The sequence below is a fragment of the Mirounga leonina genome, unplaced genomic scaffold, assembly GCF_011800145.1.
Source record: "Mirounga leonina isolate KUSES-001 unplaced genomic scaffold, KU_Mleo_1.0 Mir_481, whole genome shotgun sequence".
Lineage (NCBI taxonomy): Eukaryota > Metazoa > Chordata > Mammalia > Carnivora > Phocidae > Mirounga > Mirounga leonina.
The window spans coordinates 2,586,401-2,654,658 of NW_023270773.1; the positions used below are offsets into that span (position 1 = coordinate 2,586,401).

At 49.7% G+C, this 68,258-nt stretch overlaps 5 protein-coding genes and 1 pseudogene across 8 annotated transcripts in view; all 6 read left to right on the forward strand.

The window, feature by feature from the left end:
- Positions 1-518: 518 nt before the first annotated feature.
- Positions 519-16,605, forward strand: LOC117999757 (glutathione S-transferase theta-2B-like). Its single transcript, XM_034989095.1, has 5 exons — positions 519-645; positions 14,654-14,741; positions 15,656-15,806; positions 15,894-16,067; positions 16,396-16,605. Exons 1-5 carry the CDS (start codon positions 537-539, stop codon positions 16,603-16,605), a joined length of 732 nt encoding a protein of 243 aa, XP_034844986.1. The 5' UTR covers positions 519-536.
- A 10,232-nt stretch (positions 16,606-26,837) lies between these two features.
- LOC117999839 (glutathione S-transferase theta-1-like) lies at positions 26,838-29,337 on the forward strand. The gene is made up of 5 exons (XM_034989228.1): positions 26,838-27,299; positions 27,388-27,475; positions 28,344-28,494; positions 28,788-28,964; positions 29,048-29,337. Exons 1-5 carry the CDS (start codon positions 27,188-27,190, stop codon positions 29,246-29,248), a joined length of 729 nt encoding a protein of 242 aa, XP_034845119.1. The 5' UTR covers positions 26,838-27,187; the 3' UTR covers positions 29,249-29,337.
- Positions 29,338-29,952: 615 nt separating this feature from the next.
- LOC117999840 (glutathione S-transferase theta-4) lies at positions 29,953-40,993 on the forward strand. Its single transcript, XM_034989229.1, has 5 exons — positions 29,953-30,250; positions 32,560-32,647; positions 38,503-38,653; positions 39,209-39,385; positions 40,599-40,993. Exons 1-5 carry the CDS (start codon positions 30,139-30,141, stop codon positions 40,794-40,796), a joined length of 726 nt encoding a protein of 241 aa, XP_034845120.1. The 5' UTR covers positions 29,953-30,138; the 3' UTR covers positions 40,797-40,993.
- An 8,716-nt stretch (positions 40,994-49,709) lies between these two features.
- LOC117999842 (glutathione S-transferase theta-1-like) lies at positions 49,710-60,564 on the forward strand. The gene is made up of 2 exons (XM_034989230.1): positions 49,710-49,818; positions 60,458-60,564. The coding sequence occupies exons 1-2, from the start codon at positions 49,710-49,712 to the stop codon at positions 60,562-60,564; spliced, it is 216 nt and encodes a 71-aa protein (XP_034845121.1).
- Positions 54,162-55,234, forward strand: LOC117999841 (annotated as a pseudogene).
- A 2,154-nt stretch (positions 60,565-62,718) lies between the features above and the next one.
- LOC117999843 (glutathione S-transferase theta-3-like) overlaps positions 62,719-68,258 on the forward strand; it is a 7,323-nt gene continuing 1,783 nt past the window's right edge. The window contains exons 1-3 of one of the 4 annotated variants that reach the window (XM_034989231.1): positions 62,719-62,966; positions 64,570-64,657; positions 66,477-66,627. In XM_034989231.1, the coding sequence (XP_034845122.1) occupies positions 62,855-62,966; positions 64,570-64,657; positions 66,477-66,627 (351 nt within the window). In that variant the 5' untranslated portion in view covers positions 62,719-62,854. The other 3 variants (XM_034989232.1, XM_034989234.1, XM_034989233.1) reach the window with 3 other exon arrangements.

Consider the following 68,258-nt stretch of genomic DNA (forward strand, 5'->3'; position numbering starts at 1 on the left):
GTGAGCCCTCCTCCCAGCCCAGCGCCCCTTCCTACCCGCGATCCCTCCCCTGCTTGCGCCTCCCATCTCTGCGGTGCGCTCTATCCTCCCCGCGCTCTCTTAGCAGTGCGGCCCCCTCCCACCCTGCGCCGCCTTCCTTGCGGTATGCCCCTTCCCACCAGCGCGCCCCTCCCCGCAATGCACCCGGGAGCTGCTGAGAAACGCGGGCGGGCGGGCAGGTCACCGCGCCCCGCAATATTAGCAGCTCGGTGTGCACGGAACTCTCGCACAACACCTGCGATCCGGCGCCGCGCGGGCTCGGCCCGGAAGGACCAAGTCTAGAGCCCGGGCAGGGTCGCGGCTGGAGCTGGGGGGGCGGGGGGGGGCGGGGCGGGGCAGGGTAGGCACTGGTTGGGGCAACTCCCTGGGCAGTGCTCTCTAGCCCACTGGTGGAAGCCCCAGGGGGGCGGGGCCCGAGACCCTATATCTCAGAGCGCCCTAATCCTGCCATGGTCGCTGTACTGGAGTGCTGTCGTCTCGTCCGCGCTGCCACCGCCATGGGCCTGGAGCTCTACCTGGACCTGCTGTCCCAGCCCTGCCGCGCCGTCTACATCTTCGCCAAGAACCGCATCCCCTTCAAGCTGTGCACAACGGAGGTGTTAAAAGGTGGGTCCAGGCCAGCTCTTCAGGTGTCCATAATCCCCGCGGGAACCACAGGCTCCTGGCCCTGCAGCTTCCTTCTCTTCCAGACAATTCCAGCTGCCCGTAGCCCTGGGAGCCCGCAGGATGAGGAGAACAAAGGCAAAGGAAATGTAGATAAAGATGAAATTTCCATACAACTTGTAGCCCATTGACAAGTGCTTGGGACCCGCAGAGTATGACAAGCCTCCAAGAACTCACACTGTCTTTTTTTTTTCCTTTTTAAAGATGCATTTATTTTAGAGAGAGTGTATGTAGGTGGGAGGGGTAGAGGGAGAGGGAGAGAGAGTCTCAGGCATAGAACCCACACGGAGCTCCATCCATGACCCTGAGATCACGACCTCAGCCAAGAGTCGGGTGCTCAACCAACTGTGCCCCCCAGGCACCCCTACAGATGATTTAAAAAAATTTTTTTTATTATGTTCAGTTAGCCACCATATAGTACATCATTAGTTTCAGATGTAGAGTTCAGTAATTCATCAGTTGCATATAACACCCAGTGCTTATCACATCAGGTGCCCTCCTTAATGTCCATCACCCTATACCTCCGCCCCCCCTCCCCTCCAGCAACCCTCAGTTTCTTTTCCATAGTTAAGAGTCTCTCACGGTTTGTCTCCCTCTGATTCTCCCCACCCTTCAGTTTTCCCTCCCTTCCCCTATGGTCATCCATGCTACTCCTTACATTCCACATACGAGGTGAAACCATATGAAAATTGTCTTTCTCTGCTTGACTTATTTCACTTAGTATAATACCCTCCAGTCCCATCCATGTCGATGCAAATGGTGGGTATTCATCCTTTCTGATGACTGAATTATCCATTGTGTATATGTACTACATCTTTATCCATTCATCTGTTGAAGGGCATCTCTGCTCTTTCCACAGTTTAGCTATTGTGGACATTGCTGCTATGAACGTTGGGGTGCTTGTGCCCCTTCTTTTCACTACATCTGTATCTTTGAGGTGAATACCTAGTAGTACAATTGCTGGGTCGTAGGGTAGCTCTATTTTTAACTTTTTGAGGAACCTCCATCCTGTTTTCCAAAGTGGCTGTACCAGCTTGCTTTGCTACCAACAGTGTAAGAGGATTCCCTGTTCTCCACATCCTCTCCAACATTTGTTGTTTCTTGCCTTGTTAATTTTTGCCATTCTAAGTGGTATAAGGTGGTATCTCATTGTGGTTTTGATTTGAATTTCCGTGATGGCTAGTGATGTTGAACATTTTTCATGTGTCTGTTAGCCATTTATATGTCTTCTTCGGAGAAGTGTCTGTTCATGTCTTCTGCCCATTTTTTGACTGGATTATTTGTTTTTTTGGGTGTTGAGTTTGAGAAATTCTTTATAGATCTTGGATACCAGTCCTTTATATGTAATGTCATTTGCAAATATCTTCTCCCATCCCGTGGGTTGTCTCAGTTTTGTTGACTGTTTGCTTTGCTGTGCAGAAGCTTTTTATCTTGATGAAGTCCCAAAAGTTCATTCTTGCTTTTGTTTCTCTTGCCTTTGGAGATGTATCTTGAAAGAAGTTGCTGTGGGGGCGCCTGGGTGGCTCAGTTGGTTAAGCGACTGCCTTCGGCTCAGGTCATGATCCTGGAGTCCCTGGATCGAGTCCAGCATCGGGCTCCCTGCTCGGCGGGGAGTCTGCTTCTCCCTCTCCCACTCCCCGTTTGTGTTCCCTCTCTCGCTGTGTCTTTCTCTGTCAAATAAATAAATAAAATCTTAAAAAAAAAGAAAGAAAGAAAGAAAGAAGTTGTTGTGGCCGATGTCAGAGGTTACTGCCTATGTTCTCTTCTAGGATTTTGATGGATTCCTGTCTCACATTGAGGTCTTCCATCCATTTTGAGTTTATCTTTGTGTAGGGTGTAAGAGAATGGTTGAGTTTCATTCTTCGTATGTAGCTGTCCAATTTTCCCAGCGCCATTTATTGAAGAGAGTGTCTTGTTTCCATTGGATGTTTTTTCCTAATTTGTCAAAGATTAGTTGACCATAACGAGTTGAGAGTCCATTTCTGGAGTCCACTAACGTAAGTGCTTTACTAGAGATAAAAAGCAATCTTAGCTCGACAATAGCCAGACCTTCAGAATCCTGTATGTCTACTTTAACATATGAAAATCCTTTTGGAGGGGCGCCTGGGTGGCTCAGTTGTTAAAGCGTCTGTCTTTGGCTCAGGTCATGGTCCCAGGGTCCTGGGATCGAGCCCCACATCGGGCTCCCTGCTCCGTGGGAGGCCTGATTCTTCCTCTCCCACTCCCACTGCTTGTGTTCCCTCTCTCGCTGGGTCTCTCTCTGTCAAATAAATAAAATCTTAAGAAAAAAAAAGAAAATCCTTTTGGAAACTTCCTTTGTCTTTACCCTCTCCCAACTCAAAAGTATATAACCAATCACTTCTTACAATCCCAGTGGAGCTCTGCCCACGGGTCCTGTCCCACACTTTAATAAAAACACCTTTTTGTACCAAAAACATCTCAAGAATTATTTCTTGACCATTCACTCCCAGCTCACATCAAATCTTTTTGAACCCTGATCAGGGGGCCTGAGTCTTCTCATCTGGACTCTGAGCCTCTGTGCAGACTTGGTGAGTGCTTACTTCCTCTTCTCTTCCTTTATGTTCATTTCAGGGGCTTTTCAAGGAGTACCTCTTATTGGAACACTTTCATGTTGATTGCTCAGGCTGCAGTCCTCTAGCCCGTGGCTATTCAATAGGGAAGAGAAAGCCTGCGTTTTGGATGGAAGTTAGTATTCTGGCTGGGATGGTCATAAGACCCAGAAACTTGATGCCCTCTCTTTATTCCCATCCTCATACAAAGTCGTCTGTCTTGGGCATGGGACAGTCACCTAAGTCACAAGCATGGCTGCCAGTCTTAAGACTCCCATGTGAGGTTTCCTCCTCATTGGTCCAAGGGGATCCCCTTCACATCTCTGGTCTAGCCACTTCTGGCCACGAAACCTCTGCCCAGCACCAGCTGAAACCAGTACCTGATTGAATTAAAACCCAGCTGGGGGTGGCATCTGATTTTGGCTGAGGTCATGATCTCAGGGTCCTCGGAATGAGTCCCCTGTCATCCCCCTGTCAAGCCCTGTGTTGGGCTTCACGCTCAGTGAGGAGTCTGCTTCTCCCTCTCCCTCTGCCCCTCTCCCCATTTGTGCTTGTGCACTCTCTCTCTCTCAAAATCTTATTTAAAAAAAAGATTTTATTTATTTATTTGACAGAGAAAGAGAAAGAGCACAAGTAGGGAGTGCAGCGGGCAGAGGGAGAAGCAGACACCCTGTCGATCAGAGAGCCCAATGTGGGGCTCGATCCCAGGACTGTGGGATCATGACCTGAGCCGAAGGCAGATGCTTAACGACTGAGCCACCCAGGTGCCCCTCAAATAAAATCTTAAAAACAAAAACAAAAACAAAAAACCAACTGGGGACTGTTTCCTAGGTAAGTTTGCTGTAAAGACTGAATGTGTTGGAATGTTGCTTAGACCATGGTTGATTTCCATCTTCACTGTTTCCTGTCAATGTCCCCTACTATTTAAATTACAAAATCAGGTAATTTCCCCTTGTAAAACTTTTCTAGTGTTTCCCATGGGTTAAAAAGGGCTGATTCTTTGTGGCTCAGTGTTTTGGTGGATGTTTTTGCCTGGGATGCAATGGGGAAGCGGGGGTGGGGGAATGGGAGGGGACATGCTGGCATCCCTCCTACAGGGCTGGGTGGTGGTCATAGCCATTTCTGTCCAGGGATGCCTCCAGTCTCTTTGACACCAGGAACCTCTGACATATCCTGCATGGAATAATCCCTGGGAGTTGTGTGTGTCGGGGGGGTTCCTCGGTAATAGACCTTCTCTCCTTTTTTAGGAGCATGGGATCTTCTTCATTTCCCAAGGACTCTCCCTTGGGATGCCTTTTTTTTTTTTTTAAAGATTTTATTTATTTGACCGTGAGAGATACAGCGAGAGAGGGAAACACAAGCAGGGGGAGTGGGAGAGGGAGAAGCAGGCTTCCCGCTGAGCAGGGAGCCCAATGCGGGGCTCGATCCCAGGACCCCGGGATCATGACCTGAGCCGAAGGCAGACACTTAACAATGAGCCACCCAGACGCCCCTGGGATGCCTTTTAACCCCCTGGAAACTATTCAGATCTCACGATTTAAGAAAAAGATGATTGATCTTCTGTAACACTGCATGGCCTCAGTACTCCTTAGAGACAAGGAAAAATGGCCCATTTAAAAAAAAAAAATGATTTTATTTATTTACTTGACAGAGACAGCACAAGCAGGCAGAGTGGCAGGCAGAGGGAGAGGGAGAAGCAGGCTTCCTGCTGAGCAGGGAGCCTGATGCGGGGCTCCATCCCAGGACCCGGGATCATGACCTGAGCCGAAGGCAGATGCTTAACCCACTGAGCCATCCAGGTGCCCTGGAAAAATGGCCCATTAACGAGACATTAAACTTCAATAAGATCTATCAGTTAGATCTCTTCTGCAGGAAACAGGGCAAATGGACAGAAGTATGCATGGCCCTAAATCAGGACCCTGACCTAAGGATCTCTTGTAGAATGTGTTTGGCTGCCAACCAGGCTAACAAGCCGCCTCCCTATATATAGGATAATGATAATGTAAAGAGGCCACTATTTAGAGGAGGCCACTATCCTCCTCTATTTAATAAATACAGATTGCTGGAGGAAACCCAGGCCATCCCGACGAAGGGGATGTTGACTCTCTCACTGGGCCTCCTAATAGACCCAGGTTATTCTTGTTGCATGTGGGGCTTCTCCCTCATTCATTTCCCAGGTTAATGGTTATGATGATTGGAGCGAACTGTCTCTGGTTAGTCTACCCCTGACGGGGACTTTAAGGAATATTCCCAAGCCACTGCCGAAACTCCTTTTGTTTCAGTGAAGTTCCCTGTCTTCTTTGGCCCAACATGAACTGCCAGTCTTCACTTGTTGGTGGAAGAAAAGCATGTATCTGCTCTTCTGTCTGAGCTGATGAGCTTTAGAACTGGGAGTCCTTTCTTTGCCCTCTGGGAGAAAAACATTGAGCTGATGAGCTTTAGAACTGGGAGTCCTTTCTCTGCCCTCTGGGAGAAAAACATGCATCGGCTCTTCTGTCTGAGCTGATGAGCTTTAGAACTGGGAGTCCTTTCTCTGCCCTCTGGGCATTTCTCCACCTCCAGCCTTGTTGGCCGCACCTCACCTCTTCTGCCATCCTCTTGCCTTCCTGTTTCTGCACCACCTTGGGTGCGGCCTGCATCACTGGCTCCTATGACCAGCCTGGTGCCTGCTCCTAGCCTCGCTGCCAAGGAATGAGGAGCACCCCCTTGGACTTACACCACCCACTTCAGATTTCCCCACTGGTGTCCAGGTAAAGATTGACAGTGGGGAACAACTTGATTGACTTCTAAGTAGATGCCAGTGGAACAATTTGGTATTTACACTAATTTAAGTTTGTTGATTTAATTATGATAGACACATTCTTTAGACTTAGCGTTAAATGTAAAACTTTTATCCTACCAAGGGTTACTGAAGGTCAAACAAGCGTCTATTATCTCTTTTGCAATTTGTCAGCAAAAAAGATGGCTTAAAATGATGATTGATTTTTGTCCGTCTCCAAGTTTTCATGGGTCATTGTTTAGATAGCTTTCAAAGTCTTTGGTAACCTGAAACTTTAAAGTTGTGCTTGGATGCTAAATTGGACTGAATTCATTGGACATCTAAGTCTTTTCCAAATGAGATAAAATACTAATGCATTGATTACTGAATGTAGGTTTGTGCTTTTGGCTTATTGTAGAGAAGCTGAGGATACTTGGGTTTGTTGGTAAACAGGCTGTGTGCTTCACTGAAAGATTGTAGTATGGAAACACAAGTTTTTGATTTTATTTATTTTTAAGATTTTATTTATTTATTTGACAGAGAGATAGCGAGCGAGCACAAACAGGGGGAGAGGCAGAGGGAGAAGCAGACTCCCTGCTGAGCAGGGAGCCTGACTTGGGGCTCTAACCCAGGACCTTGGAATCATGACCTGAGCTGAAAGCAGACACTTAACTGAGTCACCCAGGTGCCCCTGGAAAAACAGGGTTTAAAAATGATGAGGGGTGCCTGAGTGTGGCAGAGCTCCCAGGTAATGGAGTGGGGAAGCCGGCTGCAGAGACGGAGCCGAGGCGCGGGCTCTCAGTTCAGGGTTGCCATAGACCGTGATCTGGGGCACAGTCGGGCCACTGCTCCTCCAGCAGGGACCCAGCAAGCGGCGGATCTGGGGAGACTCCCTTTCCTCCCCCGGGAGGAGCAGCGCGGGAGCGCACTGCAGGGATCTGCTGGGTTTGGAGATTCCACACGGGGTCGGATGCCCGAGATAGAAACGCAGGGTCACAGGCTGGGTGAGCATGGAGTGCGGCCGGAGCCAGGGGAGACTGGAGTGACTGACTGCTTTTCTCTGGGGGCTCACTGAGGAGTGGGGCCCCAAGTTCTCGGCTCCTCCTGGGGCGGAGATTGGGAAGCCACCATTTTCACTCTTGGCCTCCAAAGCTGTACAGAAAGCTTGCAGGGAACAAAAGCTCCCAAGAGCAAACCCGAGCAGATTACTTAGTCGGGACCGGGCAAGGGCGGGGCAATTCCGCCTCTGGCAAAGACATTTGGGAACCACGGCAACAGGCCCCTCCCCCAGAAGATCGGCAAGAACAGCCAGCCAAGACCAAGTTTACTGATCAATGAGAACGGCAGAACTCCAGTGCTAGGGGAATACTGCACATAGAATCCATGGCGTTTTTCCCATGATTCTTTAGTCTTTCAAAGTTAATTTTTAAAATTTTCTTTATTTTTTTTTCTTTTTCTATTTTTTTTTCAATTTTTCTTCTTTCCTTTTTCTTTTTAAAGATTTTATTTATTTATTTGACAGAGAGAGACAGAGAGAGAGGGAACACAAGCAGGGGGAGTGGGAGAGGGAGAAGCGGGCTCCTGGCTAAGCAGGATATGGGGCTCGATCCCAGGACCCTGGGATCATGACCTGAGCCAAAGGCAGATGCCCAACAACTGAGCCACCCAGGTGCCCCCCCCCCTTTTTTTCCCCTTTCTCCCCTCCTCCCCCTGGTTTCAGGTCTCTTCTGATTTGTTTAGTATATATTTTTCTGGGGTCGTTGTTACCCTTCTAGCATTTTGTTCTCTATTCTTCTCTGGACAAAATGACAAGACAGAAAAACTCACCTCAAAAAAAAGAACAAGAGGCAGTACCGACTGCCAGGGACCTAATCAATATGGACATTAGTAAGATGTTGGAACTAGAGTTCAGAATGACGATTATAAAGATACTAACTGGGCTTTGAAAAAGCATAGAATATACTAAAGGATCCTTTTCTGGAGAAATAAAAGAACTAAAATCTAACCAAGTCAAAGTCAAAAGGGCTATTAATGAGGTGCAATAAAAAAATGGAGGCTCTGCTAAGATAAATGAAGCAGAAGAGAGAATTAGTGATATAGAAGACCAAATGATGGAAAATAAAGAAGCTGAGAAAAAGAGAGATAAACAACTACTGGATCATGAGGGGAGAATTCAAGAGATAAGTGATACCATAAGATGAAATAGTATTAGAATAATTGGGATCCCAGAAGAAGAAGAAAGAGAGAGGGGGCAGAAGGTATATTGGAGCAATTATAGCAGAGAACTTCCCTAATTTGGAGAAGGAAACAAGCATCAAAATCCAGGAGGCACAGAGAACCCCCCTCAAAATCAATAAAAATAGGTCAACACCCTGACATCTAATAGTAAAACTTACAAGTCTCAGAGACAAAGAGAAAATCCTAAAAACAGCTCGGGACAAGAGGTCTGTAACCTTCAATGGTAGAAACATTAGATTGGCAGCAGACCTATCCACAGAGACCTGGCAGGCCAGAAAGGACTGGCAGGATATCTTCAGAGCACTAAACGAGAAAAATATGCAACCAAGAATACTATATCCAGCTAGGCTGTCATTGAAAATAGGGGAGATAAAAAGCTCCCAGGACAAACAAAAACTAAAAGGATTTGCGAACACCAAACCAGCCCTACAAGAAATATTGAAAGGGGTCCTCTAAGCAAAAAGAGAGCCTAAAAGCAACATAGACCAGAAAGGAACACAGACAATATACAGTAACAGTCACCTTACAGGCAATACAATAGCACTAAATTCATATCTTTCAATGGTCACCCTGAATGTAAATGGGCTAAATGCCCCAATCAAAAGACACAGGGTATCAGTTTGGATTAAAAAAAAAAAAAGACCCATCGATATGGTCTCTGCAAGAGACAAATTTTAGACCCAAAGACACCTCCAGATTTAAAGTGAGGGGGTGAAAAACCATTTACCATGCTAATGGGCATCAAAAGAAAGCTGGGGTGGCAATCTTTATATCAGACAAATTAGATTTTAAACCAAAGACTGTAATAAGAGATGAAGAAGGACACTATATCCTACTTAAAGGGTCTATCCAACAAGAAGATCTAACAATTTTAAATATCTATGCCCCTAACATGGGAGCTGCCAATTACATAAGCCAATGTTTTTTTTTAAAGATTTTATTTATTTATTTGAGAGAGTGAGAATGAGAGAGAGTACATGAGATGGGGAAGGGTCAGAGGGAGAAGCAGGCTCCTCACTGAGCAGGGAGCCCGATGCGGGACTCGATCCCGGGACTCCAGGATCATGACCTGAGCCGAAGGCAGTTGCTTAACCAACTGAGCCACCCAGGCGCCCACATAAGCCAATTAATAACAAAATCAAAGAAACACATCAACAATAATACAATAATAGTAGGGGACTTTGATCCCCAAACCAGACAAAGACCCCATCAAAAAGGAGAACTACAGACCAATATCCCTGATGAGCATGGATGCAAAAATTCTCACCAAAATACTAGCCAATAGGATCCAACAGTACATTAAAAGGATTATTCACCACGACCAAGTGGGATTTATTCCTGGGCTGCAAGGTTGGTTCAACATGCACAAATCAATCAGTGTGATACAATACATCAATAAAAGAAAGAACAAGAACCATATGATCCTCTCAATAGATGCGGAAAAAGCATTTGACAAAGTACAGCATCCTTTTTTGATTAAAACTCTTCAGAGTGTAGGGATAGAGGGTACATACCTCAATACCATAAAAACCATCTATGAAAAACCCACAGCAAATATCATTCTCAATGGGGAAAAACTGGGAGCTTTCCCCCTAAGGTCAGGAACATGGCAGGGATGTCCACTATCACCACTGCTATTCAAGATAGTCCTAGAAGTCCTAACCACAGCAATCAGAAAACAAAAAGAAAGAAAAGGCATCCGAATTGGCAAAGAAGCCAAACTCTCACTCTTTGCAGATGATAAGATACTTTATGTGGAAAACCCAAAGGACTCCACCCCAAAACTGCTAAAACTCATACAGGATTTCAGTAAAGTGGCAAGATGTAAAATCATTGCACAGAAGTCAGTTGCATTTCTATACACCAACAACAAGACAGACGAAAGAGAAATTAAGGAGTCGATCCCTTTACAATTGCACCAAACCCGTAAGATAACTAACAATAAATCTAACCAAAGAGGCAAAGAATCTGTACTCAGAAAACTATAGAATACTCTTTTAAGAAATTGAGGAAGGCACAAAGAAATGGAAAAACGTTCCATGCTCATGGATTGAAAGAACAAATATTGTGAAGATGTCAATGCTACCTAGAGCAGTCTATATACATTTAATGCAATCCCTATCAAAATACCATCCACTTTTTAAAGAAATGGAACAAATAATCCTAAAATTTGTATGGAACCAGAAAAGACCCCGCATAGCCAGAGGAAAGTTAAAAAAGAAAAGCAAAGCTGGTGGCGTCACAATTCTGGTCTTCAAGCTCTATTACAAAGCTGTCATCAACAAGACAGTTTGGTACTGGCACAAAAACAGATGCACAGATTAATGGAACAGAATAGAGAGCCCAGAAATGGACCCTCAACTCTATGGTCAACTCATCTTTGACAAAGCAGGAAAGAATGTCCAATGGAAAATAGACAGTCTCTTCAATAAATGGTGTTGGGAAAATTGGACAGCCACATGCAGAAGAATGAAACTGGCCCATTTCCTTACACCACACACAAAAATAGACTCCAAATGGATGAAAGGCCTAAATGTTAGATAGGAATCCATCAAAATCCTTGAGGGGAACACAGGCAACAACCTCTTCAACCTCAACTGCAGCAATTTCTTCCTAGAAACATTGCCAAAGGCAAGGGAAGCAAGGGCAAAAATGAACTATTGGGACCTCATCAAGATAAAAAGCTTCTGCACAGCAAAGAAAACAGTCAACAAAACCAAAAGACAACTGACAGAATGGGAGAAGATATTTGCAAATGACATCAGATAAAGGGCTAGTGTCCCCCAAAATCTATAAAGAACTTATCAAACTCAACACCCAGAGAACAAATAATCCAATCAAGAAATGGGCAGAAGACATGAATAGACATTTCTGCACAGAAGACATCCAAATGGCCAACAGACACATGAAAAAGTGCTCAACATCACTCGGCATACAAATACAAATCAAAACCTCAATGAGATACCACCTCACACCACTCAGAATGGCTAAAATTAAATAAGTCAGGAAACGACAGATGTTGGGGAGGGTGTGGAGAAAGGGGAATCCTCCTACCCTGTTGGTGGGAATGCAAGCTGAGGCAGCCACTCTGGAAAACAGTATGGAGGTTCCTCAAAAATTTAAAAATAGAGCTACCCTATGGACCCAGCAATTGCACTACTGGGTATTTACCCCAAAGATACAAATGTAGTGATCCAAAGGGGCACATGCACCCCAATGTTTATAGCAGCAATGTCCATGATAGCCAAACTATGGAAAGAGCCTAGATGTCCATCAACAGATGAATGGATAAAGAAGAAGTGGTATATATATACAATGGAATATTACGCAGCCATCAAAAAATGAAGTCTTTCCATTTGCAAAGACGTGGATGCAACTAGAGGGTATTATGCTAAGTGAAATAAGTCATTCAGAGAAACACAATTATCATATGATCCCACTGATTGAAGAAATGTGAGAAACAAGACAGCGTCATAGGTGAAGGGAGGGGAAAATGAAACAAGATGAAACCAGAGAGGAGACAAACCATAAGAGGCTCTTAATCTCACGAAATAAATTGAGGGTTCCTGGAGTGGAGGGGGGTGGGAGGGATGGGGTGGCTGGGTGATGGACACTGGGGAGGGTATGTGCTATGGTGAGCACTGTGAATTGTGTAAGACTGATGAATCACAGACCTGTACCCCTGAAACAAATAATACATTATAGGTTAATAAAAAAAAATAAAAAAATTCTTCTGCTCAATGTAATTAAGACTGATGGAAATAAGAGGAGCAACTTTGTATGTAGGAAAGTAGGAGGGGTATCCAAGTAAGCGCTAAGGAATGGGAATACACTGTATAGAGGGTAAAGGAAAGTAATTTTGTCCTAAAATGAGACTGGTTGGTGAGAAAAGGCTTAGGTCAAAATTTGAATGAAAAAGAAAGCTGTAGGTTTATGAAGGGAAATGTTTGGAAAGGAATTTTATATGTGGTTAGGACTAAGGTTGAAATGAATGGATTTTAAAAGTACACTGTGGGGGGAGGGGCTCCTGGGTGGCTCAGTCGTTAAGCATCTGCCTTTGGCTCAGGTCATGGTCCCAGGGTCCTGGGATCGAGCTCTGCATGGGGCTCCCTGCTCATAGTTTGGCTCTCATGGACATGGGGAGACTGCTTCTCCCTCTCCCACTCCCTCTGCTTGTGTTTCTGCTCTTGCTATCTCTCTCTCTCTGTCAAATAAATAAATAAATAAAAGTACACTAGGGGATGCCTGGGTGGTTCAGTTGGTTAAGTGTTTGCCTTCGGTTCAGGTCTTGATACCAGGATCCTGGGATCAAGTCCGCATCAGGCTCCCTGCTCAGCAGGGAGTCTCCTTCTCCCTCTGCCCCTCCCCTGACTTGTGTGCTCTCTCTCAAATAAATAAATAAAATCTTTAAAAGGGCTTTTGACAAACACAGGCTTTTGATATCTTTAAAATCATAAAACCAAAATGGATAAGAATTTCCAGAACTGGGCGCCTGGGTGGCTCAGTTGGTTAAGCGACTGCCTTCGGCTCGGGTCATGATCCTGGAGTCCCTGGATCGAGTCCCACATCGGGCTCCCTGCTCGGCAGGGAGTCTGCTTCTCCCTCTGATCCTCTTCCCTCTCATGCTCTCTCTCATTCTCTCTCTCAAATAAATAAATAAAATCTTAAAAAAAAAAAAAAGAATTTCCAGAACTAACTAAAAAAGCTGCATTCAAACTGAACAAGACTTAATTACAGGACTGAGGAAGATGACAATAGTTTTTGTGACTCTTGTTTGAAACATTGCTGGTTCTCTGTTTCACTCTTCTAGATTAAGGAAACTTTAAGATATCCATGATATACAGAAATATGATAAAATATTCCTTTGTGAATACGTTGAAGCATTTAACTTTTCTCTACCTGAACCCTCTGAAATCCAGAAACTCTCAGTGATTAGGTGGTTCAGTTGGTTGGTGTGTTGGGCTCTTGGTTTTGGCTCAGGTCATGAGATCCAAGCACAGTGTAGAGTCTGATATTCTCTCTCCCTCTTCCTCTGCTGCTCGCGCGTGCTCTCTCTCCCTCTAAAATAAATAAATCTTTGGGCGCCTGGGTGGCTCAGTTGGTTAAGCGACTGCCTTCGGCTCAGGTCATGATCCTGGAGTCCCGGGATCGAGTCCCGCATCGGGCTCCCTGCTCAGCAGGGAGTCTGCTTCTCCCTCTCCTGCTCCCCCCTCTTGTGCTCTTTCTCTCTCTCAAATAAATAAATAAAATCTTTAAAAAAATAAATAAATAAATCTTTTTTTTTTTTAAGATTTAAAAAATTTATTTGTATGTCAGAGAGAGAAAGAGCACAAGCAGGGAGAGCGGCAGGCAGAGCAGGCAGAGGGTTGGAAGGTGCAACTGATCATATATTTTGGAATTGGGGGGTGAGTAGAGACAAAGGGAGTCCCTAAAGGGATTTAAAGAAGACTAACAGGACCCTGGAGGTCTGGCTGTTGTCGAGCTAAGGTTGCAAAGCATTAACATTAAGGCAGTTGTGAATTCTTTGAGGAATGTCACACTCTTCCTGTCTCAGGTATCTATCAAAGGGCTGCAAGTTGTAAGGAAATTCAATTTTATCTACATTTCTTTTGCCTTTGTTCTCCTCTGGTATCTCCCACCAGAGATTGCTCTCTGCTGTGTGGCCTTGGATAGGTCGCAAGCCCTCTCTGAACCTTAGCTTTCCCCTCTGAGAAGGAGGATAATGTTACTTCTACTCTGTGGGATGGGTAGTAAATACCGAACTGGATTTTCACAGTTCCTGCCTTGAAAGCCTGTATTTTTTTTTTTTTTTAAAGATTTTTTTATTTATTTGACAGAGAGATACATAGCAAGAGGGGAACACAAGCAGGGGAGTGGGAGAGGGAGAAGCAGGCTTCCCACCGAGCAGGGAGCCCGATGTGGGGCTCGATCCCAGGACCCTGGGATCAGGACCTGAGCTGAAGGCAGACGCTTAACGACTGAGCCACCCAGGCACCCCACCTGTATTTAAAGTCCTAAAGCCCTAAAGACCCTGAGGAGCTGGCCACCATGTGAGAGTTTAGAGGTGGGAATTGCTGAGCCTCGCCTCTTTGCCTCCCTTCCCCCTGCTCACCCCGGTCTGGCCGAAAAACTCCCTTTCACTCTTCGGGAGCACCTGGCTGTGCCCACCAAAACCCCTCAGCCGCCCTGGGAGGTGGTAGGGCAGGGAGGCCATCCCCATTCCTGGCCCCAAGGCCCGGCTGTGGCCCCACACAGCTCTCCCCAGAACCCCAGCTATTTCTTTTCGCCCAGCCTGGCCTTGGGCTTCTGGCTGCGGAAGGGAGAGGGAGGGCACAGCGGCTGTGGTTCTTGCCCTGAAGGCCTTTTTTGACTTCTTCCTCCACAGGGCAGCTCCTGAGCAAGGAGTTCTTCCAGATTAATAGGCTGCAGAAGGTGCCCGTCCTCAAGGATGGTGACTTCATCTTGACTGAAAGGTGCTCTCCTTCCCTCTGTCCTCCTAAGCCCCCAGCCCACCTGGCCTCTGGCTGTCCCGCTGTGTGTCCTCTTAGACCCCATGTGGCAGGTGAGGGCAGAGGGAGGGGTGTGGTGAGAGCTGATAGCTGGGGTTGGGGGTGACCAGGATGCCTGGAAGCTGATGCAACATAGCTCTGTACCTCTCTTGTCTTCAGCCTCCTCTTCTGGACCCCAGGGCCTCCCCACCCCCAGATTGAGGGGCACTAGAAGAGGACATGAGGGCATTTGTCCAGTTGGACAGAGAGCAGGTTCAACACATGGAAGCTGAAAGGGCCTCTCCTGACTCCTCAGGCCACTCTCCAGAGTCGGCCAGGGCCTGAGGGGACAACTCATGGTGAGGGCCAGCCACCAGGCAGGTAGAGGACAAAAGGTCAGGCAGCTACAGGCGTGATGGCTGGGGGACCCATCAGAGGGGACCCACGACAGATCTGAGGACATGCTTCCCCTCCTGGTCCCCAACCCATACACTTGGACATGCAGGGGACTTGGTGCAAGAATCCAGAGGCCCAGAGAGCCTTTTCTGAGCTGTGTGGCCTCGGACAAGTCACTTAATTATTCTGAACCTTAGCTTCCTCACATGCAAATGGGATAACAAATCTCTACCTCACAGGGCGCTGCTGTGGTACCACAGAGATGAGCCTCTTAAAGGGCAAAGCGGACGGTCTGGCCAAGCGCCCATGCTTGAGACAGCAAAGGAAGGAGACTCAGGAGGGTACCATCAGGGAAGAGAGAGGAGGCAGTGCCCAGGGGAGCTGCGGAGGGGAGGCCACCAAGTACAGAGAAGCCCCAGAGCCCCACTGAGGGATGGGAGCCGCTGAGGGAAAAGGCCATGAACCAGGATCCTCACAGCCACGGCTCCTGCCCTTATCTCTAGCTCCGCCATCCTGATTTACCTGAGCTCTAAGTACCAGACGGCGGACCACTGGTACCCATTTGACCTTCGGGCCCGAGCTCGTGTCCACGAGTACCTGGGCTGGCATGCTGACTGCATCCGTGGCACCTCTGGCGTGCCCTTGTGGACCCGGGTGAGGAGAGCCATCTGTGGGTTGTTGACTGTCAGGGACCTGGGAGGAGGCAGGGACCACAGCCTGAGCCCACCCTCTGCCCGTCAGGTGATAGCACCACTCATCGGGGTCCACGTGCCTGAGGAGAAGGTGGAGCGGAACAGGACCGCCATGGACCGGGTGCTGCAGCAGTTGGAGGACAAGTTCCTGGAGGACCGGGCCTTCCTCACAGGCCAGCAGGTGTTGCTGGCCGACCTCATGGTGCTGGGGGAGCTGATGCAGGTGTGAGCTTGGCCGGGGGAGCAGCATCTGTGGGCGGCATCCCTCCCGTCACCACCCTCACTAGACGGAAACACTGAGGCACGCCTAGAGACAGCTAGGAATTTGCCCAGAATCACAGAGCAAGTTTCTGTCCGAACTGGTGCTCTCGCCCTGAACTTCTGCTTCCCTCCGGGGTGTGGTGTTTCATGCTGGTGCTCTCGGGCCCTGAGGCTGGCCACGCGTCCCTGGGCCTCACATGGGGGTTAGGGAGGGGACCTGACATCTGTGCCAGTGGTTCTGGTACTGGGGCCTCAGTATCACTGTAACTTTCCCATCCTTGTCCCTGCAGCCTGTGGCTATTGGCTATGACCTATTTGAGGGACGGCCGAGACCGGCAGCATGGCGTGAGCGAGTGGAGGCTTTCCTGGGTTCTGATCTGTTCCAGGAGACCCATGGTCCCATCCTAAACATCCTGGAGCAGGCGGTCAACAAACAAGTCCCGAAGCCGCCCCCAGAAGTCCATCCGTATATGCTGCTTCGTATTTCCAGGATCGCCTGAGGAGTCTGGAAGGGGGGCTGATGGTTGGAAGCCAGGAGATTAGCAATAAAGATCCATTCTTCGTTTCTTACTTGTCCTTTTTCATCCTTTCTATCTTGCCTCAGTCTCTTGTTTCTGACTCCTGGAGGAGCTCTGCCCAGGTAGGACATCTGATGTCCTTGGCAGTGCTGCTTCTCAGGTGGAGCAGATCTAATCAATAGAAGACTAAAATCCACCATATATAAAGAGATCTGCAAATTCAATAGCATGAAGAAAAACAAATCAACTTCAAATCAGCAAATGTCATCGGTCTTTTAAATATAAAGACTTGCGGTGGGCGCCTGGGTGGCTCAGTTGGTTAAGCAACTGCCTTCGGCTCAGGTCATGATCCTGGAGTCCCGGGATCGAGTCCCGCATCGGGCTCCCTGCTTGGCAGGGAGTCTGCTTCTCCCTCTGACCCTCCTCCCTCTCATGCTCTCTATCTCTCATTCTCTCTCTCTCAAATAAATAAATAAAATCTTTAAAAAAAAAAAAAAAGACTTGCGGTGCCTGGGTGGCTCAGTCGGTTAAGCATCCGACTCTTTTTTTTTTTTTTTTAAAGATTTTATTTATTTATTTGACAGAGAGAGACACAGCGAGAGCAGGAATACAAGCAGGGGGAGTGGGAGAGGGAGAAGCAGGCTTCCCGCCGAGCAGAGAGCCCGATGTGGGGCTCGATCCTAGGACCCTGGGATCATGATCCGAGCCGAAGGCAGGCGCTCAACGACTGAGCCACCCAGGCGCCTTGAAGCATCCGACTCTTGATTTCGGCCCAGATCATGATTTCAGGGTCTGAGATGGAGTCCTGTGTCCAACTCACACTCACCATGGAGTCTGCTTGTCCCTCTCCCTCTGTTCCTCCCCACACTTGCACTCTCTCTCTCTCTCTGAATAAATAAATAAAATCCTAAAAAAATATCATGAAGACTCAGACACTTGAATAAGAAACCAAGAATGATTGGTTTTGTTACACTGTCATATTATATGTATGTAATAAAAGTATGTCCCAGTAACTCTCACCATAGTTAATCAAAGCAACCTCACAGATAACAAGTCAATATATAACATTGTTACCGGGGCAACAAAATGTTAAGAAATCCATTAGAATGGCAAACTACTAAAGGATATGGATGATGTTTGAAGGGCTGTGGTAGTGGTTTTTGAAGTCTGGGAAACATACAAGACTTAACAAGCACTCCTGTCTTCCAGTGCGGTTTCAGCGTAAGAGCAAACAGTGGGGTTATAGGGTTGTTGCACAAGCCACCATGTCTATCAGCTGGATTTATCTGTGTGACAGAGCCCACACCAGTTACTTTAACGGAGAGAATTTAATATAAAGAAATGGTGGGGCGCCTGGGTGGCTCAGTTGGTTTAGCGTCCCACTCTTCATCTCGGCTCAGGCCTCGATCTCAGGGGTCATGAGTTCAAACCCCGCATTGGGCTCCATGCTGGATGGGAGCCTCCATCACCATCATCATCATCATCAAAACATTAAGAATTGGTCACTGGGCATTATAGAACTCCATAGGCAGAGAAACCCCAGATTATCACAGAGACAGCCATTCACCCTAGGGCTGGGGCGGTGGGGGTGGACCAAGGGAGGAAATTGGAATTCTCAAAATGTAGGTGCTGGAGGAGACGCCCTGTGGAAGTCAGACTTCTGAGGAGGGTGCTGCTACCTCCAAAACCCCGAGGAGAGTCCCATGGGGCTGAGATTAGACCTTGGAGAAGGAGCACTGGTTGGAGGGTACTCCCATCTCAGGGTGAATGAAAACATGGGTCCTAGGAGTGTTGGAAAATTGCAAATCGAGTTCAACTGCACTTATGGGAGAATTCCTGACACCTGAGCAAAGACTTCTCGGTGTGGGCATGTTGACAGAGTCAGGAACCTTTGACCTCCTCCAGCCTCCCACTCAGTTCATGGTATTCGATGTTTTTTAGGGCAAGGCTTAACCCTGTCTCTAATACCCCGCGGTGTATGGCACGATCTAAATTGGAGAAACCAGTACCCAGTTGCCTCCTTGTAGCCGTTTCTGCCTGGGAATCAAAATGTCTCCATCTATTTGAACAGGAGGGCTAGAATAGAAAAACAACGCTGAGGACAATGGGTTTCCCCACAGGAGATTTTATGCCTAACCAAAATAGCACTCTTGTGGGAAGGTAAAAAATGTCAGCTGTGCACCTGTCCCAGGCTACCTAACAAAAACGAGGTGTGTCCGAGTGGGGCAGTTCAACCACACGGGAGAGAAAACGTTGGTCCAAGACTCTACTGACATCTGGAATTCTGGGTAGGAAGCAAAAGGCTCAATCCCAGGTGTAGCCCCCCGCCGCCCCGCCAACTGACTGTGATGACGTCCCTGACAATGATGGAGGGGGGCTTGAAACAAAGCCCTGGGCTAGGTAGGAGGCTTCTGTCTTCAAGTCCGTGAGGTGGACTAGCTTTGGCTGATGGTTTGACGTTTCTTCTGTATTCCCTGGAACTGCCTCCTAATCTTGGGCTCGTTGCAGGGTTTCAGTTTTGATGTGTCAGGTTCCTGCATCTTCATTCTGGAGTGTCCTTCCAGGCAGTGAAAGAGTCAGCCTCCAGCGGCCCTCCTGGTGAATCCCCAGCTGTGGGAACAAGGCGCCCCCCAAAATTTATTTATTAAAGTTGGTGGGTTTTTTGTTTTGTTCTGTTTTTTTAGCAGACACACAATGTTATACCAGTCTCAGGCATACAGTGTAGTGATTCGACAACTCTATACATCATGCTGTGTTCACAAATGTAGGCACCATCTGTCATCACCCAATGCCATTACGGTATCATGGACATATTCCCTATGCTGTGCTTTTCATCCCCGTGACTTTTTCATTCAGAAACTGGAAGCCTGTACCTCCCACTCCCCTTCGCCCATTTTGCCCACCCCCCACCCCCTTTCCCTCTGGCACCCATCAGTTTGTCCTCTGCATTTAAAGGTCTGATTCTGCGATCACGTGCCCTTTTTCGCTAGATATCACCACATTGCTGTCTGTGGAGATTGTCCTTAACACTTGTGGATTGCTTTTGTTAGTGTGCTTGGGGCGCCATACCAAAATACCACAGACGGGGGTGGGGTGGCGGGGAGCTTAAACAACAAACTCATTTTCTCACAGTTCTGGAGTCTGGAAGTCCAAGATCGAGGTGTTGGCAAGGTTGGTTTCTCCTGAGGCCTCTCTCCTGGGCTTGCAGACGGCCACCTTCTCCCTGTGTCCTCACGTGGTCTTTCCCCCGCACACGTGAGACACCTCTGTGTCTCTCTGTGGGTCCTAATCTCTCTTCTAAGGACGCCAGTCAGATCGGATTAGGGCCCACGGCGGTGGGGGGGGAGGGTTAGGACCTCGACATAGAGGTGTGGGGGGAAGGACGCATAACATGACATGCACGCACGTGCTCTGTGCTGAGAAGCTTGACCGTGGCAGGCTGATGGGGACAGAGTGGATTCTTATGCTAGTTTCCCTGGGGATTTACATTTTTAGAATAAAACTGGGTACTTTTCAAGTGTTAGGAGCCTTTTGCATTTCTTCTCCTGTGACCTTTTCATGTCATTTGTGAAGGGCCCTCATACCTAAGGATGGCATTTGGGATCTGGATGGATAAGCATCTTTGAACCCTCCGCTCTAATTGAGGCTTATACTGGTACAGCAGCAAAGTCCCCTGGCCTCACCCAGCTGTCGCTGGCTTCCCCGAGATGGGAGTTCTGGGGGCCGTGCCCGGCCAAAGTCCTGCCACCCCAACCGTTCACACTCCTCTTTTGTAGCCCCACGTCTGCCCTGTGGGCCTGGAGACTGGGGCTCCTTCCCACAGCCCCGCCTTAGATCTCCTCATCTCCTCATCTTTCTTTTCTTCCTGCTTGTACGCCCTTCTATTTCATGCTAGTGGGACCGAACCCAAGTTCATGTGTCCAACGCACAGCAGAGCCCATCACTGAGACACTGAGTGTGAAGGCTGCCACACAAAGATACAGGGGGCAAGCCTCAAACCTTCCCTAGTGTTGGCAAGGATGTGGAGAAAAAGGAACCCGTGTGCACTGTTGGTGGGGATGCAAACTTGAGCAGCCACTCTGTAAAACAGTGTGGAGGCTCCTCAGAATGTAAAAAATGGAAGCATATGGTCAAGTAGTTCCATTACTGGGTATTTCCCCAAAGAATATGAAAACATTAATTCAAAAACATATATGCAACCTTGGGGTGCCTGGGTGGCTCAGTCAGTTAAGCGTCTGCCTTCGGCTCAGGTCATGATCCCAGGGTCCCGGGATCGAGCCCCGCATCGGGCTCCCTGCTCGGCGGGGAGCCTGCTTCTCCTTCTTTCTCTGCCTGCCACTCTGCCTACTTGTGTTTTCTCTCTCTGTCAAATGAATAAATAAAATCTTAAAAAAAAAAGAAACAAAAAAACAACAAAAAAACATATATGCAACCCTATGTTTATTGCAGCATTATTTACAACAACCAAATTATGGAAGCAGCCCAAGCGTCCATCAATAGATGAATGGATAAAGTATATATATATATATATATATATATATATATATGCGCATAATGGAATATTATTCAGCCATAAAAAGAATGAAATATTGGCGTTTGCAATGACATGGATGGAGCTATAGAGTATTATGCTAAGTGAAATAAGTCAGTCAGAGAAAGACAAATACCATATGATTTCACTCATATATGGAATTTAAGAAACAAAACAAATGAACAAAGAAAAAAAAACCTAGACTGTTAACTCTAGAGAACAAACTGGTGGTCACCAGAGGGGAGGTGGGTAGGGGGATGGGTGAAATAGGTGTTGGGGATGAAGAGTACACTTACCATGATGAGCACGAGTAAAGGATAGAATTGTTGATGGGGCACCTGGGTGGCTCAGTCGGTTAAGCGGCTGCCTTCAGCTCAGGTCATGATCCCAGGGTCCTGGGATCGAGCCCCACATTGGGCTCCCTGCTCTGCGGGAAGCCTGCTTCTCCCTCTCCCACTCCCCCTGCTTGTGTTCCTGCTCTCGCTGTTTCTCTGTCGAATAAATAAATAAAATCTTTAAAAAAAAAAAAAAGAATAGAATTGTTGAATCACTATATTGTACACCTGAGACTAATATAATACTATATGTTAACTAAACTGGAATTAAAATAAAAAAATAATCTATCTGAAGGAAATTTTAAAAAACTAAAATAGGGGCTCCTGGGTGGCTCTGTTGGTTAAGCATCCAACTCTTGATTTCGGCTCAGCTGGTGCTCTCAGGGTGGTGAGATCTGAGCCCCTAGTCTGGCTCTACGCTCAGCAGGGAGTCTGCTTGAGATTCTCTTCCTCTGCCCTTCTCCCACCTCGTGCATGTGCTCTCTCTCTCAAATAAATAAATAAATCTAAAATAAGATAAAATGAAATAAAATAAAATAAAATAAAACAAAACACATGCACACATCCCCGCCTACCTGAAGGGGTAGAGTCAGGGATTTTTAAAGGCCAGCAAGGGCCTCCTGCGTGGCTCAGTCGGTTAAGCATCTGCCTTCAGCTCAGGTCATGATCCCAGGGTCCTGGGATTGAATCCCCCATCGGACTCCTTGCTCAGTGGGGAGTCTGCTTCTCCCTCTGCCTGCAGCATCCCCTGCTTGTGCGCACGCTCTCTCTCTCCCTCTCACAAATAAATAAATAAAATCTAAAAAAAAAAATAAAATAAAGGCCAGAGAAAGAGGATCTGGGTAAAGGGGAGAAGAGTCATGCGACTCAAGATCAGCCCCAGGGAGTTGCTGAATATGGGAGGGTCGATTTCATTTTGTTGTGATCAAAGAGGAAGTCAGTGGTCCTGGGTTCTGCTGGCTTCTTTATGAAACCTTGAGCTCCTGCAAAACAACTAAATTAAATTCTGGTTATCATGTGTCAAGCATGAATATTATCTTACAGAAACAAGGTGACAGGGAATAAGCAGATTTGGGGGAGAGAGTTGAGCTGCACTACCTGCCCTGTTAACTATTTGGTGACCGGTTTCACTAGCATCCTAGTGGGCTCTAGGGAGGAAAGAACGTGGGCTCTAGGGAGGAAAGAACGTGGGCTCTAGGGAGGAAAGAACATAGCGTCTTTAACCATCACAAAGCCTACACCCTGTTTTTTTTTTTTTTTTTTAAAGATTTTATTTATTTACTTGACACACAGAGAGAGAGAGAGAGTCAAGCACAAGCACAAGCAGGGGGAGAAGCAGGCAGAGGGAGAGGGAGAAGCAGGCTCCCCACTGAGCAGGGAGCCCCACGTAGAGCTCTGATCCCAGGACCCTTAGACCATGACCTGAGCCAAAGGCAGACACTTAACCCACTGAGCCACCCAGGAGGCCCTACACCCTGTTTTATAATCAAGGGCTTCTCATCACCAACCAAGTGCCTGAACACAAAACTGAGGAAATTGAACTTATGTAATAGAAACAGCACAGGTCAAAGCACACAGCACTTTCAAGTTTCTCAAAGTTCCATTTGCTAACATTTGTTTTTTATTGAGTAATTTGTTTTCCTGGGAGAGGGCCAAGGTCCCCAGTCTCTCAGGACACTCCGCAGGAGGCCATGTGGCTTATGTGGCTGCAGTTCTTGGAAGTGACAGTAGATGTCACTGCCAACCAATAAATGGGGTCCTTAACCTTGGACTCTGAGCCCATCTTTCCCTGGGCCTTCGTGCCCCTGCTCTACCCATCCTTGTGTCATTCCCAGCTTAAGCCCTGAGCATCTCCCATATCACATCTGTCCTGCCCTGGGGGTCCCTGGTGGTTGTCTTCCCTCTTAGATCCTGTTCCGGTGACCTCCCTTCCAGAGATTCCTCATACTTGCTTGCTTTCCTGGGCCTTTTCCATCTTCCCCCGGAGGGTTGGGGGTGGAGGCAGCCTGTGCTTTCTAGATCCACACCAGCTACTTTTTTTGTTCACAATCGGATGGTTTTACTTTCCAAAGATACTGCAATAAAATGTAAGAAGTAAACGAACAGTAAACAGTCCCTCTGAGTTCAGTGTAGGTGACAGCTTTGTCCTGGAGGGTGGCCACCACTGAACTAGCCACGCTGGGCACCATCGAAGGAGGGGGGCAGCAGGATCCTCAGGTCGCCTGCCAGGATGAGAGACAGAAGAGACTCCTGGAAGTGACCCTGAATCCTGAACTGGTCTTGGCAGAGGGAAGGGCCTGAGCTAATGCTGGAAGCAGGAAGGTTGAGCGTGTTTGGGACTCTCCAGCAGCTGGACATAGCGAAGGGCACGCTGACAGGCCAAGGTCTTCATGGCAAGAGGAGCACGGGCTCTCGAGCCATGCTGAGGGCAGGCCGTTAGTTACTAGGAACTATTGTTGCTCAGGTATGTGACTGGCCAGGGGCATGGCCTGACTGCTGGACCGTGGAGTGGGGTGGGGAGAGCTGGGTGGAGGATAGCATGAAGGGGACTCTATCAGTGGCAGAGACTTCTTCTGCCAGAGGCCTGCAGGTTTCTGAGGGAGGTGGGAATGGCTGGGTACCAGGGTCCTCAAGGTCACTGCCCCACGCCGCCTGTAAATACCAGATGGTGGCCCACTGGGGCCATCCTGCCTGTAGGCCCACGACCACATGAATGAGTGCCCGAGTGGACATGATGACGGTGCCCAAGGTGCCTCGCGCACGCCTACGTGGACCCCAGCAGGATGGGTGATAAGGGAGTATGACAGGTGTGGGCAGGACCAAGGTGCTGGAGAGTGGGGGCTGCAGACTGAGCCCACCCTCCTCCCACCTGGCAGATGCTGGTTCTGCTCACCTGTATGCAGGTACCCAGGAAGAAGCTGGGCAGCAACATGGACAGACCAGTTCCTGAAGGCAGGGCTTTGACCTCCAGTCCCCAAGGGATGCTGGCGGAACTTATGGGGCTGAAGGAGCTACTGGTGCAGGCCTGGGCTCAGTAGGGCAGGCTCCCTCCACTGACCCTGCCGGGTGGGGGGTGCCAGGGGTGCCGTCTGTCTGACAGATGGAGAACCACCCTCCCCCCACCTTTTGCCTGCCCCTGGAAAGGGGTGGTGGGATCCCTCCCTGGCTTCCCTCAGGTCCTGTGGCTGCCTTGGGTCTCAGGTGGGGTCAATGGCCTGGCTGTCCTTGTCTCCTGTGCTGGTGTCCCCAGAATCAAAGCCTCAGCACTGGCCTGTCCATGATCCCTAAGGCTGTGGGTCTTGGCTGTGTTGTGCTGAGAAGTGTGGCCATGGCAGGTGGCTTGGCAGGAGTGAACCGGGGCTTTCCTAGGGGCCCACAGCCCCAGCCCAAAGGTCCTGGTGCAAGCTGTCAATCCCTCCGGGGAACCCCACCAGGGTTACATCACAGGTCCTGCTTGGAGAGCTGGGAAACATAAGACTCCTCTCTGGTCCCTTATCCTTGTCCTTCTCCCTCCACTGCTTTTTGTCTGCCTCTGAGTCGCACTCTCTGTTGGATGAATGAATGGATGAGTAAATGAACAAACGGAAGTGTTCCTCGCTGCCCTCCTCCCTCTCTCTGTCCCCCCATCTTGCTTCCAGGTTACTCTCTCCCTGTCATCCTTCTCTCACTCCTCCCCTTTACCGCATGGCTGGGACCCTGTCCAATATGGTGGAGCCAGCTGGGGTTCTCTGTGCAGGGTCGGGTTACAAGTCCCAGCCATTGGACTCAGGGCTCCCTGACAGCTCTGGGCATGCCAGGTCTGAGCCCAGCCTCCCATCTACAGCCTGGCTGGGCCTGCCTGGCTTCACTCCCTTCTGCCTGGGCTCCAGGATGGCTGGCTCTGGACAGCCTGGCTCCTGGGGGCTGCCCGGCCCTGGGCCTCCCTCTCCACTGGGGAAGAGTCTCAGCCAGCTGTGTTCCTTCTGCAGCCGGTGGCTTCCGGAGCCTCTCCCTGGGAAGGACCGTGGGCCTCAGCTGGGGTCAGCTTTGTGCCTGTTCCCAGCCCCTCTTTCCCAGAAAGTCCTGCCACAGCCCTAGGACCCTGCCTGATCCGATCAGAGTGGCCAAGGGGTATAGGGTGTTCACTGGCTGGTCTGAGCCATGAACTGTCCTGGAAACCAAGGGTGGGGACAGCCCTGCCCAAGTTACATGTCCTACAATTATGTGTGTTTGTGGAGGGTGGAATTTGTCCCTAAAAATCCTGCCTGGCTGACTTCAGTTCCTGTGAAAACAGTGGGGAAGGCATTACAGTTGCCTTGCATGGGCCAAGAAAGTCAGGGAGTGGCTCTGAGCTCCTCAGGTCCCAGAATGGGGCGGGGGCAGCTTCCGGGGAGGCCATCGCTCAGTTCCCAGGGGGCTGCTGTGGCTGTTACCTGTGCCATGACCCACCCCACCAGCATGGGCCAGTGTGGAGGCTAGGCCCCACCTCCCAAGCCACTCACGGCTGTTCTCTGGGTCCGGGGAGGCGCTGCCCACAGCCCAGCCCTCATCATCTCAAGACTTGGGTTCTGACAGAAAAGAAGTGCATGGGACATTCCAGGAGGAAGGCCAAGAGGCAAATGGACAAGGCTGGGGAGTGTGGCTACACTGGGTGAGGGGTGGTAGGGTGTCGCGCAGGGGAGCAGGGGATCTGATTTGGACTTGAGGATCCCCCGTGGTGCTGTGTGGACCAGGACAGAGGGCCTCTGGTGGAGGCAGAGGGGCTGGTCAGGAAGCTGGTGAGGTTGGAGGGATCAGGTCTGGGTAAGGAGGAGGGAAGACTCCAGGGGGCTGGCCTGAGCCCCAGGGGGTGGGGGTGCTACACCTGAGGTAGGGGGCACCAGAGGAGGACAGGCAGGAGAGAGATGCCTTGAGGTGCCTGGGTGGGGCAGTCGGTTAAACGCCCGACTCTTGGTTTTGGCTCAGGTCCTGATCTCATGGGTGGTGGGATGGAGCCCTGAGTTGGGCCTCCGCGCTCCGCAGGAGTCTGCTTGGATGCCCTCTCCGTCTGCCCCTTCCCCTGCTTGCGTGCTCACATGCTCTCTCGCTTGCTCGCTCCCTCAAACAAAACAAACAAATAAATAGAGAGAGATGTCTTTACCAAGTCAGGATGTTAGGACAGTTACTCAGACCAGAGAGAGGAGAGACCTGGGCTGGGAGGGTGAGGGTGGGGTCATATAATTGAGAGTGTGTGTGTGTGCGTGTGAGTGTGTGTGTGTGAGTGCGTGACTGTGTGTATGTGTGTGTGTGTGTGTGTGTGTGTGGACAGGCACGGGCTGGGAGGAAAGACACGAAAGGCCTTAAAGACCAATAGTGAGCGTCTGCCAGGGAGCCTCCCACCTCAGCTAGATTGTGAAAGCCGCCCTGGCCTCCAGGAAGCAGAGATAAGGGGGCAGAAGGAAGCAGCAGGCCGGGGGGAGGGACAGGGCTTTGTGGAGGAGCAGGGTCAGGCTGGGGACCCTGCGCTGGAAAACCAGTGACAAATCTCCAACAGCCCACCGCGCCTCATCCCACAGAGGCCAGAAGGTGTGGAGGCTTGGCGGGGCGGTGCTACTAGCTCAGAGGAAACAGCTTTCAGGGAAGGAAACACATTTCTTCGGGCCCCATTTTGGAGGGACCAAACCAACCCCGGGAGGCAGACCTGAGTGGAAGGTAGGTGAGGACAGTGGGAGGTGCAGCCATGCCGCTGGAGCTGTTTCTGGACCTGTACTCGCCCCCGTGCCGTGCAGTCTACATTTTTGCCCGGAAGAATGGCATTCCCTTCGAGCTGCGGCCTGTGGAGCTAGGACGGGGTGAGCCTTGACTAGGCTGGGCTCCATGGAGGGGGTGTCTGTCCAAGGGCCAGAACTTGCTGAGCCACTCATCTCCTCCACCCCTCAGGGGAGCACCTGAAGCCTGAATTCCTGAAGGTGAACCCCCTGGGGAAGGTACCTGCTCTCAAAGATGGGGACTTCCTGCTGGCGGAGAGGTAATGGGGTCCTGGGGTCTGCAGAGGCTTCTGGGTTGGGGTGGGGGTGGAGGGAGGAAGGCAGAAAGCTGATGACCCCTCACTGGGAGATTTTTCCAAACTGGTGTGACCCCCCTCCCTCCTTCCAGCTCACCCAGCTTGGAGGCAGGGGGGCTGGACTGGGGGCGGCTTTGGGGCTAAAGCTGGTAGCTTCAGCCTGGGAAAGGGGCGTAGGTCACTCAGGCAGTCCCGGACAACCTGGAGCTAGCTGGGGAAGATCCAAGCTTGAGGTCAGCTCTCCTCAGATGTCCCAAACCCGGGCCTTTCAGTCACAGGAGCCAGGGGCCAGGCAGCCCCAGATCTGCACTGGGCTCTGAATCCCAGGTCCCCCCACCCTCGTTCTCTGCCATGGACAGGTCACAGAACTTTGTGCTCCATGTTTCTCCTCTGTAAAATGGGGGAGTAATGTAACCCCCTCCCAGGACTTGCCTGAGAATAGAAACTGGTCACCAAGTACCAGGAGCCCAGGAGAGATCAAGAAAAGGGTTTTGGGGAGCACTGGCCTGGGAGGGAACTGGGAGACCCCTCGGGCAGGCCTGCCTTCCTCCCGCTCAGTAGGACCCTGATGCCAGAGAGCGGGGCCTGGAGACAGAGGGCTGGCTGGGGTAGGAGAAGGGAGGGGAGGTCGAAATGTGGGCCCATGGGGGAGCACTTGAGGAATGGAGCAGTTTGGTGGGGAAAAGATGACCATTGGTGGGGATGTGGGAATGGGCGGGTCCTCCCTTAGAGGTGCCATTGGAGAGAGATCCAGTCAAATCACCCTGTTTGTGAGAGATGAGGCTGCCTAGCGCTGAGGGCTGGGGAAATCTCCGACGCCTCCTATTTGCAGTGTGGCCATTCTTTTATACTTGAGCCGCAAGTACCGGGCGGCGACCCACTGGTACCCAACCGAGCTGCAGGCCCGCGCACGTGTGGACGAGTACCTGGCGTGGCAGCACACGGCCGTCCAGCTGCCTGCTTGCAACGTCTACCTGTGTAAGGTGAGACTCCCTGCCCTAGCGTGGGGCTTGGGCAAGAGCTGGAGTCCCCCGTGCTGGAAAGAACCCGCTGGCCCATATACACCTCCCATCCACTGTCCCAGGTAGACATCCGTAATCTATCACAGCACTCTTTCCCCCGGAGTCTGAATGATGGCTTCAGAAGCCTTCTGAATACAGTGCCCCAGGGGGTATCACTGACGGATGGTGGGGATGGTGGCCAGGAGGGGTGGCAAGGTGGTTGAGATTGTTTGGAGGAGACTGGGATAAGCTGCCTCGATTCTCCCCCCGCCCAGTCCCTCCTGCCCCATTTCTCGGGGCAGCCTGTGGACCCCGTGCGGCTAGACCGGCTGTTGGGGAAGCTGAAACCAGCTCTGCAGCATCTGGATGGGCAGGTCCTGGCCACCAAGCCCTTCCTGGCCACCGAGCAGCTCTCCCTAGCGGATCTGATGGCATTCACGGAGCTGATGCAGGTGAGCTTCTCTTGCCTGCTTGCCCCTAGGGGGACTCCGGGCCCAGGGCTGAGTCCCCTGCTCCAGCTGCCTTGTCTCCCCAGCCCACTGCTGTTGGCTGCGACATCTTCCAAGAGTGGCCCCAGCTGGCAGCGTGGCGAGCCCGAGTAGAGGCTGCTCTGGGCCCTGAGCTCGTCCAGGATGCGCACAGGCTTGTGCTACAGCCTCGGGATCCCCGAGATGCCCAGCGGGACCCCAAGCTGGCCCAGGAGCTGGTGCAGAGACTGCTGGAGCGGCTCAGCTGAGAGGGGTACGGCCGGATCAGCTGAGAGGGGTACGGCCGGGCCGATCCCCTGCACTCTCCTGCCACAATAAACATGCTGTGTGCCCTCCACTTGTCTCCAGCCTCACTCGGCGTTAGGAGGTGGGGTCTAGAGCAGAATCTACAGGGACAGATGTCCCGCGATGATGCAGCCTAGAGTGAGCAACACTCAGACTTCTCCATGTGCGTCCAGTTACCTTCCTGAGTTGCCAGGTACTGAGCTCCCCTGGCCACTGCCAGTCCCAAGCCAAGCCAGAAGTTTCTGGGCTTCTCTGCATGGCACAGCCTGACTGGCCGACCCCTGACACCCCTGTGACATTGTCCCCGGTGCCCTGACTGCTCCCCAGGCTCCTGTTTCTTTTTCTCCCAACACTTTTCTAGCTACAGTTCAGGCTAGACTGACCTATGCCTACCCCCAAGCCCTGCTTCTGAAACCCTCTGTGGTCAGTTCTCATTGCCCTGTCTTTATTCTGGACCCCGCAGAGCCCGGGGTCACGGGCTGCAGTGAAGTTCTGGCCCTGAGAATTCCCGTGTGTAAGTCCTTTTTCAGAAATGGGCCACAAGGACAGACAGGCACCAAGTTGGAGGGGAGGAGCAGGGCTGCAGGAGGCCCCCACCTTCTGCCCCCGAGCCAGGGGCATCTCCCTAGTCTGCTCCTGAGTCTCCCCAGAATCCTTGCTGCTGTGAGAATTCCGGGCTTCCTGGCCTCATGACACCACCAAATGAAACAAGAAGTTCCAGAACTCGGGGTCCTGGGCCTGGGTTAGAGACGGCTGAAGGGCACAGGGCCAGGGCCAAGGGCTCAGGCTGCATATAGGTTCAGGTTCAGAGCCTGGTGGCTGGCTGGTGGGGGTGCCCAACGTGTGTCTCAACATGGGCCTGGAGCTCTATCTGGACCTGCTGTCAGCATCCTGCCGTGCTGTGTATATCTTCGCTAGAAAGAACAGCATCCCCTTCGACTTCCAGTTTGTGGATCTGCTAAAGGGTAGGCACCCCCTGCTGCCGGGCATAGGTCTGGTCCAGAGGGGAGGCAGGGCACAAGTTCAGGGTGTCTCTAAGCTGAGACACAGAGGACACTCCCCCCATCAAAGTCCACAGGGGAAGAAGCATTACCCAAGGGAACTATAGGCTGTCCATCCTTCCCACATATTCTACCCTGCTATCAGGTAAAGTGGAAGGCAGAGCTGCTGAGCGTCCCCCAGGTTCCCATCCAGTGCCCTTGGCTTTTCCTTGTGGGGGTGTAGCGCTTCTTAGCTGCACTACCTCGGATCAGGTGGCAAAGGCTGCAGAAGTGTGTGGTCATTCACATCTGAGTGAAGACCCCTGCTTCAGTCCACACCCATCCTCCCCACCGTGTTCACACCTGCCCAGGGTGACACAGACCCTGAGTGAGGTACAGGGCACTGGTCTCCAACACTATCCTAAGCATGGAAGGGATTCTTTTTTTTTTTTTTTTTAAGATTTTTTATTTTTATTTATTTGTGAGAGAGAATGAGAGACAGAGAGCATGAGAGGGAGGAGGGTCAGAGGGAGAAGCAGACTCCCCGCTGAGCAGGGAGCCCGATGCGGGACTCGATCCCGGGACTCCAGGATCATGACCTGAGCCGAAGGCAGTCGCTTAACCGACTGAGCCACCCAGGCGCCCATCATGGAAGGGATTCTTAAAAGCTCAGGTCGCAGAGGCAGAAGTCTCTAGAACATAGAGGAGGAGACCTGATGCTCTGAAATGAAGTGTGAGTCCAGCCCCAGAAATGTTTCCAGCCAGAGGCAGCTGGCTGTGGAAGGGTTAAGACTCCCAATAGATCGGGACACCTGGTTGGCTCAGTTGGTAGAGGGTGTAGACTTTTGATTTCTGGGTTGTGAGTTCAGGCTCATGTTGAGTGGAGAGCTTACTTTAAAAAAAAAGAAAAAAAAACTGAGTTCAAGTCCATGTTGAGCAGAGTTCACCTTTTTTTTAAGATTTTATTTATTTGAGAGAGAGCAAGCAAGAGCAAGAGGAGGGGGGAAAGGCAGAGGGAGAGGGAGAAGCAGACTCCCCGCTGAGCAGGGAGCCCGATGTGGGACTCGATCCCAGGACCCTGGGATCATAAACCGAAAGCAGATGCTTAATCGACTGAGCCACCCAGGTGCCCCGAGCAGAGCTTACTTAAAAAAATAAAACAAAACCAAAAAAATAAGGTTCCTCAAAAAGTTGAAAATAGAGCTACCATATGACCCAGCAATTGCACTACTAGGTATTTACCCCAACGATACAAATGTAGTGATCCGAGGGGCACCTGCTCCCCAGTGTTTATAGCAGCAACATCCACAACAGCCAAACTATTGAAAGAACCCAGATGTCCATCAACAGATGAATGGAAAAAGAAGATGAGGTTTATGTGTGTGTGTGTGTGTGTGTATACACACACAATGGAATACTACTCAGCCATCAAAAAAAATGAAATCTTGCCATTTACAACGACATGGCTGGAACTAGAGGGTATTATGCTAAGCAAAATAAGTCAATCAGAGAAAGACAATTATATGATCTCACTCATATGTGGAATTTAAGAAACAAAATGGAGGATCATAGGGGAAGAGAGGGAAAAATAAAACCAGACAAAATCAGAGAGGGAGACAAACCATAAGAGACTCTTAATCATGGGAAACAAACTGAGGGTTGCTGGAGGGGAGGGGTAACTGGGTAATGGACATTGGGGAGGGCACATGATGTAATGAGCACTGGGTATTATATAAGACTGATGAATCACTGATCTCTACCTCTGAAACTAATAATGCATCATATGTTAATTAATTGAATTTAAATTTAAAAAATGTTAAAAAAATAATGACCTTGAAAAAAAACACCAAAACTCAACCACAAAACAAAACTCCCCATAGATTGATTGCATATGAGAGGTTCCCTTTGAATTCCAGCTATGTGCTGGGGCTCCTGGCTGCCCTGCCCCTTTTGGAGGGGGCTATAAGGGGTGGGATCCAGGCTTCTCGGGCTTCTGCTGATTCATGGGCTGTGGCTTCAGGCCTGGAGTTGGGAGTGGGGGCTGGAGGCCTTCAACTTCTGTGAGCCAACAGGTTGTCTTGGTCACCGAGCCTGGGATGGGGGCAGGAGTCTTGATCCTAATCCCTGTTCTGCCGCTGACTTGCCCTTTGACCTGAAGAGCCATGGTATTCCTCTGGGCTTGTTTCCTCTTCTAGAGAAAATGGGGAGGAAGGCATTCTGCCTCTGGGAGACCTGGTTCTCTCTTCCCTGGAGTCCCGGCACCCTCAGACCTTTACCTTTCCTGCCCCTCTCAGGTCACCACCACAGCAAAGAATACAGAGAGATCAACCCCCTGAAGAAGCTACCCAGCCTCAAAGATGGAAAATTTATCTTATCTGAAAGGTAAGTCTTTCCTGGGGCCCCCCACCCCACCATCTGTCTCTGCTCCTCCTGGGAGATCCACGTGGAGCCGACTGCTAGTACTTATTTTTTATTTACTGTGAACAATTTTATATGTATACCAAAGTAGAATGAATACTAACTAATGAGGATTACAGCGACCTCCACATGGTACCCCTCACCCATTCCAACAGTGATCCTCTTGGGCAGCCCATTTTTTCATCACCTGTAGCCCACTCTATTCCCCTGCTTGCCAGCCACCCTATCATTTCATCCATAAATGTTTACGAATATACTTTTAAGAGATAAGGGCTCTTAAAAAAAAAAAAAAAGCATCAGGGGCGTCTGGGTGGCTCAGTTAAGTGTCTGCCTCTTGATTTCGGCTCAGGTCATGATCACAAGGTTGTGAGATCAAGCCCAGTGGGCTCTGCACTGGGCATTGAGCCTGCTTGGGATTCTCTTTCCTTCTCCCTCTGCCCACCCCCCCCAACTCACATGCCCTCTCTCTCTCAAATAAATCTTTTTTTTTTTTTTTTAAGATTTCATTTATTTATTTGACAGAGAGAGACACAGTAAGAGAGGGAACACAAGCAGGGGGACTGGGAGAGGCAGAAGCAAGCTTCCCGCGGAGCAGGGAGCCCGATGCGGGGCTCGATCCCAGGACCCTGGGATCATGACCTGAGCCGAAGGCAGAGGCTTAACGACTGAGCCACCCAGCTGCCCCTGCCTTTGCAATTTTTTTAAGGTTTATTTATTTGAGAGCGAGCGAGCACAAGCAGGGTGGAGGCAGAGGGAGAAGCGGACTTCCCGCTGAGCATGGAGCCTGACTTGGTTTCAATCCCAGGACCCCGGGATCACAACCTGAGCCAAAGGCAGACACTTAACCTACTGGGCCACCCAGGCGCCCCTGCCTTTGCATTTTTTAAAAGTAGTCTCCACGCCCAACTTGGGGCTTGAACTCAGGACCCTGAGATCGAGAAGCCTGAGCTCCGCCCACTGAGCCCGCCAGGCGCCCCTTGCCTTTGCGTTTTTGTTGTGGTTGAAGAAACCGCGTCCTTTGTCCTGTGCAGTTTCCCACAGTCTGAGTTTTGCCGATCACATTCTCAGGGTGTCATGTTTACACGGTCTTTCTGTCCTTTCATTTCCTGTGAACTGGTCACTGGAAGTAGAAGTTTGGTAAGATTTGGGGCAGACTGTTTTTCGGGGTGCCTCCAAGGCGGTGTCTTAAAGCACATCTTCCAAGTGGACCACAGGACTTCGGGGGGCCCAGGGCCTGGATTATTTTCCTAGGGTTGCTGTCGCAAATTACCACTGATTGAATGACTTGGAACAATAGAAATGTATTGTCTTACAGTTCTGGAGATTAGAAGTGAAAATCGAGGTGTTGGTAGAGCTGTGCTCCCTCTGAAGCCGGGGAAGCTTTATTGCAGGCCTCTGTCTTAGGTTCTGACAGCCTCAGGCATTCCTTGGCTGGGAGAGGGCCATCTGGCCTTCTGTCTGTGCATGTCTCTGTGTCCAAATGTCCCCATTTCATAAGAACACGAGTCATAAGGGATTAGAGTTTACTCTAAGACCTCACATTATTTTTACTTTTATATTTTTAAGTAATCTCTACACCCAGTGTGGGTGGGGCCTGAACTCATAATCCTGAGCTCAAGAGTCACATGCTCTTCCGACTAAGCTAGCCAGGCCCCCCTCTAAGACCTCATTTTAACTTGATTACCTCTGTAAAGACCCAATTTCCAAATCAGGCTACATTCTGAGGTACTGGGCGTTAGGATTTCAATACATCTTTGGGGAACACAATGCAACCCATAACAGTCTGTCCCCTGGGCCCCCCGAATTCATGTCCTTCCCATGTGCAAAATATATTCACCTCATCCCAACATCTCCAAAAGTCTTAATCACTCTGGCATCAACTCTTAGCCCAAAATGCCAGTGTCTACATTATCCAAATCAGGTATGGGTGAGATTCATGGTATGATTCATCCCGGCTCAAAGTTCCGCTCTCCCTGTGAACCTGGGAAACCAGATGACAAGTTGTCCTGCTTCTAAAATACAATGGGGAGGGGCGCCTGGCTGCCTCAGTTGGTGGAGCATGTGACTCTTGATCTCAGGGTCTTGAGTTCAAGCCCCACATTGGGTGTTGTAGACATTACTTAAAAATAATAATAAAAAGGGGTGCCTGGGGCGCCTGGGTGGCTCAGTTGGTTAAGCGACTGCCTTCGGCTCAGGTCATGATCCTGGAGTCCCAAGATCGAGTCCCGCATCGGGCTCCCTGCTCGGCAGGGGGTCTGCTTCTCCCTCTGCCCTCTTCCCTCTCGTGCTCTCTGTCTCTCATTCTCTCTCTCTCAAATAAATAAATAAAATCTTAAAAAAAAAAAAAAAAGGGGCGCCTGGGTGGCTCAGTTGGTTGGGTGACTGCCTTCGGCTCGGGTCATGATCCCGGAGTCCTGGGATCGAGTCCCGCGTCGGGCTCCCGGCTCGGTGGGGAGCCTGCTTCTCCCTCTGACCCTATCCCCTCTCATGCTGTTTCTCTCTCTCTCTCCCTCAAATAAATAAATAAAATCTTTAAAAAATAATAATAAAAAAAAATACAACGGGGGGACGTGCACAGGATGGATATTCCTATTCCCAAACAGAGACATAGGAAGGAAAAAAAAAATCTTATGCATCCCAACTAAGTCTGAAACCTAGCCGGTAAATTGCTTTACATATTAAGGCTTGAGAATCATCCTTGTTGGCTCCATGCTCTGTGCCTTGGGCCTTTTAGGGTGGTGGCCCCACCCTCTGGAACCAGGGACACCGAGGCTTGGCGCCCACCTGCGCTGCCCCACTCTGGGCCTGCTGGTGGCAGGACGGCCCTACTGGCTCTGGTGACCCTCACCTCCCCACCCTTCCAGCTCAGGGAATCTGGGCTAGAGTGTCCCCTGCCCATCTCCGTGTCCCTCTGTCTAGAGAAGGATCAGCCCCTCCTTCTCAGGGTATCTGATGTTCCTAGCGAAGGACATGCATGGGCATAGTCTGAGCCTCCTCTTGCCTGTGGACCACTCATTGGCCATGGCACTGGGACCCCTGACTACCAGCAACCGCCCCCCTCCCCCGAATCACTGGATTAAAGATGAAAGAGCAGGACCCTGCGAGAAGAGTCGGTGAGAGGGTGCTAGGCAGACAGAAGGCCAGGTGCCCACTCCAGGGTCAGACCAGGAACTGTGATGCCAGCCGGGTGCCTGCCCCCCAAGAGATGGGGCACCTCCGGGCATAGCGAGCTCTGGCCTGCTACGGTGGCAAGAAGAGTTCGAGAATATGCTGGTGGGCCCCACTTGGCCCCGGCGCTCCCGGTGCAGGAGCCAGGAGGGCTGATGCCGAGAATGAGCATTGGGGGCCCCAGCCTCAAGGTGCTGGACAGAGACACAGAGTGTGGCAGTGGGGGCTGTGGGCTTGGTTAGAGTGGCACGGGCTACAGACAGCCTGGGAGGAGCCAGTTGGGACTGGCGGCCGCCGACAGGTCTGCCCAGAACAGTCATGAGCCGGGATTCCCACCAAGGGTGTGTTCCCAGAGGTCACAAAATGGGGAGGGGCATTGGGCCACTGAGGCAAGCCTTGGCCTGCCCCTCAGGCTTTTCGTGGAGGCTAGGGACCATCCTCTCATCTCTGCTGCCCATTCACTCTCCTCCCACCTGACTCCATCCATTCCTTCCACCCCCCTGGTCGGCCTGGCCAAGGTCACACGCTATGCCAGGTGGTCAAGAACAGTGGCGGGGCTTGGGCTCAGGCTCAGGCTCAGGCTCAGGCATGGGGCCTGGCTGCTGGGATCAAACCCCGATCCTGTCACTCATGGGCTGTGTGTCTTTGGCAAGTTAGTTGTATCTCCAAGCCTCAGTTTCCTCAAATGGAAGCATACTGGTACACACCTTACAGGGTTATTGTGAGATCAGCTGAGATGATTTAGGATTTAGGATTTTCATCCTTGATATTTCCCCCCTTCTTATAGAGTTGGGCCTCTGGGGACTCCCCCCTCCCTCCTCCCTCCCAGGCTGCTCCTTCCTGTCCTCTCCCCCTACCCATCTCTGCTCCTTCCTCATCTTCTGACTCTGCACAGATGGTGTTGGTTGGGGCGGGGGAGCAGGGTAGGGCGGGTAGGCACCTGCTCCTTGGACTTTGATGTCATATCAGGACTCTCCAGGTCTCCAGATGTCCTAGACACCTGTGTCCACCCTGCATTCCTCCCTTCCTGCCCTCCACCAGCCAAGAGCAAGACCATCCCCTCCAAATGGTGCCTCCAGTCTGTACCCTCCGCATACCTCCGTGGCCTCTGCCCTCCTCAGAACCCCTCCACCCAGTACCAGAGGGATCTTTCTTTCTTTCTTTTGAGATGTAATTGCCATACAGCATTATATTAGTTTCAGGTGTACAACATCATGACTCGATTTATGTATATATTGTGAAATGATCACCACGGTAAGTTGTAGTTGATGTCCATCACCACATAGAGTTGTAGATTTTTTTCCCTTATGGTAAGAACTTTTAAGATCTACTCTCTTCGCAACTTTCAAGTATACAATACAGTCTTATTAACTTTGGTCACAATTACATCCCCGTGATTTATTTTATAGCTGCAAGTCTGAATCTTTTGACTCCCTTCATCCATTTCACCCCCTCCCCCGCCGCCTCCTGCAACCACCAATGTGTTCTCTGTATTTACAGTTTTGTTTTTGTTTGTTTGTTTGTATTTAGATTCCACATATAAATGAGATCACGCTGTATTTTTCTCTGTGTGATTTCACTTAGCATAACCGCTCAAGGTCCATCCATGTTGTCACAAATGGCAGGATTTCCTTCTTTTCTATGGGTGAATAATATTCCATTGTATCTTTACACCACATGTTCTTTAGGCATTCATTCATCGATGGACACTTAGGCTGTTTCCATGCCTTGGCTCTTCTAAATAATGCCGCGGTGAACATGGGGGTGCAGGTATCTTTTTGTTACACTGTTTCTGTTTCCTTCAGATAGATATCCAGAAATGGAATTGCTGGATACTATAGTAATTCTATTTAGGAATCTCCAGATTGTTTTCCACAGTGGCCGCGCCAGTTTGCATTCCCACCAACAGTGCAGAAGGGTTCCCTTCTCTACACATCCTTGCCAACATTTGTTATTTCTTGTCCTTTTGATGACAGTTATATCATGGGCGTGAGGTGATATCTCATTGTGGTTTTTGTCTTGCATTTCCCTGCTGATGAGTGATGTTGAGCATCTTTTCATGTGTCCCTTGGCCATGTGGAGGTCTTCTCTGGGAAAATGTCTCCTCAGGTTCTTTGCCCATTTTTGGTTGGATTATTTGTTTTCTTGCTATTGAGTTGTAGGACAGAGGGATCTTTCTAAAAATCAAGGCAGATTTTCTCATCCTCCTGCTTATGTAACCATAACCTTGAGGATTAAGTCCATACCCTCCTGCATCTCCGGGGGCCTCCCTGAGTGCCTCCACAGTGTCTCTGGCTGTCTCTGACCATTCTCCCCACCCTTCTTCTGGTCACCCTTTTTCCTTTTCTCCAAATTGCTACCTCTTACTACCCCTGAATTCCCGTACATGTTGTTCCCCACCGAGACTGCCTTCCTGATGCCATCTCCACCAACTCCCATCACCCTGCTGGCCTCCCTCTTGCACTCACTGACTAGCGGACTGACTGCCTTTCTTGGCACCCTTTGGGTTCACCCTTCCCCTAGAAGAATGTCAGTGCCTAGAGCCCACCTCCGGCTGGAGGTTCTGCATTGGGCCCAGGCCACACTGGGGTGGTGGGCGTAACAGGATCGGGGAGGGAAGGGGCAGTGTCCCTGGCTTTCTCTTCCTGCAGTGTGGCCATCCTTTTCTACTTGTGCCGTAAGCACAGCACACCGTCGCACTGGTACCCACCCGACCTGCACACACGCGCCCGCGTGGATGAGTTCATGGCCTGGCAGCACACTGCCATCCAGCTGCCCATGAGCAAGATCCTCTGGATCAAGGTGAGTGGGACCAAGGCTATGGCTGACCGCGGGTGAGTTCAAGCAAGTGTCCCTCCCTTCCTGCGCCTCATTTCCTTGGCTCCCTCCCCTGCCTGCCTTACAGAGCTGATGGGAGTGTGGAATGAACGACTGGGTATGAAAAAGCCTTGTAAAAACAAGGGGAAGGGCACCCAGAAGGAGCTGGTGGTACTCAGGCTGGGATAGGAGTCAAGAAATTTCATTCTGAATTAGAAAACATCAGAGTCAAAGGGCCCATAGAAACCACCAAATTTGAAGATGACCAGTAGCCCATATAGGTACCCTTACTTCTTATCTTATGCCTGTGACAGACATCACTAACCAATCACAGGATTACTTCCTGCTGGGATCTCAAAATCCCCCTGAACAATGGCCCTAGGTGATCTCTATCAAGCAGAACCACTACAAGAGTTGAACCTACTTTATGTCCTTGGTTCTGTCCAACACCTCTCCAGCGGACAAGGAGGCTGAAGACGGGAGGGTCAAATGGGACTAGAGTACAGCCTTTTCTTCCCTCCCCTTCCCCACCCCGGCCAGATGCTGATCCCAATGATCACAGGTGAGGAGGTTCCAGCTGAGAAGACAGAACAGATGCTGGCAGAGGCGAAGAACAACATGCAGCTCTTTGAGGAGAAGTTTCTGCAGGACAAGATGTTCATCACTGGGGACCACATCTCACTGGCCGACCTGGTGGCCCTGGTGGAGATGATGCAGGTGTGGAGTGGGGTAGGGGGGGGGGCACAGAGCCTGGGCACAGGTGAGACTCCTCTGTGACCATTGGGGCCATAGCTTGAGGATAGGCTGGTAAAGGAGGAGACATGGAGGGCTGTGGGAGCCAGGGATGGGGTGCCTGGACCCCACCCAGGGGTAACAGGAAGCACAGATTTTGAACCAAGGAGGATCACTATTATCCATGCTTCACAATGATTTTTCAGCATGGGGAGGGGCTGGAGGGCAGGCCTGGGACAGGGAGAAGAACACAGCATTTCTCAGTGAGTCCACCAGGATCCTGGATGCCTCCTCTTCCCGTTGGACTCTCCAGGAAGTGTACAGAGGCCTCCAAAGTGTCCTTTGGCTGAGTGCTTCTTTTCTAGAGCTCCAGGCTTATAGCTATACAAAGCAGCTCCCATGGCTCTGGATCTGAGGGGCATCCACTGTGCGTTTGGGGGGCATACCTGGGTGTGGGGCATTTATGTGGGTTCTACCTGAGGGGAGGGTGGCCACTTCTGACCTAGCTGTGCAGGATGGCCAGTTTAGACCCTGGCCAATGTCTTGAAAGGCCAACATAATTTCTGGCCAGTATGCAAAGTGTCCACTTTAGTCCCTGGTCAGGGTAAAGGGCAGACCATCATCAGGAAAAACCACTTCAGTTTTTCTGCCCCAGGTGGTGTAGTCCCCTACATTTCATACCCTACCCCTTACATTTCACCCACACCCACCCCCTTGTGGGACCCCCAAGCTTCTTGGGTGCATGTTTCTTAGACTACCTGCTGGGTCTCCCATTCCAAGCACTGTGCCTGATCACAGAGGAAGGCTCAATGTAGAGAAAAAAGAACTGAATTCTTCCCACCCTCATCTGAGGACAAGGGATTTCCTGGTAGAAGGCAGGACTCATGGAAAGTTTCATGCTGGAGAAATGGGAGGTAACACCTGTGTTACCTCAGAGAGGGATTCCGGAGCTTTGGAGCAAGACCAGTGGCCAAGAACCCTGGAGATTCTGATCGATCTTCCAATGCTCCCCCCACGTCTATCACATAGCCTCTGACCTCTTGCCCAGGCCTGGGGGTGCAGTGGGTCACAGACTCACTCTTTGTGGGAGGCAGATGCGGAGAGCCCCTGAGGCTGTAGGAGGGGATGCAGGTGAGGCTGGTCTGTCGCCCCCCACCTCCTCCTGGCTGACCACTCCTTCTTCTTTGTCTATCTACAGCCCATGGGAAGCAAGTATAATGTCTTTCTCAACAGCTCCAAGATAGCTGAGTGGCGCATGAGGGTGGAGCTGGCTATTGGCTCTGGCCTCTTCTGGGAGGCCCATGACCGGCTGATGAAGTTGGCAGAGTGGGACTGTTCAACGTTGGATCCAATGGTCAAGGAGAAGATCTGCGAGTTGCTGCAGAAGTTCAAGTAGAAGCAGCCCATCCTTCAGGGCCTGGCTGACTCAGCCCTTCTGAGCTTCCTTCCTTAGAGGAGATGTTGAAAACAACTCTGTTTCTTTGCTTAATAAAGTACTGTAACAACCACCAAGGCTGCTGAGCCCAGGACAGGTGGTGTGAGCATAGGGTATGCATGGTGTGGGAGATGGTGGTGGTCATGATTCCCCCCAGGTTCCAAAAAGAGTTTAAAAACTAAAAGTTAAGGGCGCCTGGGTGGCTCAGTTGGTTAAGCGACTGCCTTCGGCTCAGGTCATGATCCTGGAGTCCCGGGATTGAGTCCCACATCGGGCTCCCTGCTCGGCGGGGAGCCTGCTTCTCCCTCTGACCCTCCCCCCTCTCATGTGCTCTCTCATTCTCTCTCTCTCAAATAAATAAGTAAAAATCTTAAAAAAAAAAAAAAGAAAAAGAAAAAGAAAAGGGCTTCTCTCTCCCCACCCCCAGTAACTCTGTGCATTGGCATTCTGGCAAATGTGTGTATGTATGTATATATATATATATATATATATCTCCACCTTGTGTAATGTTGGCGGACGTCCACTTGTACAAGGGCTGAGCAACTCTGAGCGGACAGAGTACTTGGTTTTCACTTTATTCACTTGGCCTATGGTGACTAAATCACTTGCCACCTGAAAAGTCCTGGCAACAGCTGCCCAAGGCTGCACTATAACAGGCGAAATTGTTCTTTGCCACGGCTGCCGGGTAGGTCTGACACTAAAGCACCTCACTTCTGCTAAATCATGGCCTCCGTTTCCCCACCTGCCACAGGAGTGGCCAGAGTGACCATATTCTCTAATCTCTGCAATTGTGACAGTGCTTCTCCCCGCTACCACAGAGGAAGGGGGAGGACTGACAAGGGGACCCACCTGGGACAGACAGGTGATGGGGATGGGGGTTATGAGATCAGGTTCCCTGCTGCTTGTCCAGATTACCGTACACATTCACTCAGGGAGTGTGGGATGGATCTGTGAGGTCTAATTCTTTGCTACATCTGGCAGTGTTTCCTAAAAAGTAAACCACAATATACTATTCCAAGTTATGCTGAAAGAACTTTGGGAGGAAGAACAGAAAAAGAAACATTTCAAGAAAACACTAATAGCGTACTAATCCTCTATGCCCCCAGTTTGCCATGCAGGTTTGTATTTCTATCTCCTCTGAGCTCCACAGGGCTGTGAGGTGGCATCATTCCTCCGGGTTAGAGCCAAGAGCACTGAAGCCACTTTAAGAGTGGGATCAGGGGCACCTGGGTGGCTCAGTTGGTTAAGCGACTGCCTTTGGCTCGGGTCGTGATCCTGGAGTCCCGGGATCGAGTCCCGCATCGGGCTCCCTGCTCGGCAGGGAGTCTGCTTCTCCCTCTGACCCTCCCCCCCCTCATGTGCTCTCTCTCTCATTCTCTCTCTCTCAAATAAATAAATAAATAATCTTTAAAAAAAATAAAAAATAAAAGTTAAATATGATTAAGGGCGCCCTGCTGTCTCAGTTGGTAGAGCATGCAACTCTTGATTTCAGGGTCGTGAGTTTGAGCCTCACATTGGGCATAAAGCTTCCTTAAAAAAAATCAACTGGGGTCGCTTTGGTGGCTCAGTCAGTTAAGCATCTCACTCTTGATTGTGGCTCAGGTCATGATCTCAGGGTTGCAAGACTGAGCCCTGCATCAGGATCCACGCTCAGTGCAGAGTCTGCTTGAGATTCTTTCCCTCCCCCTCTGCCTCTCCTTCCACTCATGTGCGTTTGCATTCGCACACTCTCTCTCAAATAAATAAATATATAAAAGTAAAAAAAAAGTCAACTGGATTTGGGGTGCCTGGGTGGCTCAGTCGTTAAGCGTCTGCCTTCGGCCCAGGTCATGATCCCAGGGTCCTGGGATCGAGCCCCGCATTGGGCTCCCTGCTCGGCGGGAGGCCTGCTTCTCCCTCTCCCTCTCCCCCCGCTTGTGTTCCCTCTCTCGCTGTATCTCTCTCTGTCAAATAAATAAATAAAATCTTTAAAAAAAAAAGTCAACTGGATTTAATACAACTTAAAAAATAAATATGATTAAATTATCAATAATAATAGTTGATGAATTCAATACTCCATTCTCAATAATGGATGAACCAAGACAGAAGATCGTCAAGGAAATAGAAGACTTGAACTATGCTGTAAACCAATGGACCTACCAGATATATACACAGAACACTCGACCCAATGACCAAAAAATACACATTCTTTTTTTTTCTTTTAAAGTTTATTTTTTTTTAGTAATCTCTACACCCAACGTGGAGCTCAAACTCACACCCCTAAGATCAAGAGTTGCATGCTCTTCCGACTGAACCAGCCAGGCACCCCGGAATACACATTCTTCTCAAGTGCACATGGAATATTCTCCAGGATAGATCTTATGTCAGGTCACAAAATAAATCTCAATGAATTTAAACAGACTGAAGTCATATAATGTATGTTCTGGAACATAATGGAGTGAAATTAGAAAATAACAGAAGGAAAACTAGAAAGTTCACAAATATCTGGAAATTAAACAGTATATTCTTAAACAACCACAGGGAAGTTAGAAAATACCTCTAACACATGAAAACAAAAACACAGGGGCGCTTGGGTGGCTCAGTCAGTTAAGCGTCTGCCGTCAGCTCAGGTCATGATCCCAGGGTCCTGGGATTGAACCCACAGGGAGCTCCCTGCTCAGCAGGAGCCTGCTTCTTCTTCTCCCTCTACCCCCCCTTCCCCCCTCATGCTCTCTATCTCTGCTCCTCCCCCACTCGTGCCCTCTCGCTCCCTCATGCTCTCAAATAAATAAATAAAATCTTAAAAAAAAAAAAGAAAAAAAAGAACTAACACTAAGCCTTCACAAACTCTTCCAAAAAAAAAAAAAAAATGAAGAGGGAACATTTCCCATCTGATTCTATTGTTACTGGGCAGAGAACTGGTTCCGAACTCAGGTTTTGCTTCTGGTAGCTTGAAAATCAGTACTTGAGAGACAAGTGATGGTGGGAAAGGAGAGTTGGCTTTATTCAGGAAGCCAGAAACCTGAGAAGATGGTGGACAAACATCTCAAAGATCATCTTCCCCGTCCAGATGAAGCCAGAGGGTTTTAAATGGGAAGGCAAGGGAAGAGGGCGGGGGGTTATACAGAGGAGACGCAGGTGCCCAGGTGGCTAGTCCTATGTGGACATGACCCTGAACAGACTTGCTGGCCTCACTGGCAGCTGTTTTTGAGTGTAGTCAGGCCTTATTTTTTGGGAAAGTTTGGTCCTTCACTCCTCATGGCCAGTGGTCTGCAAATCTCAAGGAAAGTTCTGCTACAGATCAAGGGACTTAGGTCAGCAAGCAAGGAGCACATAAGCTTGAAGACTGGTTGGAGTGTTATTAGGAACCCAGTATAAGCCTGAGATCAAAGCCAAGAAAAAGAGCACAAGAAAATAAAATTACATGGCAACACCACTTATAAATACAGGTGCAAAAATTCTCAACAAAATACCAGCAAATCATATCCACAGCATATTTTTTTTTAAAGATTTTATTTATTTGACAGAGAGAGTGAGAAAGCACAAGCAGGGGGAAGCAGTAGAAGGAGAGGGAGAAGCAGGCTTCCTGCTGAGCAAGGAGCCAGATGCAGGGCTCGATCCCAGGACCCTGGGATCATGACCTGAGCCAAAGGCAGACGCTTAACGACTGAGCCACCCAGGTGCCCCATATCCACAGCATATTAAAAGGATTACATATCGTGACCAGGAACGCAAGGGTGGTTCAACATAGGAAAATCGATCAATAAAACACGCAATGCTGATAGAATAAAGAACAAAAATCCCATGATTATCTTAATAGATGCAGAAAAAGCATTTGACAAATCCAACACCCTTTCAGGATAGAATTTCTCAACAAACAAAGAATAGAAGGGAACTTCCTCAATTTGATAAAGGGCATCTATGAAAAACTCACAGGTAACATCATACTTAGTGGTGAAAGACTGAAAGTTGCCCCCACCCCCAACAGGAACATACAAGGATGTTCAGGGTCACAAGAGGGACAGACCAGACCGAGTACCGTCCTTCGCAGAGCTACGTGGGAAATTAAAACTATCTGATAGGGGCGCCTGGGTGGCTCAGTTGGTTAAGCGACTGCCTTCAGCTCAGGTCATGATCCTGGAGTCCCGGGATCGAGTCCCGCATCGGGCTCCCTGCTCGGCAGGGAGCCTGCTTCTGCCTTTGACCCTCCCCCCTCTCATGTGCTCTCTGTCTCTCATTCTCTCTGTCTCAAATAAATTAAAAAAAAAAAAATCTTATAAAAAAAAATCTTTAAAAAAAAAAAACTATCTGATAGCATGGTGACAGTGCAATTCTGCCCCACTCCCTGGTTTCTTTATTTATTTTCCCAGCTTTATTGAGGAATAATTGACAAATAAAAATTGTATGTATTTTAAGTGTACAGCATGATGTTTTGATATACACATACATTGTGACATGATTACCATAATCAAACTAAGTAACATATCCACCATCTCACATAGTAACCATTTCGTCATTGTCGTTGAGAACCAAGAGGATGTACTCTGTTAGCAAATATGAAGTGAACCATATGGTACTGTTAACTATAGTCACCATGTTGTACATTAGATCTCTGTAATTTATTCGTCCTGCATATCTAAAACTTTGTACCCTTTGATCAACAGCTCCCCATTCCCCCATCCCCTGGTAACCATCTAGTCTCTGCTTCTAAGAACTTCATTTTTTTTTTTTTTTGGATTCCACATACAAATGAGATTATGCAGTATTGGTCTATCTGTGTCTAGTTTATTTTACTTAGCATAATGACCTCCAGGTTCATCCCCGTTGTTTCAAATGACAAGATTATCTTTTTTTTTTCTTAAAGATTTTATTTTACTTTAAGTAATCTCTACACCAACGTGGGACACGAATCCCAAGATCAAGAGTTGCATGCTCTACTGACTGAGCCAGTCAGGTGCCCCAAGATTACTTTCTTTTTAAGGCTGAATAATAATCTGTGTGTGTGTGTGTATGTATGTGTGTATATATATATTCCAATAATACTATATTTATCTATAATGGAATATCTATATATCTACAATGGAATATCCATCCATATCTATGTCTCCTAACCTCACTAAAATGGAGTCTGGAGGCTAGAAGGGAGACCTCTCATGCCATAGCACTTGACGTCAATTACAGGAAGAATTGTCAATTACAGACCCCAACAGAAAGAGACCTCTAGCGCTTCTCCTATAAGACATCCATTACTCCAGGGGCGCATGGGTGGCTCAGTCGTTGGGTGTCTGCCTTCGGCTCAGGTCATGATCCCGGGGTCCTGGGATTAAGCCCCACATCAGGGTCCCTACTCAGCGGGGAACCTACTTCTCCCTCTCCTCCCTGCTCGTGCTCTCGCTATCTCTGACTTTTTCTCTCAAATAAAAGAAAAAAAAAAAGAAAAGAAACCCAGATCCATTACCCCAGTAACACAGCCAATGAGAAACTCTCACCACCCTGAATTCTTGTTTTTCTCCGATGGACTTTCATTCAAAACAACCCCTCCCAACTTCTTCCTTCTTAATAAAATACCATTCCTCCCTATCATTTGTAGGATTTGTCTGTAGTTTTTGCCCTAGCTTGCATGTCCTGAGTTGCAATTCTCTGCTATTCCTGAATAAACTCATTTTTGCTAGTAAAATAACTTCTATTTTGAAGCTCAACAATTTCCAACAAGCTCATGGTCAAGGCTGCTGCTTCTGCTCTGAGGACCACAATGTGAGTAGCAAGTACCTAGGTCGCGTAAACACTTCAATGGGAAAACATGTTTTTTTTTTTTTCCTGAAGATGTTTAAAGGCACCTATGTTCCTTGCCAAAGATGGACGCGGTTTAAGTGTCAAGAGGGTGAGATGCCACAGGGGAAGAGCTGGCCCTAGGAGAGGGACCGCAGAGTAGCTCCTAGTCAGGTGCTCCTGTCCCTGCCTGGAGCAGCACCCTGTCTGGCTTTCTGAGCTCTTTGGACCCCTTGGACAGGACTGGCTACAAATGAAAGTGAGGGGCCCCTTGATCAAAGATTATTAAGAACTTGAAGATGGCAATAGCAAAGCATTGAAACAACTGTGGGGCTAGAAGCAGGGGGCTGGGCAGTTGCACAGGTTGCACACCTATGAAGCCTTGGAAGTTGTGGTGGACAGACTCTAAACTAACCCCCCGTGGTGCCTGGGTGGATCAGTTGGTTAAGCACTTGCCTTCGGCTCAGGTCATGATCTCAGGGTCCTTGGGATCAGAGTCCTGCATTGGGCTCCCTGCTCGGGCGGGGAGCCTGTTTCTCCCTCTCCTTCTACTGTTCCCCCCTGCTTGTGCTCTCTCACTATCTCTGTCAAATAAATAAATAAAATCTTAAGAAAAAATAAACTGACCCCCCCAATGACCTTACCCAATGTCACATCTTTATATAATCCCTTCCTCTTAAGTGTGTCCAGGGCCCGTGACTTGTTTCTAAGCCACCGAATGTGACAAAGGTGATGGAATGTCACTTCTGAGATTATGTTTTGTTATACAAGACTCCATCTTGCTAGCAGACTGGTTCTAGAGACTCTCTCCCTTACTGGCTTTGAAGAAGTAAGCAACCATGTTAGAAGGTCCCTGTGGCAAGGAGCTGAGAGTGGTCAGCAAGAAGCTAGGGCCCTCAGTCCTACTAGGGAAAGGAAATGAATTCGGGCAAAAACCTGAGTGAACTCGGAAGTGGATCCTTCCCCATTTGAGCCTCAGATGAGAACCCTGTCCTGGCTGACACTTGGATTGAAGCCTTCCTGAGGACCCATTGAGCCCATGCCCATACCCCTGATCTACAGAAAGTGTAAGATAATAAATACGTGTTGTTTTAAGCCATTAAGTTCGTGGTAATTTGTTATGTAGCAATAATTAATGAATACAGATGGTTTTTCTAACTCTCTAAAGCTTTCAGTTGGAAGGTGCCTTGCAGGTGGTCTGGCTTGCTTTGTTCTCACTCTGTTTCCCCAGGTTTGCTGGGAGACTACACTTCTACAGTGCTCTGAGCATTGGTTGGGAGCATTATGTCTAAATGGCCTTTATCTCTTTTTCTATAAAATAAGAAATCCATCAGTCTCTTGTGAGTTCAGATCCTAAGAAAAAGATTAATTCTGGAACATGGTCCAAATTAGATTTTGAGCCTTCAAGATTGAGGCTGAGCCCTAGACAGGATCCTGCCCAGCTCCTCCTGGGGTGCTGACTAGGGTCAGCGGGACATGAGGATCGAGTAACTTGCCTCCTCTGAGTGTCTAGCTCCTTTTTCAGACTTCAACATCTGAAATCTGAAGTTCTCATCCCTCCTTAAATATTTTTTTCAGTTGAAAATCATTATTATCAACATTTGCTTTCTTTGCAAAGAGCTTTCTTATTGTGTAGAAAACGTTATGTTCTTGCGGATGCATTTTCAGTTGGACTTATGTTAGGAAATGACACTGACGCCATATGACCAGCCAGGTGGCATGCTCTGGGGGATCCCGGGGTAGTAAGGAACAGGCCTGAGACTGAGGCTCAGCAGGTGAGTCCAGGGGTGATGAGTTGTAAGGGCCCTGTAGGGCTCTAGCCTCCTCATTATTTTATCTATCTACATATTTATTATTGAGATATAACTGACATAACATTGTGGAAGTTTAAGGTGTACAACTTGTTGATTTGATACATTTATATATTGTAATATGAGCTAACACTCTATTATGTCACCTAATTATCATTTCTTTTTCATAGGGAGAATAACTAAGATCTAGTCTCTTAGCAACTTGGAAATTGTAATACAGTTGTTGTCTATATTGTTGACAACAAATGTTGACTAATAACCATTATGTTGTGATAGATCTCCACAACTTATTTATCTCCTAGTTGCAAGTTTGTACTCTTACACATTTTTCCAGTCTTCCCACCTTCCAGCTCCTGGTGACCACTTTGTGTCTATGAGTTTGGCTTTTTTTAGATTTCACAAATAAGTGTGATTACACCGTATTTGTCTTTCTGTTTGACCTATCTCACTCAGCATAATGCCCTCAAGGTCCATTCAGGTTGTCACAAATGGCAGGATTTCCTTCTTTCTCATGGCTGAATAGTATTCCATTGTGTATATATACCACATGTTCTTTATCCATTCTTCCTTGGCGGACACTTAGTTATTTCCATGTCTTGCTATTGTGAATAATGCTGCAATCAACGTGGGGGTGCAACTATCTCTTTCATATCCTGTTTCCATTTCCTTTGGATATATGCCCAGAAGTGGCGTTGTTGGATCTCTCCCCATCATTTTAAAGATGGAGAAACTGAGGCCCAGAGCCGGGAAGAAACAAATTCAGGGAATGTGATGCACTGTGCTGGCAGGAGCAGGAAGACAAAGGCTGCCAAATTATAGGAAACGCAATCTGAGCCGAGTGAGTTACCACAAAATGCTAAACATAAGCCCCGAGGCTGTGCCACTTGCTAGTATCACGGTCTCGGGGGTGTTCTTAGGAACAGCGACTCTGGAACCAGACTTTCTGGGTCCATAATCACTTCTTGCCTCAATCTCGACATCTCTAAAATGGAGATGATAGGAAATTCTGACAGCGACAACGTGGATGAATCTTGAAGACACCATGGTAAGTGAAATAAGATAGTCACAAAGGACTGGGGACTCTCGGCGGGACCCTTGGAGGGGCGACCATCGCGTCACCACCCCGCCGGCTGGGCCCTGCGCTCTTGGTCCCAACCCCTCAGACACGCCCCTAGCCGCTCCAGCGATTGGACCAAAGTGCCTGGGCCCGCAGCCACCCAACGGGGAGCGTGGCCCCACGACCGAGTGAGTTTCCTGGCTGCGCTCCGGTTCGCGGAGTCCCTGGGGTCGCGAGTCCGGTCCTGCGGCCCCCGCCATGGGCCTGGAGCTTTACCTGGACCTGCTGTCCCAGCCCTGCCGCGCCGTCTACATCTTCGCCAAGAACAGCATTCCCTTCGAGCTGCAACCGGTGGACCTGCTCAAAAGTGGGCCCAGGCTTGGGTTTGGGAACCAAAGAGATTGGGGAGGAACGGGGAGGCCAAAAATTGCTTGAGAGGACGTCCGGTGCCAACCCCTTCTTAGGGCCATTGCTGAAAAAGGTGAGCCACCAGGGACATCCGAGATTCGGGTAATCCCCCAAACTCTGCTCGGTCCCGCGGGATAGACGATGGGGCTCCGCCGAGGCCAAGTGAAGGGGTGGGGAGCTTGAGGAAAAAGAGAGACCTGGTGAACAAAAACAGGGTGTACCTGGACATAGGGAGAGAGGACCTCCAAAAAAGAGATGGGGGCAGGAGGTGGGGGGTTAGGGGGTCGAGCATGGAGACTGCGGCAGAGCCGAGTCCCTCCTTTGTGGTCCCCAACTGCCGAAAATCTGCCACAGCAGTCACCAGGGTCCCGACCTTCCAGCCCTGCGCTATGCATCGGCCCAGTTTGCATTGGGGGTCCCCCTCTGTCCCTACTTCTGCGTTGCCTTCTCCTGCTTTACCTCTGCCTTCTTATTTCTGCTGGGAGGGGCACCCCAGGGGGTATGCCGGGAGCCTGAGGGGAGACTGCAGGGGAGGCTGCTGGAGCTTGCTGAGCCGGGCACTCTGAACTGGAGGGTGTGTTTCTCTGGCAGGCTCCCAAGGCTCCAGGGACACAGCAGGCATCTGGGGGGAAAGAGGGAAGCAGAACCCAGGTATTGCCGGGTGGGCAAGTAGGGTAACTCTACTTGGCTGAGACTCCCCACCACCATCACTTCCCCACCCCACCAATAAGGAACCACAGTTGGGCCCTTGCCTGCCTTTGTGCCTTTGTACTGGCCTGTCTCTCTGCCTGAATCATCATCTTCTCCCATCTTCTCCTGGGGGGATTTCCCACTTGTCCTGCCCAGGGGTTACTTCTGCAGAGTATAGGGGACAGCGCATGGGGACAAAGGAACATCCCAGCCAGACTGTTAAATAAAGGGTGCAGAGCGGTGTGTTTCACTAGGAGAGCAGAGCAGGTGTGTCTGGTGAAGGCTCAGTCTGAAGGGAGGGAAAAGGAAGGATAGTGGGTGTATTTGAGGCTAGAGTGTTAAGGCAATCATGTATGGCTTCGAGGAGCTTCCACCTGATCCTGGGGTAATGGGGAGCCACTGAAGGCTGTTGAGCAGGGTGGCGATAAGCCTAAGTGCTCTTCAGAAGCTTCTCTCTGACTGCATCTGCAGGAGTAGGAGCCACGCCCACAAACTCAAGCAGAGGCCAGGATCCCAGGGGACATGGGGCTGTACCTTTTGGGAGGCTGTAGGTGGGACAAAAATGTGACTGTTCCAGCTCCAGCAGAGCCTAAAGGCAGGGCCAGCCCTGTGTCCCCAGTGGCCAGGGCAGGGTGAACAAGGGGACACAGAGGAGCTGGTGGAAGTTGTTTGCAAGTAAATAGATACCAGGAAAAAGCCACTTCTCTGTGTTTGGTGACCTTACCTTAGAGTCCACAGGGAAAGGGGCAGTGTAAGAGATCAGAGTGCCGTTCGGGTGACCAGCCACCCTCCTCTGGCAGCTTGGGGCACCCTGAATGTGTACTTAATGAGGCCGGGGATGGTGCAAAGGTGGTGGGTGCGGTGAGTGTGAAGGCCCAGCTGAAGCATCATATCCCGCACCTTGGGCTGCGGGTAGAGCTTGGGCCCAATGGGACTTGGCATGGGCTGTCGAGGTCCATTTTGCAACATTTGGCAGAGCAGTATCCCGTTTCTCCCAAAGTGGCCCTCGCTAGCCTTTCATGCAGGAGAGCACCTGGGGGCTGGAGAAGAGCCATGAAATTGGGGCCTGGGCATGGTAGGGAGTGGGCAGGGCTCAGTGTTTCCTCCTTCACCCACCGTGATGGGCTCTCTGCAGGCCAGCACCTCAGTGATGCCTTTGCCCAGGTGAACCCCCTGAAGAAGGTGCCTGCTTTGAAGGATGGAAACTTCACCTTGGCTGAGAGGTAACTGGGGCCCTGGGGCTGCTACCAGAACTCACTGGAATCATCTTGTCCTAACCCTCTTATTTTAATTAATTAATTAATTAATTAATTTATGTGTGTTAAAGAGAGAGAGAGCGCTTGAGTGAGCAGAGTGAGAGGCAGAGGAAGAGGGAGAAGAGAGAAAATCCACAAACAGACTCCCTGCTGAGCTCAGAACCTGACACGGGCTAGATTCCAGGACCCTGAGATCATGACCTGAGCCCAAACCAAGAGCTGGCTGCTTAACTGACTGAGCCGCCCAGGCGCCCCCTAACTCTCTATTTCAGAGACAAGAAACTAAAATCCTCAGAGGTGAAGGGCTCTTAGCCCAACATCCCATAGAGAGTCAGGGCTGGAACCCAGACCCCTGCCTGCCTGCCCGCTGGTCCAGTTCACAAGGATGCTTGGACAAGTAAACATCTATTTTACTTCTGTACCCATCCTGTGGTTGTTGGTGAGAGTACCCCAGGGCAGGGGTGCAGGGCAGGGCAGGGGCAGCGCTCTGGCTCGAGATGGCCCATGGGCGTCTAGGCTACCCAATGGCTCCAAGTCGGCTGCAGCCTCCCTGAGTGGGCGTCACCCGAGGGAGGACCATGAGACAAGTGGGTGTTTTACATCACAACAGGTCCCAAGAAGTGAAAAGGTCAAGTCTTTTCCCAGTTTGGCCCCTTTTGTCACCTGAGTCACCCCTCCCATAACAAGCAGAACTTGAAGTTTTAGAACGTATCTCTGGAATTGTGAGATGGGTGCATCCCTCCAAGAATTCCTAACATTATGCCAGTGTCATTTTTTTCTTTCTTTCTGCTGCTCTCTACTGTCCTGGGTCCTTGTGTCACCCAGTGTTGAGCACCCATGGTACCTGCCAGGAGCATTGTGTGATTTCTGCATTCTTCTGTGTCTTTTCTCACTGTCAGGAGGTCTGTGACTCCCGGGGACCTGCAGCCCTCCCCAGAGGTGGTTTGAACCGTTAGCTGGGAGGAAAAGGAGCTCTTGTACAGACAAGTGAGTTGTTAAGCCAGGGCATGGATACAGGATTCTTAATAGGGAACAGAGGTTTTCTGCCCTTATTGGCTGGGGTGCACAACCCTTGGGGTACCCCAAGTTCCTGAAAGCTTTCCTATGGCCCCAAATTCATGCATTCTCAGGGCCCTTCCAGGTCCATCCCTGTCCCACCACCATGGTAGCCCTCATAACCTAGGGCAGGAGGAGAGCTCCAGGGGCCTGGTCTTTTCTGCTGTTCCATGATCCTGCAGCAGCCCCAGTGCTTCCTACTGGGTGCTTTAGGGAGAACAGAAGGATGAGAGGAATGCCTTTTTGAGCAGTCAGGCCATCTGAGGCTGGTCTGGATGCCAGAGGATGAGAATGGATGCAGACTGGAAAGAACTGAGCTTATTTAAGGCTCAGCTTTTGATGTCTCCTCCAGGAAGCCCTCTGACCCTCTGATCAGAGACTGTCTCTGAACACTTGGCAGGATACTCTGCTGTGGGCTTTTGCCTGGTGGTAGGATGAACTCGTGTGTTAGCCTCAGAAAGACTCTCAGCCCTGCCACCAAAGGCTCTGTGCCCTGGGCAAGTCCCTTCACTGTCTAAGCCTGGCTTCCTTCTCTGGAAAGTGAGGCAAATACCTTGACACATCGTCAGGAAGATTAAAGAAGGGACTCTGATTAAGCCCCTAGCACAGTGTCCTTTCTCCACCCATCATGTCATCCCTCCCCTACAGCGTGGCCATCCTGCTCTACCTGACCCACAAGTATAAAGTCCCCAACCACTGTACCCCCAGGATGTACAGGCCTGTGCCCTTGGGGATGAGTACCTGGCATGGCAGCACACAGCCCTGCGGAGAAGCTGCCTCTGGGCCCTGTGGCATTAGGTGAGGCCCTGAGGTCATTGCCCCAAAGGGGCTAAAGCACCATTGCATTCTGTTCCATTTGGATAGTCTCTATGAAATTAACTTTGACTCCACTAATTCTTTCTTCTGTTGTGTCCACATTGCTATCCAACCCATCTAATACAGTCTTTTTTTTTTTAAATGTTTTATTTATTTATTCATGAGAGTGAGAGAGAGAGAGAGAGAGGCAGAGGCAGAGGGAGAAGCAGGCTCCCCTCTGAGCCAGGAGCCTGATGTGGAACTCGATCCCAGGACCCTGGGATCATGACCTGAGCCGAAGGCAGACGCTTAACCATCTGAGCCACCCAGGCGCCCCTAATACAGTCTTTTTTTGAGACATGTATTTTTCAATTCTAGAAATTCCATTTGGTTCTTTTTTAAGTTTCCATTTCTGTGCTGAAATTTATCATCTGTTTACCCATTTGGTCCATCTTTTCTTCTAAATTCTTTAACATATTTTTGATAGTTACTTAAAAGTCTTTGTCAGCTAATTTTCATACGTTGGTCCCCCGTGGGTCTATTTCTATTGGCCATTTTTTTATCCTCCTGATTATGGGTCACATTTTCTTCCTTTTTTTATGGTGTGCTAGACATTAGGTTCAAAAAAAGAGCTTTACGGATGAGGTCCGAGTGCGACTGGGACAGTCACCTTCAGCTTCTGCACGCAACCAGATGATTTGCCTTCAGGCTCTAAGCCTTAAGAGCACTTCACTTGATCTTTATCTGCATTGGCCCAGGCTCTTCAGTCCAGCAGAAAGCTTATAAGGCAGCTTTGACTAAAGATGACGTCCTTGTTTGCTCAAGAAATTCACCTTTATAAAAGACATGAAGAAATAGTATCACAAAGATTAATGTTACTTCAACAAATGGAGAATAAATTTATGGATGAAAACAAGGAAAAGGCATCTCAGATGCAAGCAGCTGAGACTGCTTGTAAAAGGAACCTTGGTCTTTTAATGGATATAGAAGCATCAGAAAAGTCTCTATAGACCCGGATTCACCCAATTCCATCACCAGAGGTGGTTTCTCTTGAGATTCTTTTTTTTTTTTTTAAGATTTTATTTATTTATTTGAGAGAGAGAGAGAGAGAGAATGAGAGAGAAATAGAGAGAGAGTGCACAACCAGGGCAAGTGGAAATCAGAGGGAGAGGCAGAAGCAGGCTCCCTGCTGAGCAAGGAGCCCAGGACCCTGGGGTGGCACCTTTCTCTTGAGATTCTTTACTGGACATCAAGAGAAGAATATATTCCCAAATGGGAACAATTTCTTTTAGGAAGAGCACCATATCCTATTGGTGTTGAAAATGAAAATGAGGGGCACCTGGGTGGCTCAGTTGGTTAAGTGACTGCCTTCGGCTCAGGTCATGATCCTGGAGTCCCAGGATCGAGTCCCACATCGGGCTCCCTGTTCAGCACGGAGTCTGCTTCTCCCTCTGACCCTCTCCCCTCTCATGTGCTCTCTCTCATTCTCTCTCTCTCAAATAAATAAATAAGATCTTAAAAAAAAAAAAAGAAAATGAAAATGAAGCAGAAAATACCATTCAGAATGAGGCGCAGTGATAACTTCTTCACATACTCTTTTAAAAAAAACCTGTTTAGTACAGCTGAATATTAAAGAATATGTGGGTCATTTACGGTATCTTAGGAATCGAATATGTTCATATTGTCCCATTACCTCCTCGATGACATGAAGATAGGAGAATCGGTTGACAAGTCTCAGGTTTTATCACTTTGAGACCTACTATTACTTCAGGGTCACGAATTTGCTTTCTGCCAATCCCATGGAAGTGTTAAGAGCTAATATTGAAAGATGGACTGTTTATTAAGTAAGTCTTTAAATAAGTGTTATGTGGGGCGCCTGGGTGGCTCAGTCGTTAAGCGTCTGCCTTCGGCTTGGGTCATGATCCCAGGGTCCTGGGATCGTGGGATCGGGTCCTGCATCGGGCTCCCTGCTCGGCGGGAAGCCTGCTTCTCGCTCTCCCACTCCCCCTGCTTGTGTTCCTGCTCTCGCTGTCTCTCTCTCTGTCAAATAAATAAATAAAATCTTAAAAAAAAAAAAAAAGTGTTATGTGTGTCATTTTTAAAAAAAAATCATTTATTGTCATTCTCATCTAAACAGTGAATACTGGTTGTTCTGATTTTTAAAAAAAAAAAAAAAGGTAGAGGGGCACCTGGGTGGCTCAGTCATGATCCCCAGGGTCCTGGGCTCCTTGCTCAGCAGGGAGCCTGCTTCTGCCTCTCCCTCTGATTTCCACTCGCCCTGCTTGTGCACTCTCTCTCTATTTCTCTGTGTCAAATAAAAAAAAAAACTTAAAAAAAAGAAGAGTCACATGCTCTTCTGTCTGAGCCAGCCATGTATGATTCCAGTTATATGAGATCCTTAGAGTAGTTCTGTTCCTAAAGACAAAAAAGTAGAAGGATGGCTCTCGGGTTGGGGGAGGAGGGTATGGGAAGTTTTGGCTAATGGGGACAGTTTCAGTTTGGGATGATGAGTAAGTTCTGGAGATGGTTGGTGGTGTTACTCAACCCCTGAGTCTAGGTTCCTGAGTCTCAATGTCATAGAAATGAACATTGAACTTGAGAGAAAGAAAACAGGTGGAGTTTATTAGAGATAGCTTGTATAAAAGGGGGCCGACAAGAAAGAGGAATGTCGCTACCCACCTCGGTAGCGTGCGAGGGCACTTTATAAAAAGGTACTTCTCCAAAGGGTGAGGGGCTGGGAATGGGGAAGCGTCCTTCAGTCCCACGGTCATTATCTTGTGGGCGTCACTTTTTAGTGGACACAAGACAATCACAAGATGCTTTTCTTCATGGTCGACATTCTTCTAGGGCTCCTGGAAAATAGAAATACTTGTGCAAGCAGGCTTTAAATTGTTACTTCTAATTTTGCCCAGGCAACCATTACTCCCTCATGGCTCTTATCTCTCATTCATTCTCTTTCCCAGAGGAGATATTTGTCTCCAAGCTTATGGAAACTTTTTTTTTTCTTATGGAAACTTTTAACCCTTGTCTCAGACTGGTGACTTTCACAGGAGCTTAGTCCCTCTTGCTTTCCCTATACTATCTCTGCGGTGATAGTTGTACATGCTTCTGGTGTGAATGTGCTTAGTGCCGTGGAACTGTACACATAAATATGGTTAGATGGGAAATTTTATGCTACGTGTCTCTTACCATAATTAAACATTTAAAAAATTATAGTAACATGTAATCAGTAGAAAAATCATTAATGCACTATTTTGCATTCTTTTCTTGTACTGTGTCTTCGGAATCTGGTGTGTATTTTGCATGCGCAGCACAACTCAGTTAGGACCGGCCACGTTTCAAGAGCTAGTCACTAGCGGCTACCATATCAGATATCATAGGTTTTGGCTTTTTTTCTTTTCTTTTTTTTGCCCTTTCTTTTATTTTTTTATTTTTAAAAGTTCTATAACTCTTTGATAGCTTTAAACAAAGATAAGATTATGTTCTTTCCACCGTTGTTATGATGGGAGCTATGGTTTTTGTGATGTTGATGTCCTTATCAGAAGTGGGATTCCTACCCAACTTTTACATCAGCATGGATGGGACTGAAGGAGATTATGCTAAGTGAGATAAGTCAAGCAGAGAAAGTCAATTATCATATGGTTTCACTTATTTGTGGAACGTAAGGAATAGCATGGAGGACATTAGGAGAAGGAAGGGAAAAATGGTGGGGGGGGGAATTGGAGGGAGAGATGAACCATGGGAGACTATGGACTCTGAGAAACAAACAGGGTTTTAGAGGGGAGGGGGGAGGGGGGATTGGTTAGCCTGGTGATGGGTATTAAGGAGGGGACATACTGCATGGAGCACTGGGTGTTGTATGAAAACAATGGATCGTGGATCACCACATCAAAAACCAATGATGTATGGTGACTAACATAACATAATAACATTAAAAAAAAAAAAAGAAGTGGGATTCCTTATTTTTTTAAAGTGTATGGCTAATTGTGGGTCATGGGCTTTATTTCTCTGTCTCCTGTCATTTCTTATATAAAACAGAAACAGAGGACAAAAATTCAAAAGACCTCTTCGTTGCCCTCATTCCTTCCTGAGAGGCCATTCTGCTCTGGGATCTGGTGGGAGTCTTCCAGTTCACGATTTTATGCATTATTACACTTAGGTGTCGTCATAGGCAAAATAAAGTTTTGCCTTGAGTGTTTAAAATTTTATATAAATGCTCTCATATCACTCTGCAATGTGCATTTTTCTGTATTGCCATGGGTGGATCTAATTTATCCATTTTAACTACTCTATAGTAATTCATTATATAAATAAATCAGAATGTATTTATTACCCTACAATGATCTTTGATATTTAAAGAGGAACAAAACCACTCTTTAAAACCCTAAGAATTGGGGCGCCTGGGTGGCTCAGTCCTTAAGCATCTGCCTTCAGCTCAGGTCATGATCCTAGGGTCCTGGGATCGAGCCTTGCATTGGGCTCCCTGCTCTGAGGGAAGCCTGCTTCTCCCTCTCCCACTCCCCCTGCTGTGTTCCCTCTCTCGCAGTGTCTCTGTCAAATAAATAAATACAATCTTAAAAAAAAAAAAAAACAAAAAAAAACAACCCTAAGATTTTTGGATCAACCAAACCAGAACAGAATGGAAATGTAGACAATCTCTTGCAGGGGCGAGGACGATAAAAAATGAGGGAGGAGGGCTAGGTCGGTTGTGCAGAGTGAGAGCCCATTGTGCCCTCCTGAAGGAGTGGCTTCTCCCCAACATCAGCCTTAGATACTGAGCAAGGATACTCTGGCCAGCACCCTTTACATGAAAAAGAAGCTGGAGGGGCACCTGAGTGGCTGTTGGTTAAGTGTCTGCCTTTGGCTCAGGTCTTGATCCCAGGGTCCGGGGATTGAGCCCTGAGTTGGGCTCCCTGCTCAGCGGGGAGTCTGCTTCTCCCTCTCCCTCTGCCCCTCCACCCACTTGTGCTTGCTTTCTGTCTCTCTCTCTCAAATAAATAAATAAAATCTTAAAAAAAAGAAAGAAAAAGAGGCTGGAAATCTGGACTCCTATATGAAATGTCCCCATTTTTAAATGTCAGCAACGGATCTATATTTTTATTTTTATTATTATTATTTTTTTAGAGAGAGAGTGGGGAGGGGAGGGACAGAGAGAGAGAGAATCTTAAGCAGGCTCCATGCCTAGCGTGGAGCCCGACGTGGGGCTCAATCCCACGATCCCGAGATCATGACCTGAGCTGAAATCAAGAGCTGGACATTTAACTGACTGAGACACCCAGGCGCCCCTGATCCATATTTTTAGAAACTCTGTAGCCAAAGGAATGTCATTAGCTTAGGGCTGGCCTTCAGGCACCAGCGGGTGACTGCTGATTCTGTCTACCTTGTATGGAGGAGGAAACTGAAGCCCGAAGCCAGGGCTCATGTACAATCCTAGTCCTGTTTACCTAAATCCCAGGCTCCCCCAAGCAACTTTACCAAATGAAGCATGAAGCATTCTTCCCTTGCTCCCCATCCACTAGTATCTCCCGACAGCTCTGCCAACCCATGAGGCTGTTGATGGCTTCCCCCTAAAACACCTTCCTCCCAGAATCCTGGACACCACTCTTTCCTGGCCCTCCTCCTTAGTTCCTGGTAGCTCGTTGCCAGAAAATGTCGGGCGCCTGGGTGGCTCAGTCGGTTAAGTGACTGCCTTCGGCTCAGGTCATGATCCTGGGGTCCCTGGATGGAGTCCCGCATCGGGCTCCCTGCTGGGCGGGGAGTCTGCTTCTCCCTCTGACCCTCCCCCCTCTCATGCTCTCTCTCTCTCATTCTCACTTTCTCAAATAAATAAGTAAAATCTTTAAAAAAAAAAGAAAGTGTCCCTTCTACTCTTGGCTTAGTCTTTTCTTGGCTGTGCCGTCTCGGGCAACTGACCGTCCCTCTCTTTCTGGGCCCCACTTTTCCATTTACAAGAGGAGTCATGTACTATTATTTCTATATTGTAGATGAGGAAATTGAGGCTCAGAGGGTTTGGGTATTTTGCTTTAGGTCACACACGCTTTGTAAGTGGCAGAGTGGAAACCTTACAAGCTCATCCTCCTAATTATACAGTAAGAGGTACTGATTTTACATTCAGGGGGAAGGAGGTTATAACATAGACTGTCCCTAGGCTAGATTTATACTTCCAAAGTATAAAATTCATGGTTCAAGTCCCCCTCTGAGTTTGGGTCCTTCTGTCAGATGCCCCCGAGGCTCAGCCATCAGAGAACACGGAAGCAGGAATATTTTTGGGAGAGGTGGTCCTTTGGGAATTTCCCTGCAGGCCTAGCCCAGCCTTAGAAGAAAGGTGCATGGAACCAGAAAGCAGCTCAAACTGGGGCGGGGGAGGCACACTTGCCTTCCTGCCCCTGAGGCTGGGCTGGCCCCTAACCCTCTACTTTGCCTCCCCACCTCCCAGGTGATGTTCCCTGTTTTCCTAGGTGAGCCAGTATCTCCTGAGATGTTGGCAGCCACGCCAGCTGAATTGGATGTGACCGTGCAGTTGCTTGAGGACAGGTTCCTCCAGAACAAGGCCTTTCTCACCGGGCCCCACATCTCGCTGGCTGATCTGGTAGCCATCACAGAGCTGATGCATGTGAGTGCTATGGATAGGGTGGCCTGCCAGGCAGGGAGGGCCCTGGGCTTATGTTGCCCCCCACCTGGCCATGTGCCAGGCTTATGTGTGGAAGCCTCTTCTGGAGCTCTGGGGCCCCCAAACCAGGCAGATGCTGCCATCCTTGACCTTACCCATCCACCCTCATCCTGTTCCCTTTATCCCTGCAGCCTGTGGGTGCTGGCTGCCAAGTCTTCGAAGGTCGACCCAGGTTGGCGGCATGGCGCCAGCGTGTGGAGGCAGCAGTGGGGAAGGATCTCTTCCGGGAGGCCCATGAGGTCATCCTGAAGGCCAAGGACTCTCCACCTGCAGACCCCACCATAAAGCAGAAGCTGATGCCTCTGGTGCTGGCCATGATCTGGTGAGCCGGGAAGCCCAGTCCCCGTGCTTGACCGTGGCAGTTCACAAAGCACCTTCATTTCCACTGTCCCATGGGAGGCAGGTTCAGAGGAGTAGTGATTTGCCTGGTCAGTCCCACTGCACCTGTGCTCCCAGGTCAGGTCCTTACACCTGTACCATTTTGCACAGCTGCTTAAAAGCCACAATGAGAACGGAATAGCCCGCTCTTATCTCCTTTAATCACTGCATCTCGTTTTCAGTTTGGGAAATAAACCTGGGCTAAGCCTGAGCCTACACTTCTAACTCGGAGGTGTGATTTATTTGACCTTCTGTCTTGGCCCTGGTCTTGGTCTCTATCCGAAAGACAACCCCCCTTCTGAGGCCCTATGGGTCAGCTTCCCCATGATGGTTGCCAAGAGTGAAATTAACAAATGCCCTCTACTCTTCTAATTCTTGGAGAAAGTGATTTATCAGACAGCATAGGAATCAGCAGGCATCCCATATGTGGTGACTATAGGCATGGTGATCAATCAGTTGGCTGGGCCAACCTCCCAGGACATGGCCCTTTGGCATCAAGTACTGTAGCTCATGAGTCCTGCCTCTGTTCTGCTGAACTGATCAGGAGGGGTAAATCTAAACAGCAGCTCTCCTGGTCAGGAATCAGTCATGCAGGGCCTTAAAGGCCATGCCTATGATCTGTAAACCCTAAATAGGCATAGTGTGCCTGTCAGATTGCATTTCTTTCTTTCTTTATATTTTATTTTTTTTAAGATTTTATTTATTTATTTGACAGAGAGAGCGAGAGAGCACAAGCAGGGGGAGCAGTACAAGGAGAGGGAGAAGCAGGCTTCCCGCTGAGCAAGGAGCCCGATGCAGGGCTCGATCCCAGGACCCTGGGATCATGACCTGAGCTGAAGGCAGACGCTTAACCATCTGAGCCACCCAGGTGCCCCTCTTTATATTTTATTTTAAGTAAGCCTCCACACCCACTGTGGGGCTTGAACTCATGACCCTGAGATTAAGGGTTGCATGCTCTACTGACTGAGCCAGCCAGACACCCCACCACATTGTATTTTAAAATAATATTCTGGCTCTCCGGGGTTGGGTGAGAGGGCTTGCACTTGAGGGTGACCAAAGAGGAAGCAGGGAAATTGGATATTATAGTGATCCTGCCAAAGTGATTTGTGCAGGAGGGCAGGGCAATGAAGGGGATGGAGAACATGGCCCCTCCCAGACTGGAGAGGGCTCTAGCCCTAGCACAGGAAGGCAGTCTCCTGGGGGTATAGGTTTTACTTAAATCTTACTTAAATTTTCCAATAACATCCTCTTGCCAAGGGGTTTTCTGTGAATCTTGGTTTTGGGGGCAGGGTCTTCTTACCCCAAGAGCCTCTCTTAGGGAATGGGGGTTCATAACCACTGACCTCAGGGGCCAGATGGTGTCAGTTGGAGGGACTTGGCTCTGCAAAGGAAGTGAGGAAGTTTCAGGCCCCCCTGCAAACCTCTGGGTGGGCCCCACTGGCTTCCGCCTTTTGCTAGAAGGATTAGCTTAGCTGGGTTGTAATGAATATGACCCCAGGGATTAGGGAGGGGTGGCTCATTCTTTACCTGGAGTTTGGGCCAGGGCTCTGTAAGGAGCTGGGGTCCAGAAACCTCCGCAGCCTCCATCCTGGGCACTGGGCCCAGGGGAAGCTACTGTACCTCCGTTCTCTGCCTCCCTTTGTGTTTCTGGGGACTTAGAAGCTCCTTCTCTCTCAGTCCCCTCCTTGAGTCTGGGGAGGTGGCTTGGGCCAACTGAAGGCAGCCGAGCCCTTTCGATCCTAAATTCACTGAGGGTCTGTGCCGGAAGCGTCCTTGGCGTCCCGTTCCCATTACCATCATCCACTGCACCATTTGACAAAGGTAGACACTGAGGTCCGGGAAAGGGGTGTGACCGGGCAACGAAATCTCAGGTCAGAGGCCAAGTCTCCCAGCGTCCTCTCCACCAAGAGAACTGCAGCCCAGATTCCAGGGAAGGGAAGGAGGGAGAGCTGGGGCGCCGCTGATTGGCCCAAAGTTCTCTAGAGCCAGCCAGTGGGCGGGGAGGGTGTGGCGGGGCTCAGACGCCCCCACCCCCCACCCCCACCCCTCTCCCCCGGATTGCGCTCCGATTTAGGCTCGGTGGCCTGGCCGTTTCTGTTGCCGGTCTTATACCCTGGGCGCGACCCCGGGGGTGGTCCGCTGCTCCCGCCATGGGCCTAGAGCTCTACCTGGACCTGCTGTCCCAGCCCTGCCGCGCCGTCTACATCTTCGCCAAGAAGAACGGCATCCCCTTCGAGCTGCGCCCGGTGGAGCTGCTCAAAGGTGGGCCTGGCAGGGAGGCAGGCCCTGCGGTCGGGGGCGCCTGTGTGGTGACGGATCTCCCCCCCGCCCCCCGCCGCCGGCGCGGCAGACCGACTGGAGGACACACCCTCCAGTACCGAAACTGTGTAATCGGTTATCGGTTGTGTCTTTTTCAAGAGCCCCGATCTTTGCCTAGTGAATACGAAACGTTTTTCAAAATACAGGTTGAGGGGCGCCTGGGAGGCTCAGTCTTAAACGTCTGCCTTTGGCTCGGGTCGTGAACCCGGGGTCCTGGGATCGAGCCCCGCATCGGGTTCCCTGCTCAGCGGGGAGCCTGCTTCTCCCTCTCCCACTCTCCCTGCTTGTGTTCCCCCTCTCGCTGTCTCTCTTTGTCAAATAAATAAATAAAATCTTTAAAAAGAAATACAGGTTGAGAGGGAGCAGAGCCGAGAGAGGGAGCAGTGGGGGGCGTGGGGTGCGGGGCGGGAAGGGGGGGTGTGGGGAAGTGGAGTGAGTGCCCCAATACCTCCCCCACGCCCGCCCTCGCCCCCGGGCTTGGAGAATACAATGAAACTGCCTCCTCATTTCTGAATTGGAGTAGCCTGCATCTCTTGAATGTCTGCGGCTGCCTGCAGAAGGCGGTTCCACCTCAATCTGGTCTCCTCTTTACTTCTACCTAGGCCTGCCTACCTCCCCTCCACATTTACAGGATCCAGTGCAGGGGCAGGGCTGTAATTGGACCGCAGGACAGTTGGACAGCAGGCCTACCCTTGGGCAGGCCAGGGGGGGAGATCTCTTCTTGGCTGAGCCTGCCCACCTTCTGTCTTTGGTGCCCCCAGCTTGGGCCACCAAGTGCTATGCTGCCACCTTGCTCCACCTTTCCAGCCCTTCTTGGGTTGGGGGCTGGGCACAGAGGCATTTTCTGGAGGGAGAATGGGTAGGGCTGATTCTCTTCACCCAGGAGAAGGGCAAAGAGGCCCATAGGTGGGCCTATGGCCAGGCTGGAGCCTGGTTCCACGGAGGCCCTCTGACTCCACACACAGTAATTGTACCCTCCAGCACTGGCCCAGCTCAAGGAATGCAGAAGTGAACAGACCTGCGAACCCCCATTGGGGAAGAGTTTTGAGAGTTTGGCACGGGACAGAAAGAAGAGCTGAGCTGCTGGAGGCTGGGTGACTGAAGAGGGCAGGAGGTCCTGGAGAGAATGAGGCTGGACTGGGGGCCGCGGGCAGGTGTGGTGTGGACAGGGCACCCAGCTGGCATAGGAAGATGGATTGCAGGGGCAAGCCTAGAGCCCAGGGAGGAGACTGGAGTGTCTGACATATGGATGAATTGGCTGGGGCTAGGGGTGGGGGTGACTTGCAGCTGCAGGGACTCACCCTCCCTTCATGGCCAAGCTGAGATGCTGCTTGGCCCGGGCTCCCAGCGGGGTGGACGCAGGAAGGGTGGGCCTCTAGTGGTGTCAGGGTCTGTGATCTGGTGGCCAGGAGAGTGGTCTCTTTCCTGTTGCCCACCTGGATAGGGGCCTCAGAAAGTTGGGGCCTGGATGTTGGGGTGGCGGTGGGGGAGAGGCCTCAGGGGGGCTCAGAGTTCTCCTCACCGGCCTCACTGCTCTCTCCCACAGGCCAGCACCACAGCGATGCTTTTGCCCAGGTGAATCTCCTGAAGAAGGTGCCAGCCTTGAAGGACGGGGACTTCACTTTGGCCGAGAGGTATCAGGTCCCCAGGCTGCTACCCAGGCCTTGTGAGACCAGTCAGCCATCTGTGTATCTACTGTTGATGGCTTGGATCACGGCTTGTGTGCCCTGAGCACCTGTGGCAGCCCCAGCAGGCAGAGGAGCCTGGGGCTGGGAGGAGCTATTGAAGTCATGGCATCCCCCCCTCCAGCCCCTCTCGCCCCTCTGGCCCATTGTATAAAGGAGGAAACTGAAGCCCAGAGAGGAGGGGCTTGCCCAAGGTCACAGGGCCCAGCCTGTGTCCAGGCCTCCTCTCTGCCAACCCAGCCCCCAGATGGAAGGTGAGCTAAATTTTGAGGAGTAGCTGTACCCTACCACTTCTACAAATCTTGGGGGCAAGTACTATTGCCCTGGGAGTCAAGAGAGCACCCAGAGAGCTTCAGTGGCTATTTGCTGAGCACCCACCAGGGCCAAGAACCATCTAGGATGTGGCGCCAAAGCAGTGAACAATTCTAAGCCCTTGGCCTCCTGGAGCTTATATTCTAGAAGGGGGGACTGCTAATCTCTGTTAGGTGTAACCCATGGAGAAAATAGGCTAAGAGTGGGGGTGTGTGCAATTTTGAGTAAGATGTTGAGTGAAGGGCCCCTTGAGGAGGAGGCATCTGTGCAGAGACCTACAGGAACAGAGGAGCAAGGTATTTGGGAAGAGTGTTCTGGCTGGAGGGAACAACAAAGCCAAAGGCTATGAAGGGGGACAATGCTTGGGGGACAGGTTGAAGAGGCAAGACATCCAGCATGGCTGGGGTGAGGGAGGGGCAGTAAGCAGGGCATGAGGTCGGAGGGGAGCATGTGGGGCCAGGAAGACTTTGGCTTTTACTGTAGGTAAGATGGGGCCATTGCAGGAGTTTAAGCAGAGGAGAGCTGAGATCCAACTTAGGTTTTAAAGGATCCCTCTGGCTGGGGTGAGAAGGTACTATGCTTATCCAGGAGAGAGGTGCTGGGATCCCAGACCAAGGTGGTGGTACAGGGGGATGTAGTGGTCAGTTCTGACTGCGCTTGAAGGTCAAGCCCAAGAGTGTGCTGAAGAGATGGAGGTAGGTGGGAGAGATGAGAACCCAGGCCAGCCTCCAGGTTGGTGACTGAATAGTGATATCCTTTACTGAGGCCACATAGTACCTCTGTGGTAGAGCCAGATTCACGTTCCACTTGGCTTCAGAACCTCTGGTCCTTGGACAGTCCAACATACATGGAGGCATGGTGCTCTGGCCAGACATGATGCACAGGCCAGACATGGTAGAGGGAGAGGGGAGGGGAGGAGGTCAGAGAGGGCTTCCTGGGGGAGGAGGCTGGAGGCTTTGGGCAGGTAGAGAGGAGAGTGGGACAGGGTGGGAAGCAGTGACCCATTCACCTGGGAGGCTTTGTCCCAGCCCCAGGGAGTGAGGGGACAGCTCTCCTTGCTCCTGTCATGACCATGCATGGGATATGGTGGGGAGTGCTATCTGAGTTGCTGTTGTCTTTCAGGAACCATGTTGGGCCCCCCTTCCTCCTGGAAGCTTTCTCTGAGTACCCCATCACCCTCCTTCTGAAATCCCAAGACATTTTGTTTTTCACTTGGTGCCCTTAGTTCAGATGATAGGATGACCCAACGTAGAGCTGTGTGACCCTAGGCAGTCACCTAACCTCTCTGAGCCTCACATTCCTACTCTGCATCATGGTGCAGAGAGAGTATAATGCTCCACCCATAGGAGTTGGGGAAATGTGAGCAGTGGGGGCCAGCCTCCACCTGGGGCCTAGCCCCTGTGGAGTGGCTGGAAAGTGACTAGTACATGTTCCTCACCCCCTCCGTGTCCCCCAGTGTGGCCATCCTGTTGTATCTGAGTCGCAAATATGAGGTCCCCGACCACTGGTACCCCCAGGACCTGCAGGCCCGTGCCCGTGTGGACGAGTACCTAGCCTGGCAGCACACAGCCCTGCGGAGTAGCTGCACTCGAGCCATGTGGCAGAAGGTGAGCTATGGCAGGACGGGGACCCTTTGAGGATGCTCAAGCGACAGTGCTTCCTGTTTAAAAAATTCTGTTCAGGCGCCTGGGTGGCTCAGCCTGTTAAGCTATCTGCCTTCTGCTCAGGTCCTGATCCCGGAGTCCTGGGATCGAGCCCCATGTCGGGCTCCCTGCTCTGCGGGGAATCTGCTTCTGCCTCTGCCTCTGCCTGCCACTCCCCCTGCTTATGCTGTCTCACTCTCTCGCTCACTTTCTCTCTCTCAAATAAATAAATAAAATCTTGAAAAAAAAAAATTCCGCTCAGACCTGAGGCCTTAGAACACCAAATTGTAGAATGCCAGAGACTCCAGTCCAGCCAACTTGTTTCCCAGAGGGGAAGCCAGGGCAGAGCCAGGGAGTGATTTCCCCCAATGTGCCCTGATTCCTGAGCTGCTGGGATTCAGAAAAATCTCAAACTAGGAAGAAATGGGGTGTCATTTCAATAAAGTTGATCTGATTTCTGGGTGTTCAAGGATTTCTAAGCCTAAAAACACTGAAAGACTTAAAGAAAAGCCTAATAGATTTTATGCATAACAATGACATTTTGTGTAAGGAGGAAAGGATTAAACTTAAAACAAGCAAAAAACTGGCAAAGATTTGTTAGAAGTAAATTTTGCATGCCTGGGTGGCTCAGTCAGTTAAGCATCAGACTCTTGATTTCAGCTTAGGTCTTGATCTCAGGGTCTTGGGATCAAGCCCTGGGTCAGGCTTTATACTGAGCATGGAGTCTGCTTCTCTCTCTCCCTCTTCTCCTCCCTCTGCTTTTGCTCTCTCTAAAATAAATAAATAAAATCTTAAAAAAAAAAAAGAAAGGGGTGCCTGGGTGGCTCAGTCAGTTAAGCATCTGCCTTTGGCTCAGGTCATGATCTCAGGGTCCTGGGATCGAGCCCTGCACTGGGCCCTCTACTTAGCGGGGAGTCTGCTTCTTCCTCTTCCCATCCCTCTGTGCTCTCTCTCTCTCAAATAAATAAATAAAATCTTTTTTTAAAAAAAGAATAACACTTTTTTTAAAGATTCATTTATTTGAGAGACAGAGAGAGAGCACACATGAGCATGCACATGCACCCACCCATGAACTGGGTGCAGGGAGGGGCAGTGGGAGAGAATCTCATGTAGACTCCCTACTGAGTGTGGAGACTGACTGACTGGGCTCCATCTCACCACGCTGAGATCATGACCTGAGCCCAAATCAAGAGTTGGATGCTTAACTGAGCCATCCAGCTGCCCCTGAAAGAAGTAACATTCTTAGTATTTAAGATGCTCTCAGAAAGCCCTCAAACAAAGGCACAGGAGAAAAATGGGCACAGGAAACCAGCGGAGATTTACTTGAAGAACAGAGAGAAATGGTCATTAAGTGGATGAAAATACATTTAACCTAAGTAAGAATCAAGTAAATGCACACTAAAACAGCACCCACATACCATTTTTACCCATCAAATGTACGGATGTTTTTGAGATGTGTGCTCTGAATTGTTATTTGTAGGGTACTTACAAAGGGCCTGGCACACAGTGGGTGCCCTGTTCATGGGAGGGAGCATGAGAAGGGTATGCTCATACTCTGCTGCAGGTAGAGTACCACTGTTATGAAGGGCCCTTGG

What these genes read in the sequence shown, in the direction of transcription:
- LOC117999839 (XM_034989228.1), top strand. Translation starts at nt 27,188, where the DNA reads ATGCCGCTGGAGCTGTTTCTGGACCTGTACTCGCCCCCGTGCCGTGCA. An exon ending in GCCTGTGGAGCTAGGACGGG is followed by an intron (nt 27,300 to 27,387) that starts GTGAGCCTTGAC and finishes TCCACCCCTCAG; the next exon opens with GGGAGCACCTGAAGCCTGAA. An exon ending in CATTCACGGAGCTGATGCAG is followed by an intron (nt 28,965 to 29,047) that starts GTGAGCTTCTCT and finishes TTGTCTCCCCAG; the next exon opens with CCCACTGCTGTTGGCTGCGA.
- LOC117999840 (XM_034989229.1), top strand. Translation starts at nt 30,139, where the DNA reads ATGGGCCTGGAGCTCTATCTGGACCTGCTGTCAGCATCCTGCCGTGCT. An exon ending in GTTTGTGGATCTGCTAAAGG is followed by an intron (nt 30,251 to 32,559) that starts GTAGGCACCCCC and finishes TGCCCCTCTCAG; the next exon opens with GTCACCACCACAGCAAAGAA. An exon ending in GCAAGATCCTCTGGATCAAG is followed by an intron (nt 38,654 to 39,208) that starts GTGAGTGGGACC and finishes CACCCCGGCCAG; the next exon opens with ATGCTGATCCCAATGATCAC.
- LOC117999757 (XM_034989095.1), top strand. Translation starts at nt 537, where the DNA reads ATGGGCCTGGAGCTCTACCTGGACCTGCTGTCCCAGCCCTGCCGCGCC. An exon ending in GCGTGCCCTTGTGGACCCGG is followed by an intron (nt 15,807 to 15,893) that starts GTGAGGAGAGCC and finishes TCTGCCCGTCAG; the next exon opens with GTGATAGCACCACTCATCGG. An exon ending in TGCTGGGGGAGCTGATGCAG is followed by an intron (nt 16,068 to 16,395) that starts GTGTGAGCTTGG and finishes TTGTCCCTGCAG; the next exon opens with CCTGTGGCTATTGGCTATGA.
- LOC117999842 (XM_034989230.1), top strand. Translation starts at nt 49,710, where the DNA reads ATGGGCCTGGAGCTTTACCTGGACCTGCTGTCCCAGCCCTGCCGCGCC. An exon ending in ACCGGTGGACCTGCTCAAAA is followed by an intron (nt 49,819 to 60,457) that starts GTGGGCCCAGGC and finishes TTATCCCTGCAG; the next exon opens with CCTGTGGGTGCTGGCTGCCA.